The sequence below is a fragment of the Physcomitrium patens genome, chromosome 2 (assembly GCF_059467195.1).
Source record: "Physcomitrium patens ecotype Gransden chromosome 2, ASM5946719v1, whole genome shotgun sequence".
In the NCBI taxonomy this organism is placed as follows: domain Eukaryota; kingdom Viridiplantae; phylum Streptophyta; class Bryopsida; order Funariales; family Funariaceae; genus Physcomitrium; species Physcomitrium patens.
Window position 1 is genome coordinate 6,999,667 of NC_143411.1, and position 71,055 is coordinate 7,070,721.

The following is a 71,055-nucleotide window of genomic DNA, read 5'->3' on the forward strand; positions in this document are numbered from 1 at the left end:
ATTCCCCCATTCTCAGCTAAACTGTTGTATCTCATCAACTACCAATGCGCCCCCTCGTTCCCCTGCCCTAGCCACCTCCCTTCTTTCCAACTTCCTCTCAATCACAACACCATCATCCACGTAGCGCCGCAACAGCCGAGCGCACACCCTGTCCGCCGGCGCTGCCCTCTCCCCCGCTACTTCGTGCCTTCTTCTTTCCTTTTCCAGTACCGCACCTCCGATTGTCTCAACTGCCGCAACGCCAGCTGTCTTCCTTGGTTTTGTGATGAAACTCGAAGCTCGTCGGCATTCAGTTCGTTCGTGCCTGTTGACAATTTTCAAATCAGCCGCAGCAAGATCCCAGTACATGTGCACATTATCCGCTAACCATTTTCCCAGAATCTTAACGACTCCCACATCGTCATTCAATGCGGCAACCAATGGAAATGGCCGCTTCATCACGACCGCGGCCAGAATGAGCAAGGTAACACACTACCGGCGTACAGGTATCCGTATCTCCATACGAGCAGTCGGTGGCAAACGTTCCCTTTCAAATCCTGCCGAAAACTAACCCAAGGGGACACCGAAATTCACTAGTCGAGGTAAAAGCCAACTGAGCGAATGAGCTAAACTCCAGGCAGGAAAATTAGCTCCGGAATCTTTCCTCTTTCGGCTGGGATGGATAGGCTCAACAATCGCTGGGTATTTCCAAATTCAAAACCTGGATTGAGTAATTGAAATACACAGTTTCGGCAGTTGGAAGGTTCCATCCAAGATTTTTCACGGTCTAAAGAGCCTTCATGTTTACTTTTGTCCGCTTTCTCCAGTCATGAATCGTGTGGACATCGGCATGGAGCCTGGCCCAATGCACACATGCGGGGTTTTGCAATTTGAACTACAGAAGCCAGTGTCCTTGCAATCAATGAAGACGGCTGTGAGACAGGGTGTCTCAGATCCCTATGATGAGCAGGAACCTCGGTGCATCCGCGTCATCAGAGTTGTAAGACGGACGAGTTCGCAACATAATGAAGGACTATGGTAATAATGACAAATCGTGGCTCTTCAAAAGGACGGGAACAGTATCTGAGATTCGCCTACTGACAGCGGTCTTGTTCTGTAGGCGTTTCTATGATTCAATACTCTTAATTCTGAGAGGAGCAGTTGCAGAGAGATACTTGGCGACTGGCAAGCGCCTGCAGCAATGCTCTGCACAACGAGAAGATGCTCACGAGCGTCCCGAACTAGCCGTCCTTTACTCGGAACTTCTGGTACCTTTCTGTCAAAGAGTTTCCGTCGATTTCCTGCACCCTAAAACGAGGTTCTATTTATGACCGAGTTCCTGGAAGGCTCGCGGTGTTGCGTTACAGCTTGAACCTCTCTTCCTGTACACTTCAAACGACCCATTGTGCGGGGCGTGCACAAAATGCTGCAGTCTAATAAAGTAAAAGCGTAACTAAAAGCAAACTGTTGAGCGAAATTCAAGGATATGAAACAGTATTGTCACCATCCATGAGAATGAGGAGTCGTGAACACTATTATCGGGAGAAGGCACTCACTCTACACGATCTCCAGGTAGCAGATCATTTTGAAACGAAGAATAATTACGAGTCCACAAACTTATGCTAATTGGTTGCGATGATTGTGCACAGCGAGGGATTCAAGGGAAGGAAAGGTGATCGAGGACAGACTCGGCTAATCACTCAAATTGAGGCGGACAGGAAAAGCAGTAGAAGACGCCATTGACGAAGAGCGGCACCTCGTAGTTTAGGGCCTCAAACATATCTGCTTGGGTTGGGTGAGATTGCAGTAATCTGGTTCAGAATTCTAGAGTGCAGAAACAGGTGAGAGAGAGAGAGAGAGAGAGAAATTAAAAATTAAATAAAAATAAGTCGTGAGGAAGTAGATTATAGCACCGAATGACGCACCTTAATGTGTATTCTTAGCCAAGCTAAAGAGCTCTTAGGTTGACAGGAAGAAAATTTGAAGAACCACACTTGGAGCTGGGCACTCGAATTTCAAAGGAGAAATATCAATTATCCGGTGCAGAACTAATTCGGTGGCTCCCTGAGTATCGCAGCCTCTTCACACTCTACACAGACACAATTGATCAGATGCCACGCCTACTACAGTCCTTTCTGAAAGTGACCTCGCCTCCACAAGGCTTCTAATGCGAACTGCAACTATTCACCAACTGTCGCACGGGAATCATCTCAGTGTCAAAAAACAGGAAATCTACAGACTGTAGTGATAAAGCGCAAGACGAGCACACCGGCCAGACCTCCGACCCCTGAAGCTGACCCAGCTCAGAGCCCGTGCTCAAAGCCATCAAAGCATAATTTATGTGCACCAGTTGACTACGTTGGACTTGAACAACTTACATTACTAGCAGCCACCGCGTCAACATGGAATACTGACGTTCATAGCTTGAGACCAAGTCAATAGTGTCCACAACACAATACAGCTCAGAATCCGACACAAGTTTAATATATCACAATGACCTTGTCGCGGTAGTTCTTAGTGCCACTCAACACTCTGCACGGATTCTTCATCAATATTCTTAACGAATCTATTCCTAACTCAATCTCGTAGAGACAGCAGGAATCACTTGGCCTCAAGAAAAACACAGCAGGTTCATCTAATTACAATTTGAAGGCAGTTGTGAATAAAATACCTGGAAAATTGCTTCTGGTGAACTTGAGTCTAAGCATACCTACCTCAGTTCCAATAATTGTAAAAAACAAAAACAATTACTAATCGAAGATACAGATAGAAGTCTTTCTGATGTCCAATCCACGACCTTAACTCACACTTCTGACTCAAATCTTCAGTCGAAGAGCATGAACTAATCCGATTTTTCTCAACCGCTTGGCTTCGATCTGCAATTACTAATCGGGAATCAGAGATGTACCAAAGAAACACTATGACAAAGTCTACTGATGAAATTCGATCGTTGAACGCAAACTGCAACAGCTCTGGACACTCGATCACCACTTGCAGGCTCCCTCTTCCGACGATCCTAGACCTTGTGAATCGAGTTTCTACAACGTGTAGGTGAAGGGGGACGATCCGCTAGTAGAAGTAGCTACATTTCAACAAATCACTTCATTCAACAACTGCTGTGAACTCGTCACCAACGGAGCAATTGGAGCCCGCCAGCGATGCTTTGTCTAGCCACCCAAGCTAAAGGGGCCAACCATTTGGCCGGTCGCAACCGCCATTGATTCTGGTGCACAGAAAAGTCACTGAAGCCTCGGTATCACGTCCTCAGAGGCATGTCTAACTGAAATTCCCAGGAATCTTTCGGTCTCTTCACGCCAAGCGGCCGGTTACTGACGGGGGTGGAAATTTCTCAAGGGAACAGACTTCTGCGCATGATCCAAATTCCTTCCAATTTTCGATCACATCCCATTGGTCGGTATCTCTGAGTATTTGGGCCTAGTCTCATCCTTGAACATGGATGCGCGCTTGCCGCAGCGCGACCAAATATCCTGACGCGGGAAAACCAAAAATTCACACCTTTTCCTCTCTATCTCTCTCTCCAATTCTCTACCTCACTTGCAATCGGTCCCACCGGAGCTCGCATGGCGATGTGACGTCGCGTTGGTCGTGGTGGATCGTGCACAATCGTCATCGTCGTCGTCGTCATGGCCCTACCGAAAAAGCTGTGGCGCTCTCGCTCGCCCCTCAGCCCGCTCGCCCTATTTGCCTTTTGCTGTCTCGCGCCTCTTTTCGGGACTGGGCCTCCTGGGTGCCTCGGCTTTTCACCGCGGCCATGGAGCCCGATCGTGAAACCTTCAGCGGAAACTGGTGCCCCCGACGCGGTCATCCATCCGACTGTGTAGTCGACTTCCACACTCCCGCCACGCGGATGTAGGAATAGAATCATTGTCCCATGACTTCAAATTCAAAATCTCATCCTATGCAATACTGATGCTTACGTGTGTATAAATATTATATGCGTGTAAATAGTGAAAAAAGAAGGTCCAAAAGAATGAGGATTCTGGTAGAGGTATAAAGAAGTAAATAAATAAGAGACTGTAATCCATTTTGTGTTTTATAAAGTGGCAATCTCGTTTAGTAATTCAAAAAAACGCAGTGAGATGTTGATTTGTGGCATGTGTAAGTTTGTCGAATTTATTGCTTATTGGTATTTAATTAGTTTGCTTATAATAGAAGTTTTCTTGTTAAACTTGACTATTGATAGCATTGCTGTGAAAGTGTGACAATGAAACTGTAGTTTAAAAAGAGAAGTGGAATGATCAACTTGAATCCATTATGAAATTGGCAGGTTTTTTTCTTTACTTTTTGTTTTCTCCATGTGCATAAAACCAAGTTGCCTTTCACAAGCAAATGCATGTTTATCTAGTGAAGAATACTTCATATATATATATATATATATATATATTTCTATTTCTATTATACCTTCTCACAATTTAGCGGCATTTATTCTCTGAACAGAGTACTTAATTGGATTAAAATTTCATTCATATGATAACTCAAATTATTTTTTCCACAATTTAATTCCGTTTTATTGTACAATATGTATGGAGTCTATTTCATCTATATTGCAAATATGCAATTTTATTGTAAAACAAATGAGTAGAAAAATGAACTATGTATTTATATTCATTATTTTTAAAGAAATATATATATATATATATATATATATATATGAAAAACCTTTGGGGCTTGAAGTGTTTTATTGCACCAAATGGATGGTTTCAGTTAAATAACGTGCATTGGAGGAAATAGAATTTTTAATTATGCACGTTTAGTTGCTTTGGCAATAGCTGTAATGTTCCTAATCACCTCATAAAAACATCAACTTATGTTTGTTACACTTAATCAATACAAAATATTTCAAAAGTGTAATTACCTTACAAAACAGTTAATGCCTTGACTTGTGAGGTTGCAACAATAGCTCTTGCATTCAAATTGTGAAGATTTTTTTTGATATTGATTGCCCCAAGTCCACAACTTTATAGCCATGTTATATCATTCTGTTTCAATCAATGAATAAATAACATTTACAATCACTTGATACATGGCACCAAAAATCTTACACAACACACCTTGGACCAAATAATATGCAATCTGAATTGCTATGATATTTTCAGATTAAAAAATGAAATTTTACTCTCAATATTCAAACCCTCACCGGTTGTTTGGACTGGAATAAAACTATAAGATTTTTACTTCACCAAACATGGATTAAACCACCACCTAATGTTGTCATATCTATCAAGTAATTGCACCCACAATACTAAACCCAGAGCTATTTATGTTGCATTAGTAACTGCTTATTAGAATTTAATGATGGTGTAGAAAGTTTTACTTCTTTTCTTTTACTTTTCTAAAAAATATTCATGAAAAAAATAATACATATCAATTTCAGAAAAAATCTCAGTGTAGCATACATTCCATGCAACACCCACATGAGCAACAAGTGTTATGTTGTGATTGATACATATATGAATAAAATGTTGGAATTCACCCTTGATTAAAGCCACCAATGTTGTACCAAAGGGACAGAGAGAGGAAACTTCATCATTTTTTATTTTATATACTTTTTTGAATCCTTATCTTTGTCTTTTTGGCAACAGGTTGTGGGGAGGTCGGCCCAATGCATGGCCACCTTTAGTTGATCATTGATAAATGTTGGCTTATGTTTGCAATCTCCCCTTTCATAAGATTAAATTGCTTGGGCTGGTTGTCCCCATGCTCCCCATCTCTTTGCCTTCATCCAGGCATTTTGAGTGGTTGACAGTGTGTGCACACTTGACATAAGAGATAAATAAATATAAACAACATCCATCTATCTATCTATCTATGTACATATACACACACAAACACACACATGAGTTCCCAAAATGGAACATTAAACAGGATGTTTGGTGGTCTTGGAATGCTGACCCACACATGAGCAAATATCCAACAAATTCACTTCATTTTCAATATGACATTCCCACAACTCTAGAGCTGATGTTCCCATGAGGAGGTGATTGAAGTTTTATTTATTTACTTTTATTCTTTTTATTCTTTTTATCACAATTGCTTCCATTTGAACACCATTTCAAAAATTATCATCAATTTTATTTCAATGATGTGATAAGTCAAACCCTAAATTGTGTGAGTGAACAAATGTTGGCAACCAAGTGTGACATGGCAAGTTCCTTCAAATCCAAACTGTTGGTCAAAATCTGTTCCATGCCCCCTGTAGTTTGTCAAATGAGTGTATCTTTTTTTTGCTTTTTTAATGGTTTTGGTTGGGTTCCCAAGGAGGGTGGGGGAGGGGGGGGGGGCAACTATAAAAGGGTCTTGTGTTGGTTGACTGACTGACATTTGGGCATTGACTGATTCCTAGCTTTGGAAGCATCTCACTTTTTATTTATTTATTTATTTATTTTCTCTTTCGTTCCTTCTCATTGCTTCTATGTGCTTCTCGTCCTCACTGGACTGGACGGCAAAGCAATTTTGTACAGGCTGTACAAATATCCAGTTGGATTGAACAGAACTCGCCAGGTGGCAACCTCTATAGGCTGGCCAAATAGATCACAACGTGCCCTGAGGTCATCTTATACAGGATTTCTTAACATGCCACGTAACCTTACAGAACAACAACAACAACAACAACAATAATAATAATAATATTTCTAAGATGGTTCTAGTAATAATAATGATAAGAATAATAATTCTAAAATGGGTGAAACTCGCTTCCCAAACTCACTGATACCGCGTGGTTGTATGTTTGTGGCGTAGTTGGATTTGAGCTTGTGCTGAAGGACAAGTAGGAGAAGAAGAAGAGGTTGTTTCGAGTTTTGCAAAGCTGTGTTTCGACGGTCACTGATTCCTAGCTCTCTGGATATGAAGGTGTTCACATGGCGACTCTGGGTTCAAGCAGATTCTTTCACCTTGCTACACCTGGAGGAATGAATGGGGTGCCGTTTGCTTCTCATTTCTGGCACTGAATTTGAACAAGATTCAAGTGTAGAGGTTTACAGGGTGTTGCAGGATATGACATGCACAAACGAAGAGGGGAGCAACCTCTTGTTGCACCTCCTCGTCCCTTTGCTTCGTCAGATCCTGGTTTAGGATTTAGGGTTTCAATCGATTTACCTACACAATGATAAAGGTCAGATGGGTTCAAGGTTGGGGTGGTATTCCATCGAGTAAGTATTAGCTTGTGATGAAACCGTCGACATTTGTGCCATTGTTCGCACCGTGCGACACTTAGGCTTTGAAACCTCGGTGATGGTGTGTGTGAGGGCCAGTTCTGAATTCGAGCATCAAAAGGATTATTGTATCGGTGATAGAACGTCTGCCATCTCGAAACGAAATCGTTGCAATCGTGCGAATAGGTGATTGAGATGCAAGCGCGACTCTTTTCCCCAGCATTTCTCTTGCTGGTTGGCTAGACATTCTATTCTCTCGATCAAGAGCGAAATTTATCTAGTGCACCATGATACGGTAAATGATTCGAAGGATAAGATTCAACCAAGAAAGGAATTTATTCGACAATGCATTCCCAGCCATCGGCTAGTGAGGGAAGGTCAAAGAACTGGGACCCATGTGCATAAGGACCCTTGAAGCTCGTGAGAATATTTGCTCGCTGTTCCATAAGCAATTGGCTACAAATTTTCAGCAGCATAAGAACATGGGGGATCAACATTGAAACACGCCCACATTGCTCGTTCTTTCAAATAAAATTCTGTAATTACATACAAGCATACTCCAGAACGACTTTCTAGCCCTCAAATAGATGCATAAATGAGTAATTAGGGCTGGAGTCACCTTCCGGCAGGGTTAGTCTCTATGATGAATTCAGTGTCGCGGCTTTGATGACAATGACGTAGAACCTCGCATTCAACTACATGAAAGCGTACGTGGGTTTTTTCCCTCCGATGCGACCTGCTCAGCGTGTGATGACTAGAGCAACGCTTCGGACACTCTCGAAATCTTAAGTTGGTCGGTCTCAGTGTTGAAAACGATGACCTACGCAGAGAGATGCCGACTAAGAACTTCTTCGAAGGCACTGTGGAGGTCCATATGCTCTGGACCGAAGATGTCCTCCGCTTTTGCCAGAGTTTCCTGCATCACCATATGTAGACACTCAATTAGAGCCTAAAAACTCACTAATGTGCAAGAAGAAAGGCAAGCAGCTCCCAAAAGAAAATTACTGGTTTAATGCTGCGGCTGCATGGAGGACACAAAATGTCGATAAGTATACCTCTCTTGTTTGCCGGTGTGCATTGAGCTCCTTAATATTGGCCAAAAATGAGCTGAATTTTTCATACGACAGCCGACTCCTGGCTTGACGGAAAAATTCCTTGCCATCAAGTCGAGCTGTGCGAGCTGCAATGAAAACAGAGACACGAGCATTCATAAACGCTGAACGGTTATCATGGAAACCTTGCACTCGGCAAGCATGATTCTCGTAATGAAGAGAAGTGACGAAGCTTTACATGTTTCATGCCCAGAATTTGGAGAGCTTGATCCGCTGGTTGGCAGGGAAGAAGGAATCTGGGTCACAGATGCACGAGGTAAAGCTTCTTTCTTAGGCTTAGGCTGGGGTGAGGTCATTGATGTGTGTAGTGGGGTCAGCCGCGGAGTCATCGATCCTCGTGCGGAATCTATTCCTCGCATGATTTGCTTCGGTGAAGTGTGTGCACTCTGTGACTTCGGCCGTGTAGTTCCACCTCCTGCACGAATCCCAAATCTTTTCCGAGACTCATTACATAGTAGAGGCGGCTGCCTATAACTAATACACAAACAGCAAAGTCATTCAAAACTTGTGCGATATTAAAACGCAATTAGCTAGTGGCATATACCAAGAAAGCAGTTATCAGTTCAGGATTGAAAAAGAAGAACTCTTCACCCGAATTAAAATCAAGCTCGTCCTGGTGTTGGAGTGACGCTTTTGCAGAGTGATCGGCATCCTCTAAAAGTTGGGTCCTAGCCACAGTTGTCTCCGCCTCTGTTGAATGCACATCACATGACAGAGGAGTTTATCGCTTTAGCACAAACGCTCAAAAACTGGAACTGACATCACATTCTCGTTTGAAATTAGTGTGCGGGTTGCAGAATAACGAGTTGATTTAGATCACGAAAGTTTCTCTTCGTACGTGATGCCTTCCACATTGCTGAATTTGCCGGGGGGTTCTCATCCTCCTGTTCAAGGGACTTCATAAGCGCCCGTTTAAATGTCTCCAACTGCAACAGTTGGAAAGACCATGCAGGAAATCTCAGTTTAGTAGCTTCAAGTAGCACTAGGCTTGGATATGGAATGGAAGCAGGTCAAAGTCGACGTCTGAGCTTAAAAGGGCCCCTAACCTTTGCAACATCACGCAACAAATTTTTCACTTGAGTTGCAAGTGCGTTCTTTTCATTGACCAGCTTCACCTGCAAAGAGAGAAAAAATACAAAAGATAATGCAAGATGGAGTAAAGAAACATGTGCAAGCTCTCTAACACTGCATGTGCTTCTTTGTTGATCGAAGATTCTATTCCTCTAGGTTCACCACAGAGACACGGTGCAACAGATGATCTCAGATTTTTAGTATAAGAATGGAGAGCTACTAAAAAACTAAAGCGCTTCGAGCTACGCATATTCCTACAAGTCAAGAATTCCAGGGCAAGGATCACAACGCTCGGTCGCTGCGTTCCTTGATCGTGGCGACACTGCAGCTAGTCAACAAACGAGGCGACCACATGGTACAAGTAATAGAAAGACCTGTTCGGCTTCAGAATGCGAAAGCTTGGCACTTTGTTCTTGCAAGGCACCTGTGGCCTTCGAAATACGCTCCTGCAACCCATGAATGACGTGCTCCTTTTCAGTCATCTTCTGGCGCAGCTTCCCGGCTTCTGTTTCCAGTTTTGACACGCGAGTCGACACAGCCATAGCCGTGATACGACTAGCGATATCTATTTGCTCGTACGGATCAGAGGGAAGCACCGACACCACCTCCTGCGATAGCTCAAATTCTCCTCCATTGCCCATTTTTTTTCACCCCTAAAATTCGCAGCGATTCTCAATAGACACCTCTAAACAGGAAGCCAAATTATCCACCAATTCCCCGATCCTCCTCGCTTCGCATCTCACGCCCCCTCCGGCTCCACCTTGGCAACTCCCATCCCCTCGTTCTCCATGGCAACTCGTGCAACGAAATTCCCCTCCCGACGCCCGTCTCTTCCTCCATCTTCACGGCAAGGAGGCGCAGCATCCGATGACGAGAAAGAGGATGAGAACAGCGATGCGAGCGCCGTTCGATCGTCGATCGACTGTAAAGTGACGCTTTTGTTTGTTTTATTTTATTTTATTTTTCCTTTCCTTTCCTTTCCTTTCCCCAAGGCTGGATGCGTCAATGAGCTGGACAGTGGAAGGAAAACCATCGCCACACGCTGCTGCTGCTGCTAAACCGACAAGCGGGGCAGGGCTCACGGAAGCGAGGTTGCCGTTTCGGATGGCTCAGCCTGCCGCATTCCCTCGATGCAAGCCGGATCCAGAGATCATCCCCCGCCAATATCCTAACCCCCTCCCCCCCTCCCCCCCCCCAAACCCGCGGGACCCAGATTCGGCCGACACCGCATCTAGGGACAATCGCCACGACCCAATCAACCATCCCCTCCCACTTCAATCTCACCGCCGACTTATCCATTCCGTGTGGCGGTCTCCGGTGCCCGCGATATTGTTCTCACGTGGTAATGGACCCTCTTATACGTCACCTTGTCCTGTAAAGCCGTGGGGGAATGTGACTTGGTGTGAACCTCAACATCTACACTAGCATATAGTGGATTATCCTATAAATATAAAACAGCTCAGGGGATACAACAAAGGAGAAAAACTAGTGGAGACATAAACTATCTCTGCTTGGCTACATGTCTTATTATTTTAATCAAAAGTGAAGCAAAAGTGATCAAAATCTGCATGTTGATGCAGATTGTGGAGAGTGGCATTGCAAGATCACTAGGCATGGAGCTCGGAAGCTCCCAATTGTAATTTTCAATAAATAAATATCAGTAAATATGTTTCATGGCCAAAGGCATAGGTTTTCACTAATCCTATAAATGTCAACAAGATGTTTTGTTGCAAAAATTTGGCCATAAATTGATGTATGTATAAATATTGTGTAATTATACACACACAAATCCAATAATAAAATAATATATTTTTTGACATTTCAAAATTAAGTCATGATGGATTTATGTATAATGCATTTTAAAATTTAGCTTGAACTTTGAACTGGGTGGCTGAAATGGATAGACTCTTGAGTTTCTGTGGGGCTTTATATTAATTGTGGGAGAATGCTATGGATCTCTTTTATGGATGAAGGTCTTGTCACCATATCATATGTATTTATCTCACTAACAATAAAACATACATCTTCTCATATTGCATATTTCATCCACTTAGTCTTCATATTTCGGTGCCTGGTTGATTTCTAGTTATTTAAATAATCGACCACCATAGCAACGAGCGTTACTAATTTGAGTACTTGCAACATATCACATCTTTCTAACTCAATTATCTGACTTAAGAAACGGTCAAGCTGATTGATTGATTGATTGATTTATATATATATATATATATATATTAAATGAAATAAAACTGTACATTCTAATTCTGTTGATTATTTTTTTATTTTTTCTTCTCAAGAATGGTTGTGTTTACCACTGGGCAGGTGCACTACACTCCTAGCTGTGGGAACTCAATGATTTGAGGATAAATCTGAACCTGATAATCTAATGCTGGAGGCTCACAATTATACATGGAGGACATGATAGTGTGGAAATAGGAGCATGTTAACGGACAATTGGCTCACATCAGATTGTTTCACACACAGAAGTAACCAATATAAGCAGAAGTGTTCTGTTGCTTACCAGCTGTGCCACATACTCATAACGAGTTTTTAAGTGGGTGCTCAAGACCACATACGCTCCATAAATTATGTGCTGCTTAGGTTGCACAAATCATGTGCAGTGGATGCGCACAAGTGCTATTTACTAATGTATAGCTACCATCTACCTAGATTTTTGGTACAAACAATTCAAACTCTTTGCTGATTTTAGCTGATACCACTAATTCAATGTTCCTCTACACTCAGGCGAACCACAAAAGCAAGGAATCTTATCACCAACCTCGTCGCAGTTGAATTTGTAGTCATACGTTACCTCCTCTGCAGCATAAATGTTCCTCTTTGCAAAGAAGACGACCTAAAACATTGTCAAAAACACTTTAGTCTGAGGCAAATCCATTGTAGACCAACTCCTTTACAGTCAATTCTGCACGACTTAATCGAAATAAGAGTGAGGAATATGTAGAGTTCACCTAAACAGAAAATCATTTTGATAACATAAAGATAATTAACCGTGTTTTACCTTTTTGAGGTTCTCTACGCAGATCACCTTCGCAACGCAATTAGGCTGTACAAGATCCAAGACAACATCATTAATAGGTGGTAACAACCTAAACGTACCCAAGAATTCCATGCAATCAGATATCCATATCCCAGCAAACCGGAAGTATTAGCGATTTCAAGAATCCCACACATACAAAGCTGGAAAGCTTGGAATAAGCAATCATGCTTACTAATTAGAGGTCACAGAGAAAAAAGCAATGCAGTGATTATCACTCAGTTATAAAAATGACCATGGAATAATTTATGTGTTAGTGAAGCTGTGTAATTAAGAGACATACTGGCTTTCTCAAGGAAAACAATAAGTCTGACTTGATATTGTTTAGTGTCAAAACAGGGAGAACAGGGAGCTTACCGAACAGGAATGGTTTACAAAACGAGCAATACCACCTTTACGGGTGGCATCAATGATCTGCTCCGTGTCTATCCTGAACAGGTAGCAAGCGCCCTGATATTGTAACCGTTTCCCAGAATGATACTCAGCTTCCCGCTTGTCGGCAACACGTGAACCCACTATCTCGCCTACGTATTCAACAACCTGATATGACACCAAAAGCACGAGTAATTAAGAAGCATACATGCATAGAATCCATATCCTTCCGAGACATCACATCCTTAGGTCCTTCAATCGTAACAAATGAGGATCAAGCCACAAAATCTGGCGACGGCTGTGACTGCACCTACAATTTGATAACATAGAACTGTGCACCAACTGGAGTTGGCTTAAAGATTTTGCAGATTGGCTCAGAGACGTGGACCCTTTGCAGGGACTTCGCATCATGCGACCATATCTAAAAGAAAGCCGCACGTGGACATATTGAAATGAGGTGTTGAAAGTTACAAAATCTCACCACTTCACCCTCTGCAATGAAATCCGTAGTGTAGAGCCCGAGTGCATGGATTCCTGATTTATATACAGCAAGTCTCTTCCAACCTTTCTTTTGCTTAAATCGAAGGTATTCCTGTCAGTCGTAGCATAATCAGAGAACTTCCCGCACTAACATACACACACGAGAAAGTAAAAAAGAAAGAGAAACGAAGAAGAACAAGAACAACAACAAATGTCTACTATCTTCACATTTCAAAATGGAGATAGAAAGGAATTGAGGTAGGAAAAAGCTGAATTTAAATAGTTGCAGCATTCAAAACTCATTAAACTTCCTCGAGAATTTTGAAACTTGTAGTATATCCCAGCGTTCCGTGAAAATAGACGTAGAACTTACTCGTTGATCACATTTCAAGGCTGAGGTAGCTGGTTTCAGAGACCGACGACTAGATATTTTACGAACATCGATCCGGAGTGCTGCAGTAACCTGCTCAGGAGTGACAGCCAAACCTCCTTCCAAGGTCATCCGCTGCTGTGCTTTGGCTCGTTCTTCCAAACTCAACTTCCCTTTGTATCCCTACATAAAAAATAAAAGGAAAAGAAAAAGAAAAAGAAAAAGAACAAAAAGGACCTTAATAAAGTTTCAGATTCTTTTTGTTCCAGGCAAACCAACTTTTTCAATGAGGCTCATGTAGCTCAATTTGGAAACACAGAGAAACATGTGACTTCATCTATCCAACTCACCTCAGTACGGACACAACTTTCCCGAGTGTAAGTACAAATCCCTTCCTTAGCTACATCGTCCGACTCACTACCACAATAATCGCCATGAGTTTGACATTTCCCGAAAAAACCAACTCGATTGCTACCATCCTGTACAATTTCACTTTGCAACAGACCCTGCATAAAAAAAGCATAAATAATAAATAAATAAAAGATGGAACCACATCAGTGAAATTGCAATTATAAATATTTTACTCTATACACATGAAACGGAGCCAATAAATAGCTATACAAAACGCCCATCGAATCCTAAAAGCCATCGTGATTGGAATTTCGCCTAGTCTTCGAAGTGACCAGAGTTTCCAAACTTAGGTCTGTATTTAAAGTGCCAATTGGAGACAGTTACCTTCTCATGGGCACACCAGACGTGAATTGGTGTAGAGCAATTCGGTACACGACACTGTATGCAGGCACCACCTCTTCTGTGACATATGGAGCATAGCTGCCAATTCAAGCATAACTTCAACTTCAGATTCACGGGTACAAGTATCCAACGCTCCGATTTAACCACCAAATAAGAAAACCCAACCTGACTCCACTATAAACTTCCAGCATCCAAACTACTTTTACTCCAAACCCAATCTCAGTCAGGATGAGGGAAAATTAAAATGCAGATTTTTTGTATCTGTATGCAATGTGAAGAAAAGACTAGGACTTGCAGATATTGACCAAGAAACTAATCCTCAACATATCTCATCAATCCACAGTTCTCTAAACCAGACATTGTCCAATCTACCTATTTATTTTCCAACCCCACCTTCAGTCCAGTCAACCTTGCCCCACCTAGTTGTCACATGCAATTGATGAGTTCCTCATCAATCGTACAGATAACACAGCTATAAACGATTACACGATCAACCAAATCTATTTCCGGCTAGAATACTTGTCTACTAACCATTTTTCGAAGGGATGCATTTACATTCGAAACATCAAACACTCCCATGGTGCCCATGTTCAGACACCGCGTTCCGGGCATCCACAATGCGCACACCATATGCGCCCACTGTTTGGCTGCAACATCCTTCAAGATGCTTCGAACTGTATTGTTCCTCAACCAACTTTCATGTCCTGAATTTGCAGTCACGACCCTATCAGGATGCTTCACCATATTGCCGCCACTGCTTCTGTGTTCAGGACTGTCCTTGTGACAAACTTTGCGAACCGAATTTTCATCTCTGGGCTCCTCACAATCACACGAGTCACATTCTCTGACATTCGTAGGATTAATCTTGAGATCCTTTCCTGGGAGATTAGAGGTCGACTTATTCCTGGATAACTGATTGTTCTTTGTTGCTGACAAAAGGGTTTCTTCATCATCCTCTATAAAGGAGTCAAGTATGCTCTCATCCTTCATGTCTCGCCAGACTCGTAGTAATCCGTGGCAGAAACTTCGAGATTTGTGGACGCGGGTCATAGCTCCACCCCCGTATCCACAAAGTACACATATCTGAATAAACCAAGCCACAACTTCTCAATTTCCACATCCAGACAGATTCAGAAAAGTTTTCTTCTTTTTGGTCAAGATTTACAAAATTGTTTACATGAAATTGTTCTAGCATAAATAACATTACTATCCACGCTCGAACCTAAAAGAATAGCAAACCAAATACCTCGACTATATTCCAAACAAATGGTTAACCACTAGAAATTCATGAAATTAAAAACAAAGCCAAAGATTTCCCAAAATTCCAAAAGAAAAGAAACATATCAAGCCAAGCAAAAGCAACAAAATTTTTCAGTCAAAATAAAGTGTGCTCGTGAATTTGCGCGTACCGGATTGGTAACCTTGAATTTACAAGTACGACACGACCAAGGCCCTTTTGGAATCTTGGGCACGCCGTAACATGCCTGATGAACCTGTGCAAGCAACGATCAAAAATTGCACTTAAATCAATTTACAGGTCACAAGATCAAACAGACATCGTTAAGGTTGGACTCAAGGGTTCAAAAAGAACAAGAATATAATACCAAAATGAATGTTAAAAAGAAAAAACTAAAAACTGGAAACTGCCAACAGCAACAAAGTCAGGGCAACCAAATGCACCAAAATCTAAGCTCGTACTACACTAGAAGTTCAACAGAAAGGTCCATATTCGTTAATGTCCATTCTTACCTTGACTGGACACCGACTACAACACAACAACTTATTGTAGCTGGCTGAGGTAAATATCCCACAAACGTCACATTTGCTCCTTTCATGAGGGTTAGGCTTTTTTGCTTCAAAACTAGCCACTGATTTTTCTTTATTGAAATAGGTAACAACCACCTCTTTCGAATTCGTGGGTTTTCCTTTCAAGTGCACCTTCATGTTACTTCCTAGACGGGATTCCACCGGCTCTTTCAACTTTTTATTATCTAGGACGAGCTCTCCCTTGGAACTGCACCAAGCATCAGGCACGCGGAACTCTCAGAAAAAAAACCCCTCTTCAAAAACGAGATCTAAATTTTACATTCCATTTTCTACACCAAACAGAGTCCACCAACAAACTCGAAATAGATAAAATCTACTACCATACAGCAGGCGTTAAGCTTATACAAAAACGATCCTTATGCACCATACAGACGCGATGAAAAAGAGTACTGGCGATCAGCACTGTTCAGAGCCTTCAATAAAGCAACTAAAATCGACTATATGATGAAATATAGCAGAAACGAACTTTTCCACAACATACATAACCCTACCTTATTAATGAAAAACATGACACCAAAAAACATTTTGCACATTTCACATCAAAAGTTACCTCTTTGACAGAGCACCGTTTTCCATGGATCTCTCAATCTCGTATACTGAGCTCTCTTTCACCCTCTTCAATCCGGGAGCCAATTTCGAGCGTTTAGCACCGATTCCAGGCAGAGACAACAGCTGAGGTTTTCTTTTAAGCACTCCTAGTCCAGTTATGCCCCCTTTTTGTATATGCCTCACATCATGCTTCACTGCGCCTGTATCTCCCACTCGCACTTCATCATCAAAAGCTCTTGCGTCTTTGACTTGCAACTCATCCTGCGTCACTTTACCTATATTCACCTTACTTGACCGTACCTGCTTCCTAACGAGGCAACCCTGCTCACCAAGCCCCTGCTGATGCTTTACTTTTGAGATACTGTTGCCGCTTGCTGGCCTCACTTGTGATAAGTCGCACACAGAAGTCCTCTGCCTATCAGTAATTCTTCTCTCCCTCTCTGCAGCTAAATTCTCACTCTTGGATTGTTCTATCTGTGCGTCTTTGCTTCGGTGCCACTCTACTTTCCTTCTATTTGGAACCCCTGGCCTTGCTGACCTCTCACCGCGAGGGATAGGGCCATTGATACCCATAGATGCAGGTCGTGGTGCCGGGTTGTCCATTTCTACAGCTGCTGACGCTAGTTTGTCAGCTTTCAAAACTGCTGCTGGATCTTCATCCTCAGCAAACTCAAACACCTCTGCACCTGGCCCAAGCGTATTGTTCTTACAAGTCAACTCCAACAGACTTCGGACTTTCCGATTTAGTGCATCTTCTTTGTGCATCAACCTCATCCTACGTTCTTCCTTAAATACTACATCAGTGTCAGGATGATACCGATCTTTCACTTCTTTCGAATGACCGGCTCTAACACTGTCAGAACATGCACGTGCATCATCCCTCTTCTGCAATGCACCTTCCACTCTGGATTTTGAAATCTTACATGCTATTCCCATGTTAGAATGAACTCGATCCATCACTTCTTTTTTAGGATCGGCTGTGATACCATGAGTAGCAACGTGTGCATCAGCCTTGTGCATTATGCTTTTTATTCTAGGTTTCGAAGCCTTCCATGATACTCTCATGTCAGGACGTTGTCGATCATTGACTTCTTTGCCATGTCTGGCTGTGACACTGCTACTAGCTACGTGTGCATCTAAACTCCTCTGAATCGTGCCTTCATTTCTGGACTCTGGAAAGCCATCCCTCAGCTTCTGTTCGGTTGGCCTATTTTGGACTTCTCTGGGAACTGGGTTCGCATCTTTGGCGTGTTTCAGAATCACGCTTAACGACATTATCTTCGCGTGTCGTGGACTCGGTCTGGCCAACGGCGTTCGCGGACTGCGAAGGCTCTTCGTCAAGAAAGTCGGCACTGCAATCGGACATACATTGTCTGCTTTCCCTGAACCTGAACCACAAGTAGCCGAAACTATGCTCAGAGCCCCTGTTTTGGGAGTCGTCGACATACCCATCCCTGCCTCACTGCTGTATCCTATGTCCGGACAACCGTCCCCACCTGCGTTACTTCTCCAATCCTTTCCGCCACAATTCAACTGTAACTTCGTCCGGATCCCTTTTTTCACATTTTGACGATTCACGCCAGATGTAGGGACTCGTTTCACCAGAGTGCTCGCCTTATTCTTCGAATCCTCACCCAAGCTGGCCGCCTCAACATTCTCTTCAGTCACATTCGTCGTCTTTACTTCTTGGTGCCGTTTCGGTATGGCGAGCTTCCGACGCTTGGAAGGCGGCAACATCTCTCCGCTCAACGCTTTCAAGTCCTTTGTCGAGAAGTCCGTATCGGCTCTCGCATGTGCCTCGTGCACCTGGGATCCCAATCTTACCTTCTCTGATGTAACCGGAGCTTCCGCTCCGTGTCCGAACGAACTCGTTGGGCTGACATCCTTGGCAGCTCCTCTGTCCCCATCCAACTCCAGCAATTTCCATTTCATGTTGCGCCGCTGCTTCCTCTCCAGTATGCCTGCCTTCACAAAATTGTGCAAGTATGTCACATGTTTTTCGATTCGCAACAAGCCACTCTAAAACTCAATTTTAGAACACACTGCACACAACCAAAGTTGGACAAAAATTACTTCAAATTACTCGCCTGTGCTTGTCACCGGCTCTGCTTCCACCTCATTGTGCTCTGTCTCCTTGCTACTATAGTATCCTCCGATGCCTCTTTTCATTACTAACCTCTTTCCCATATTACTGGATGATGGGCATTCGAGGGATGACGGAGACGCATGTTTTCTTGAATCCTTCGACACAGATAACGCATTCGGATTCGTGCCCACTCCCATGTCCACATCCTCCGAGGAAGAGCATTTACCTATTCCAGACCCTTCATCTACAACACCTGCAGCAGCCGTTACACCCGACTTTTGCATCAAAGGGCATCCTTTCCCACTCGCAGCACATCCTTCGTCAGAAAGTCCGCTTGAAACATTCTCTGAGCTGTTGGAACAAACATCCCTACAAGCCGCACTCAATGGACTGCCACGCCCCGATGTAGTGCCCTTCGCAGCAGTATCCGACAACCCGTCTTTTTCTTCAGGGATCACTTCTTCGCATTTTGCACTCACATCTTGGTTTTCCACATCCGTCCCCCCCTGTCTCGGTTCCCATGGCAGGGCCTGACCAATAGAATCACGAGTGGCCTCTCTCTCCTCCGCTGGGTCCGTGTTCAACCGTGGCTCCGTGTCTAGCTGTTGCACCTGAGCACAGCATTCCAATGCAACATGCTCGCCTTCCACCAAACCAACTCTCTTTGCATCTTCCACCGTGCTTGCAAGTCCATTCACCTCCTTCAGACAGACTTGTCCGGTGAACCTAAACAACCACCACACCCATCATTAAACCATGATCAAAAAGTCAACTCTTTATCTCGAACCCTTCGCACAAACCCAACTTCTACATGCAACGAAAAGTGCGTCTTAATCCGCTAACTGTGTACGTCAAAGATGCTTCTGCCTAACACTACCAGCCATAACCACATCACTCGATATAAAACAACGATCATCACCAACTCTCAGAGAAACGCCGTAACGTTTCCTCACCTTGGTACAGCTTGCCCTCTTGTACATGGGCTTGCTTTCCTGCATTTGAAACAAGCACACTGTATTTCCCCTCTAGTCACAGACGGAACTTCAGGTTTCCTCTGTAAAATTGCACCCGGTGCGTCACCAACCCCCACCTCCTTTGCTGCCGGATCTGCGAAATGCACTTTCTAATGTGTCAGAAACGGCACTGCCCAATTACAAATCTGAACGTATTCCATCACCTACCTTAATTTCCAAAATACTAAGCCAAATCACATCTCTGACGGCATTCAGAACATGATTCCTAACAACCACAACATAACATGCAGGCCTTGATTAAAGACCTGCTAGAGGCTCCGATTGCACATGCACATGCTCGGCTTCATTGCCTTTGATTCCACCATCACCTGAACTCAACCGGTTCGAAATTTCTGAATTCTGCACCTTCGACACCACACCCCGAACAATCGCGTACACTGCCTCAGTATCGCCCTGTGACAAAGCTTGCCTGTCGTCCATTACTGTCTGCTCATTTTGACTCTGCCACTGTTTCATTTCTGTCCTGTTCAACACTATTTTCTGACCCTCTGATACATGTTCAACACCCGGTGCTCTTCCTATCTCCTCACACCTTGCACTGTAATCTCCCTGAGCAAGTCTGTGAGCTGGAGGTTGAACCATCAACGTCGTCCCTTGTTCTCGTACTTGGAAACCAAGCTTTGGATCCTGCTCCAGCCTGCTGCCATTTGCATTATCAACAGCCCCTCGAGAACTTATCCCTGGATCGTGCTGACCTTGGCTCCTCATCAGGATGTCCGAAAAGCTTGCACGTGCACCGACAGAGGCCCGTCCAAACATGTCCACATCGTTGGACAGATTTTCTGCACCAATACCCCTACTCAGAGCGCCCTTCAACTGCACCCCGGGACCATCCAGCTCCGTTGCTCGGTAGGTGAACGATGACTGGTTGGCTGCTTCCAAAAACTTTTGTCCAGTCTTGTGAGTTAGCTGCGCCAACTCCCCTGTACTTAGCGAATCCAAGCTCGTTCCATTCTCCAATGCCATGCTACGGGATTGATCAATTTGTGATATGAGCTTCGTCGCCACCTTCTCCGACCCCGATTGCACACTCCGAAACTGACTGTCTCCACTCCTGCTCAACATGCTCGACTGGTGAATGGATTCTAGAGACATGAATTTCCCTTGAACCTGATCTGGTACAGCATTTGGTTCGTAGGCCCCTTGTAAGGAATGAAATATTTGCCTAGTACTCTGGGTTAAGTTGTGATAAGCTGGGCCTCTATCCTCTCCGCGCTTTTCCAAACCAAAACTTTCCAGGCGATCTGTCCTTACTGGAGCTGATTGTCGTGCAGCAGTGACACCATGCTGCATCCTCGCCTGGCCAGGAATGCCAGAAAACTTCGGTAGATTCGGCGTACTGAACGGCTGTAAATTATGTTGCAACTTTCCATCCCACACTGTCAAGAAACAAACAAATAAAGACATTCTCACATCAATCAGAAAATATCTACAACCTTCACATCAATCCAAAAACCATACCCTGTCCTCTAACGCAAGACTATTCCGTGCTTTTCACATTGGCTACAACCATAGCAACATCGGTAAGTCTATAAGCCACTGCTGTTATTTGCGTTTTCAACCTTACAAGCTGTGGTGCGGTATACATCTTTCAAAACGTGCATACTGAACATGTGATTAAGCAACAACCTTTGCTCGTGACTTGCTCGAACAAATGAGGCTTCGGATGGTCCACGCTAGAGGTTGCCATGGATGAGAACGAAGTCCCTGCAGCCTGTGTTTGCTGAGATGGCTGCCCCAGACGTAGCTCAAAATTGGACAAACTATCGTTCTCTCTTGTGCGATATTCTTGCCCCTCGGTCCATCTGTTTGCCCAATAGTTTATTCCTTTCCCATTCCTAACACTGGCACTCACCTGCTGTCCCGCAGAGGAATAACGCTGGCCTCCATCGTTTGTAAGATTATGTTCATTGCTCATGTCCACTTGTCCTGAATTAGACATGCTTTGAACCATATTAACCCCCATGTATCCCTGATCCCTCGAAAGGCTCTCGTGCGGTGAAGCTGTATGCAACTGCCCAGACCCGACATCAGATGTCGCGCTCGCTCCTCTGTACGACTGCCCGTACGTCTTCAACACCGTCTCCCTGGAATCCATCATGCCAACATTTCCTGTGTTCAAAGGCCCGAACTTTGTATTCGAGAAGGACTCCGCAGCATGCAGAGTCGAAGTGCTCCCGATGCCTACGGAGGCATCCCACAGCTGTGTTGTTCTGCTCTTCATCATCGGACTGCTCCCGCCGCACGAGACGTCCACTTCTTTTTGCCAACTTTGCGTGAACACAGCTTTATACCGTCCGTGCCCTGTCTCAGCAGGGCTAGTATCTTTATACTTCCCGTGCCCTGCCTCCACAGGGCCAACATCCAGCCACTCCCAACCCATGTTGTCTTCCGGAACCTTCACCTGCCGCCCAACCGCACTTAGTGTGAGCATAACCGCAATTACCTTCACTATTCAAGGTAAACGCACTTTGAAACATACTGAGAAGCACATCAAAGTATCCAAACCAGGCAATGCTGATGATGGCTACCATTCTTACCCCGCATAGTAAGAGAAATGCCTTTCGCCATTGTACCAAAGTTTCACCTCCCTCCATAAACACCACTTGCCCAGGATTCGAAACATGAAGTCCTGAATGCTGCACGAAACCACACCAAAAATTCCCCTTAATCGTTAAGGACGGGACAAGGGTAACAACTTCATCACTTCCATAGCACTGCCTATTCCACACATCATTTACAGGAATAGGTCCTGCAGGGGCCATGCATTACAAGGCAGTGGTTTCTCACCGGACCAACAAATTATGCACTCCTAACACAATACCTGGGTGAATTTCGAAACCGACATGTATTGGCCGTGGCAGCTGCAAGTCACCCCCAAACGCCATGTGTCAGTGAAGCTCAGCTGCCCACCTGCCACAACACTTTTCAAATCTAAATTCTCCCAGTAGAACTTCCGCGCCGACCCAAGTTGATATGAATCAGGTCGTCAACCCGAGGCCCGAAGGAACCGCAACAGATATGGAACTACCATCAACTTCACATCCAGTAACGTGACTTCATGCCAAGAAAATAAATTACAGCTATTGAAGAGACCCACAATCTGCCTCCACCCAGCCAATGCCAAACTTGACATATCAAACAAGCGACCCTTCTTGCAACTAGCAACCATGTACCCAATAAAATATGTGAGGGGATACATTCTACAGCTGCACCATACAAGCCCACAATAAGATGAAGCAGAGCGGAAAATGTGTGGCGAAATTTCTCTACAGACACTCACCTACAGGTAGTCCAAAGTAGTTCACACAATAAACTCGAAGCCCCCCTGGTAAAGTCGGGCCTGGGGTCGAGTGAGACTGGTGGGGTAAACCGGACCCCAAATTGGATGACATCGAATCAACTTTGTGCAGATCTCCATTAGTCGAAGACAGTGTCGACGCTTGCACACTTTGGTATCGCTGCCTTTGTCTCACTGGTTCAGCCAACCAAGGTGGAGAAGGAAAAAGTCGGTTCCCCTCCAAGCTCAGCTCCTGTGTAGCCCTGCTGAAATTTGGGTAGTGCGACAAAAACTCAGCACCCGGTGCCCTCGACCCGTTCAAAAGGAAACTTTCTTGTAACCTTCCACCACTCATGACGTTGTAGTCCCTACCGTGTCCAAGAGACACATCTGCTCCTGAAGCATACTTTGCACTCCCATCTACACGGTTTGTTAGTGACGAATTAGAAGGACTTAGAGTGGACCATCCGTCACATCCACCGTACTCTGCCAGATTCAAATGAGTGAACGGATTAAAAGAAGCAGGGTAATTCGAACGGGCACTGATGGATGGAGGGTTATTCGGTCTAGGTGGATGCTGCTGGGACCCTGAAACCATGGCCAGGAGTTCCGACTTGATCTTGTTTGCACTGAACCGCTGAGAGCCGAAATTCATCACATTAGGAAGCACCGGCTCTTGCCTGAAAGTGCGCTCGATGATGCAGACCTCCTTACCCATGTAAGACTGGGGTAATTGCCCTGGATCCAAATTGAACTATGACAAATAGCCCACATCAAAGAGATAATCAGCACTTCCGTAGCAAACTCAGAAAAGCTGAAATCAATGAATTCATCATCACCGATAAAATAACCACCATTCTATGAGGTTTTAGAGAAACGAATGCTGAAACCTGCTGAAATTCCATACGCGTTATCTACAAATTGTGATTGAAACATCTTCCCGTTATTCATTGCACAACCTGCTTCATTTACTTGACAAGCTGCAAAGAAATGCTACAAGACGCATCCCCTTAAACATGTAGACCTAATGGGATTAGGCAATATGTCCAGGTAGATAAACAATATTTACCCATAAATTGGTATACAAAGTCTCTTGTTCAAACAACTCCATGTATAAAACCCTAAAAGCTATAATCACCTTCGCTATACATTGTCCTCCGATTTCACACCTTTAGGATTACCAACGCTAGATACTAGATGCAGCTGAAAGTTGATTGTTCAGCAAACACTACAAGGCCTGTGCAGGATTCTGACTATCACAAAACAAGTTCTGTATGAATAGATATATTTATATATATATATATATATATATATATATATATATATAAACATACAGTAGTTCCCCAAAAAGCAATCCTTTCCTAGACGTTTCTTTAGAAATTTGGTTTACCTGGTTTGGTGTTGATGGGCTCGGCTGCGCTGGGGACTTGCTCGAGGATGACCTCATATTCCAAATCTCCTCCATGGCCACCACCCAACTTCAAGTACCCCGACCTAAACCATCAGCTTAGCTCTGAAATGACAGAAAAGACTCAGACTCGTGTTTAACTGAATAAAAACTCACAATGCGGATCCCACTTGCATAGATTAAGGCATGTACAGATGTCAACATCACCGAGCAGAATAAAAACGAGCTATGATACCACTACATAATAGGCATGCAGGGTCCAGTAACTGCTGCAGTCTTTCTGGCTGCTCTGGATGACCCTACCTTCAAGCCAAACAATGCACTGCAGTGTAGATGTCATCGACAAACGGCGAAATACATGCTCTTTGCTCACTAGCACGCTCAAGGGTAACAAAGACATAGTACCTCGCAACCAGAACCTCTACTGTTGAGCTCAGCGTTAATTACACCTTCTCGATGCTCGTTAGCATTACAAAAAGTGAGCATTAAAATAGTATAATAAAAACGTGAAGGTCCCAAGCTGTAGTTTACTACTGCTGCACTGTATCGATTGCTACGGTCTGGAAAATACACGCCTGTGCTAAAAGTCTACTCGAAACATATGCCTACTGCCAAGCTCCAGCTTTTCACCTATCTATGTATCACGGAACACAGACACGAAAATAATCGAATGGGATAAGCAAACTCTTTCATCTGCCTACATCACTCAGCATCGCATACACGACGTAGCTCTGCCGCAATCCCTTGGACAACAATCACAAGCTTCGCTCGAAACTTCCCATCACACCCTCTGACCTCTGCTCTTGCAAACTCACCACTCAAAATGTGAGACACCCACCTGAAATCACTAGATCCTTTCCGGACACCACACCATGTCATATGCAAGAACCACGATACTGCGCTCGCTGGTTTCGAAAAATTCAATAGTAATCCCCGACCTTCTCCCACCCTACCCAGCCCAGTCCCGCCACAACCCCGCCCTGCTCCGCTCCGCTCCTCTGCAACCCCCTCAATCCTCACAAAATTCACCTCACTCAACCTCCCACAAAAGCATACGACATTCACAACTCCCGCAATCACTCTTGATCACCATCAATCCGCACCTCCCGATGCTAATCCTGGCCTAGATGACCTCAACCCGAGCTCAACCATCGCCGTCATCCTCACCCAACAGCCAATACCCTCCATAGGAGTTCCCCATAACGGCATTCCCTCACATCCCCAAGCCACCCTCCGAAAATAGCAACGCCGTGTCGCCCCTGAGGTAGAGAAGTCGACGACCCAGGTGAGATACTACTAGAGGGAGAAGAGAATGATGCAGCAAGGGAGAGCCGTGAAGATTGGTGCAACTCCGAAAAGGGTCCGTGGCACAATTCCTCTCGCTCAATTCTCACTTGTGCTTTCAGTAGTGTCTCCCCCCACCCCACTATTCCATTTCCCTCTCGCTCTCCTCCTCCACTTCCTCGCAGCCTCGCTCCGTGTGTGTATGTATGTTTCCCCTGCGCTGGTGTTGCTGCGGGCTGAGGACTAGGGCACCCCGCGGGCTTGGGTGCCCATCCCCTCCTTCGGCATCGGCTTGCAGCGGTGGAACCCAATGCTTCGACATTCACCTGGAACCCGGACTCTCTTTCTCGTCGACGTCGTCGCCGTCGTCGTCGCCGTCTCTCCGCTTTTCTTGCTTTCTTGCATGTTTGCTTGCTTGCTTGCTATTCATAACTTTCCCCCACTTATCGATCCTCCTTCTTCATTCACCTCACACCCACTTTATTATAACCCCTCTCCCCGCCTTTGTCAATGTTGACTTCCGCAATTCGGTCCCTAGCCCCCAACTAGCTAGATAGCCCAGCCCCGCTCTCCCTGGTCATCATGCGGATACACTGGGCTGCGTCGTCGGGACCCTCGTAACCCATTTGCGTCGATCACACCAGTGGGATTCCAACACTCGAATCACGTCTACATTCGCTAATTAGTGGGGTGTTGTTTTCGGGATTTGACCTCTTATCTGTTGAGGATTAATCGCAGGTTTGTTGCATGACTTTTGTGGGTGGAAAACTGCATCGGGTCTTGTGACCTCCATGGTTGCAGGACAAATGCGGGAATGGGTGTGTGACTGGATGCGGAGCAATTAGGGTACTCATCAAAGGTGGTGTAACAAAATAGGGTGATTGTCAAATGAGGCACATGTCGTGGGTCAGTCGGCATCGAGTAGGGTGAGGTGGGTAATGAATGCCACTGATGTAACGGCTCAAGCATGCTGTACAGGTGACCCCGAAAACAAACCACGGGCGGCAAATGAGGGGCTTCATAAAATGGGATGTTTAGTCCGAATGTGAGTGGCACAATCAAGTGTATTCAGCTACTGGATAATCGGTCCCTCATATGTGCTGGAAAGATAAAACTTCGAAGGTATCTAAGAAAGAAGTACATCCCTGAAATTGTAACGAAGCATCGCCGATAATGGATGCCGGAAGATGGGAAGCGCATCTTCTAAAAAAGATAATCCTCCGCTTCTCCTTGAGGTGATGAAAACTAGCCCAATGCCACAAGATACACGGGATTCGTAGAGGTGCGTTCGAACATCTAAAAAAGTTCCCCAATTGGTCTGTGTTTGCAGCTTCACAGGCTACCATCACACTGTATTGCTCCATTCCATCTAATTCAGATTCCAGAAGGGCTTAATTCAAAAAACCTCGCATAACACTCTGGAAATCTTCTCTCCCACAGCTATTTCATCGAGCCTGAAGCGGTTGAGATTGAGGCTCAGATAGAGTTTGTTTTCCGGATTTGTTGATAACATGGCGCCTGCTTTCTCTGGCATTCAAACTCCGGTAATACTAAGAATTGCAGCCGTTGAAGATGTTCAGCTGTCTCCGTGTCACCTCTACGACACCAGCTCCACAGCTTCAGTAGAACTTTTGTGCATGGAATACAACCAGCACCCATCTGGAGCAAGAGCAATTAGGTTAGAGGTGCGTTCATCACATTCTGTCCTGTCTAGATGACTGTTAATTATCGTGAGGCATACTCTTAATGATCTCTGCCTTGAATATAGAACTATCACCGTACCTCTTTGTAAATAAGGATGGAAGGTTGCTTACCATAGAAGCGACGAAGGCAGAAGCTGATGGTAATAAAACATTGTGGCTGATCCAGGAATGGCCACAGTACTTAATTAGCAGAAGCCATCCGGCTTTAGGTGTACTTCGATTGTTGAGGAATCGTAAAGAATTCGTAGCAGATTCCTCGTCATGGACTTCTGTTGCTGCTGTGATCAGCTCTACCAACATCTGCATTTGTGGAACCACTTGGTGCGCCTGAATGAACACAAAACGAAGGAAAAAATAAAATAAAACCGGTTGTCAAATTCACAAACTGAATAGCTTAGTAACTGATACTCAGTTCATAATCGAAGATATTGCTGAGAAAAACTCTCTACGCAAGAACGGTGTTTCACATTCCATTCTGCAAGGAAACAGACAAAAAAACTTTGACCATAAGAAATCATACGTTCGCATTTTCACTATCATCTGAAACGCAGTATGATCAATATCAAACTACACAGTTTATGAATTAAAGTTTTGTTAACATGGCCGAAGCAAAGAAATGATGTTTAGTCTGAGAACCAAGTGCAACCAACCAATCACAACATGAAAGTTCCAAAAACATTCCGCTCTGCACTTTATGAGTAAAATGAGTAAAGTAATTGTTGAGAAGGGGTGCCGGCACTGTATGCTTCTCAGATCCGCTAATCTGGAAGCAACAAACGAAATACGCGACAATTCGGAATGTTCCAGTCACACCATGACGAAACTCACTTCTCAAACAAAAGGTGTACAATAGTCGAGTTAGCATTGAAACTCCACTCTCCAATTCAATTATCGCTCGGTGCAGAATAACAGGTGAACATCCAGGCGGAGTTTTGCGCGGAGCAGTAGGTTACAGGATAAGATGCTCGGCTCGTTACCCTTCTCTACTGCATCTGTCAACTTGACGAATTCATTGCACAACGGGCTTGAACCCAGATGGCTCAAGCCCTTAGTATTACGCTGCTCGAGGGACCAGGCCCTTGAGGCTTGGAAGCCTGGCATTGGGTCTGACATCGCAACATTCACTTCCAGGTGCGACGATGTTTGTACGTATTGGGCATTAATGCTCAGCTTTCTTGCATCCTAAAGTAAATGCACCTTAGAACCTTTCCTCTCTAAGTCACCTGCCTCTAGCACCCCCATGTCCACACGGCGCAAGCGAGCGAGCGAGCGAGCTCAATCTCCGACTCACCACATCCCGATACAGCTAATACAACTGCTTGCGCAAAACCTTCGAGCACTCTCCGGGCGCTATCTCTGACTACATCTTAAAAACCTCCGTAGGCCTTCAATTCAAACCCTGCCTCTACTCACACCTTCAATTCCGTTAGACTCAGAACTTTCCGGCCAAAATTCCACTCCCCTAACTTCAAACATCAACCTCTCCAAGCTCGGAAACTTCTCCAGAGTGCACCATGTCAAATAAAAGTAGCCCGTGGAACCAAGTGAATTTTCAAGGAGAAGTCTCAGACACCATGGCTGGGAGAGGTTAGAACTTCGACGTGGTCGTCATCAACTGATGCTCTGTACGCCGACGCAAATGGTGACCGGCGAGTACATGCGCAAGCTTGCACCAATCGATGGCGATAGCAAGCAACCAAACTTCTGCAAGACATAGCAGGTGCAATGGAAGTCCAACTTGGCTTCAATGGAAGAGCGCAGGCCCAGAAGTTCCACCTCCAATTCACAAGATAAGTCGAGGCAACTTGGTCACTTGCAGAGAGCTTAGCTTTACATCGTGACCAAGCTGAGCATAAAGCTCATTCATCCTGACTTGACAATCAGCAAGTCCAATCAAATACTAGGCCACGCATCATGGCACTGCACCGGATTTCCAAGTCTGGATGTGCACGTAACATAAATTCATGTTAGATGGGCCAGTGAGTCCTTGGGTAGTCAGTTTCTTGTCAGACCTGCCACATCGAGCATTCTGTGTGTAGCAACGAAGTCTGTAGATTTCACACAGTGTAATGTTCAAACTTTACTTTTGCCCACTGAACCAAGATTTCAGTGTAAACTTACACGAAAAATGTCTACTGCAACTCTAATTCTGTGCATAACAGAAGACTGGCAAGCGAGAACCTGCTGCTTGACAATTTCCCTTAATTCGTATGTCCACATTCCCCTTTGTAGCAGAATTACCTTCAAATCTGTACACATTCCGTTGCATAACCAAGGTGAATACGCCCATACGTGGCCGAGTACATGCGTTCTCCAACAGCGGATTCGTTATAAACAAGGACAACAGCAACAATCCTTTAACCGGTTCACAAAAAACACAGATGCAGGTGGCAAGCAAGTAACAACTTTATTCAATACTATGTGTGTCCATTGCGAAAATGGAAGAGTAACTACTTTGAAACACCAGAAACCTGAAAGGTAACATCAAAAAAAATAGGTCTACGTAGTCTGTAGCGATTCATGAGAAACGGCAGGGACTACTCCGCAAAACCTTTCTGGAGCCAACGGTGAACGCCGTACCCAACCGATTGAATGCAAAAATCCCACGAAATTTCACACCAAGCTGACCGATACTGGACCAAAAAGACCCTTTCTGAGTTTTTGGAGCATCGGAGCGTGGGATACGAAGTAACAATCCCATTCTCCTCCGCAAACTAACGGTCTGTGCTAGAAGCACCGACCCAACTCGCGAATGCAACATTTCCCAGTCACATGCAAACTCCTCGACCCTCGAAATGGGCCTGCAAAAAACAGAACCTGGTGCGATTGCATTCCTCGTTGTATCCGCCTGGAGGGAGGGACTCCTTCAAATAGAACGCTTCATGATACAAATAACTGCGTGGATATCAACTCGTGGGTCATACCCTGGTATAGACTCAAGCTTCCCACTCTGAAGAGCTCAGAAGTGGGTCTCTCAAACTCCCGTTAACATCATCAAACTCCTTGCTTCCAATAGGGTATCACACCGACAACGCACACTTCGGGGACAATCGCAATGTGGAAAACTGCCCGCCGATGTAAATGGAGGCGAGGTACATGACTCGGTGCTCATCGCCGACTTCCACGACGGCGATCGAGACACACCCTTGAGTCGAAGATCTGAGGGACTTGGGGAGTCCAGTCCCGATCTAGTGAACGGATGTTGTTGTCGGTAGTCTCGGTTGACAAGTCCATGCCGGGGAGAAGTCAACGCTATACCGACAACGCATGCATCGATGTGGAACCTCAAAGCTCCCCACAACTGGCAGATCCAACTACACACTTCGCTGTGTGGGTGTTGAAGGAAAATCTCAATTAGGGGAGAGTTCGGTAACTGGAATATTACATCTTTAGTAAACTGTTGGACCCACTCTTTCTGTTTTTTTCTTTCACAATTACCTTGAATTTTGCATTGAGATTCAGCTTTGGCTGAAAATTCATGATAAATTACCCGTGGAATTGACTGTTACCTCTGCCGTTCTGAGATTTCGTTTTAGATTGTTTGTACCTGAGAGAGAGAGGGAGAGAGAGAGACTGTGACTGGAAAATGAACGTGTGTGTATGTTTCATACCAACACCTCTCTTTCTTTTGATTTTGAAGGGGATGAATTTGCAATGTTTCCATAGAAGATTTGCAAAACAAATAAAATGCATCGTCAAAGCATGCAAGGGTGTAGCATTATGATTAGTATTCTTTTTTCTATTTTCTTTTTCTCCCCCCCCCCTTTTTTTAAAATTCTAAAATGTTTAGAATGAACATGAAAAATGATCTGTGTGATGTTTCCCAAATATTTAAGTGAAACCGTTCATTTTTGTGAAGTCAGAGAGGTTAGTTTTGTCGTAGCATAAAAGTCATTTTTAATTTCAACAATTAACATAGAAGCAAAGTTCATTAATTGTTGTATTCGTGTGAAATGATAAGTGTTTCAAAAACAAAAAGTATATAAACAAAAACGAAAAAAATTCTGCTAAGGTATGACCTGAAATTTTAAATTTTAAGTATAATATCAAACTTAATACAATAGTCATGATTATGTTGATTTGAACACTCAAACATGATGCAGCTAACTGATCCAGTATGCAATGAAGTCAAAACAAATGAATCAATCAAAGATTTGGGCTTGCTCAAAACCAACATCACCTGCATATTTCAATTTTGAGGTTTTTTTTTAGTCACCGACATTTTACTCTCAAAAGCTATATTAAAAAATTGTTTTGATTATAAATACTTTTCATATCATGTTTCAAAAGGACTACCAAATATTGATTGTTTTAATTTTATTACAAATAAGATGTGAAGGTGTAGAATAGCTCAAATCAAAATTTCTTATTAATGTGCACACAAAATTGGTTTCACATACATCATCAAAAATTTACGGATCAGCATCTACAAGATCCATAATGTCCCTACCTGGTTTTACAATGTAATTTAAAATCCCTTTTTTGTTGAGTTGGTCATGTGTGTTTGTGAACAAAATTTATCATTAAAATAAATAAACAAGTAAGTAAACAATGCAGATACATGTATACACTGAGCATGAGAATGAATAAATTTTCAAAGTGGCAGTAATGTACTTCAAAGTTAAAAACCCTTTGTCCTTGAACAACACAAGTCATGGTTTCATTTTAGTATATAGTGTGTAAAGTGTAGTCTTTTGCTACACAATATCAAATAATATACACAATTGATCAGTTTTTTTTTTTTTTTTTTTTTTTTTTTTTTTTTTGAATCATCGAGTTGATAATAAAATAAAATAATACGTCCTTTTGGTATTTTTGATGCATTTGATGTTCTAAAAGTTAAAGATAACACTCACGAAGTATAACATGATTTTTTATTGTCAATAAATCTCAGCCAATGTTTCAACAGTAAATGATTTGGTTTCGAAGCGCTCTTAAATTTCTACAACCGCAATGTCAAGATTTGTGGAAAAAACTGATAGTCCAAAACTTTTAAAAAATGAATCAAAAGACTTACACATCTCAAGGAAAGAAAGGCCCAACTCTGGTGAGTTACAATGAAACTAAATGTCATTTATAAAATAGTGAACGACACTGTCAAAAAAACAAAACTCGACTAGTGGCAAGAAAAGTGACCCACAAACTCCAACAATTTTTTTAATATTAGTTCACAAAAAAAGGAATCAACAGTAGTTTTTTATACGACAACTTGAGTTAACACGAACTGTAAACAAATCTGGAAACTCACCAGTTCACGCTGAAAGAGGGGTGATGAATGCGAAGCGCGCTTAGCCGTCGAATGCTACAAGTGGGTCAAGATCTGGCCGTTGAAAATTAGGGCTAGGAGGAGGGAGGAAGAAGGGTTTTGTGAAAGGCGATGGGTGGCCTCACTGAAGCTCTTTTTTCCACTTGCGAGTGTCTGCCGATCGAGCTACTGACCCTCCAGGGCGCCCATAGTCGCACCTCCGCCATGGCCAAAACTGTTAAAGACGTGCCCTCGCACGAATTTGTGCGCAACTACGCTGCCCACTTGAAGCGCTCTGGCAAGGTACCACTCTCGACGAATGCTTTTGGTGGGGTGGACCCCGTTTTTGTTTGTTTTTTTTCTGTAACTTAGGGTCTTCACGTTACAGAGGGGTGCACTTTTGTCGACACATTTGAGAAGTGCGGAAGGTGGCGAGGATTGGGATCTCGGGATGCACATGTGATTTCAGTTCAGTAGGGGTGTGTGACACTGAATTGGGTTTCGGGTGGAGTCGATTAGGGTTTTAGGGTTTTGGTGCTCTTTTGGTCCCGACTGTGTCCGTTGGTATTGGAGTTGCAATACCTAATAGATGGCTGTTTTTTCTCGTCTGCAGATTGAAGTTCCCGCATGGGCTGATCTTGTGAAGACCGCTACCTTCAAGGAACTTGCCCCTTACGATGCTGACTGGTACTACATCAGAGCTGGTATGTGTTGGTTGCGTTGGCAGAGTTCCTTGCTTTCTTGCGTATGTCCGTTATGCGTGTGGTCGCGATTCGTATTTACTTAGTTGGAGAAATTTAATCCTTTTGAAGGGACTAGTTCAGAAAGCTACACAAGTGTTTTTATTCCATTTTTAGTTTGAGCATGGTTAATGCATCGGGTTTGTTCTCTTACCTGTACATTGTTATTGCCGTACGGGCTTGAAACTCATTGCTCCATTAATTGCCTGATTTCTGAAGCCTCTATGGCGAGAAAGATCTACCTGAGGGGAGGAATTGGAGTGGGCGCTTTCAAGAAGATTTACGGTGGCCGTAAGAGCAATGGAGTTAGACCGTCTCACTTTGCCAAGAGCAGCGGTTCAATTGCAAGGCACTGCCTGAAGCAGCTAGAGGCTCTTAACATAGTCGAGAAGGATGTTAGGGGGTCAGTTCCTTCTGTCTCTTTTTCTTTCTCTGCATGTGCATTCTTAGGGTTAGGGTTTTGATTTGGTTTGGTAGGATCATGTACTACACGAATCAAATTACTTCGAATTGTTCTCAGAGCTTGAGAATCACTTTAATAAGTGTCTTGTGCGTTTGCTTAATGGTATCTAGTCAATGTCATGTGAAACTTCGCAACCTTTGCTTCTAGCTTGGTGTTTTTTTTCTGATCACTTTGTTGTAATTTGCAGAGGAAGGCGCATCACCTCTGATGGGCAGCGTGACCTTGATCAGGTAGCCGGACGCATTGCCATCGCTGCGGCTTAGTTACATGAATGTAGCAGTAGTACTGGTTGACTTGGGAAAAAAAGAAAATGCTTGAGCACCGTGTGCTGAGTGGGATTGTGGAGGGCGCTGCCATACATGACGTTCGATTTATGAACCGCATTGCAATCCATTATCTTGTTCTGTGTTGTGCAGCACTATGCATTTCCACTTCTCTGTAATCAAGATACTGTCGCTGATCCGGTACACTTTTTTCAATGTATTGTTGGAAGTATTATATCTAGCTTTCAATGGTTCGGTTTTAGCATGCTTGTTGTGGACGTCTGTTCTATACGGAATCTCGAATTATTAGGGTTCTCGCATGGCTGTGTCTAGCAGTACACGAGTAAACATGCAATGCGTATAATTGTTCAAAAGTCAGTGTGATGTTAAGAAAGCACGAAGTAATCACATCGAAAATAATGTTATGCATAAATCAGACTTAATCTTCCTTCCGTCCAAGGGACTTTATCCGATCCATTGTCAATAAAACCGAATCTTCAGTAAATTAAGGAGACAGCACAAGTACTCGTAGCTTTTCTGAAATGTAAGGCTCCGTCTGAAAATCGTTTGATTACCAGTTTTTCTAGAGGAAATGGTACGTACATTGCAGTTGTTATCTATCATCCGGTTTGAAATGTACTATTCCTTCAAGTTTTAAGTCTAGAAGAAGAGTGCATGATTCACCATCTAGCTCCTGCGTTACTCCCTCACATCCCAATTACACTGCCTCCGCAACGTATTTGCTTAAATTGATACGTTGTGGCCATCATTTAAATGCTTCTAAGCTGTTAGACAACATAATACATCCTAATCCCGCGGCTGAACCAACGACTAGGATACGAGCTCTATTGAAGTACGAGGCAAATCCTTTGGCGATCATAAGCGAGAGGGTAATGATGCGCAACCTGCTTCTCTCTTCAAGCTTCCCGAAAAAGGCTATAGGTTGGAGACCTTGCCGTAAAACAAACGCCAGCATGAACGGTAGCAATGTAACGGGTAAGAGCTGCCAAGTAGGATTCACAGATTGCCATGTAGCAAAGCACAACCCTGCCCCAACACATTGAACGCAGCCTAGCAGAACCAGACTCTTCTGAAAGCTCAACATCCGTTTCTGGAGAAAAGCAAGTGACTCTCGTAGCTCGTCAGCGACTGGAGATAAATCTCGTTCAACTGTTGGACCCACAATCTCCTCATGTTGAAAATCCTCCAGGCTTGTCTTTTGCACGGCTTCCTCTTTACCCTCTGCCACCGCTGTTTCTTGCTTTCGAGGTGAGGATGATACCTCAGTTGAGAAGTTGCACTTGGTCCATTGAGTACTCTTTTCATGCACATCCACGCCAGTCAGCGTCTGCAGTCCAACCCCCTTTGTGTTCCAATTCAGGAGCTTATTGTGATGACCACTGTGAATAGAGGCAGAGCCACCATCAAATATAGAAGCGGAGCTGACCCTACGTAAGGCAGGGAATTCTTTCAGAAAAGGTTGATGCCCAGCACTCGGAGTGACTCCACAAGGTTCTGCACATTTCGGTTCAATATCTGCAGGTCAACACAGCATCATATTATCTGATTCTACATGTAAACTTAGGAATATACATATATACATACATACAAACACACGTATAAATAAACAAATAAATAAATAAATAAATAAATTTGAACTTAGGAGTATCAAATTTACTTAGGCGCATGCATAGATAATCTTGTCGTGATCGAACGAAAAAATTGGGGGTTGATCAGCAGCGATAAAGGGGGCTAAGGGATGAAAACTGAAAAATCGTAACATTCCAGTAAAATGCTCACTACCAGGTTCAAAAGTACTGCGCTGGCGGCATCATATTTGTTCACGAATTCACCTTCTTCCCGGGAAAAACCTTGCAATAGTGTAGAACCATAATTCTGGTGCTTGTCTAAAATTTCAGTTCACGATTCCAATGTTACCTTCAAAGCCTCGTCTGCCACTGAATCAATCGTCTAAAATGAATCCGCACACAACTCACAGATAAAATCAAATTGGCGACCCATGAAGGCAAGACAAGTGACTCTGCAAGATCCTCTCGAATCCCAAGGAACCTAAGACTGGCCCTCACACGCATCAACTCATTGAACCCAATTTTTCCTCACTTGATTTTGGAACTGGAGTTAAGCATTTTCACTTATCACTCAAAAACCCAAAAAAACCCAAAAAACAAAGACAATCAAAGCTGTGAAAACAAACCAGGTGGCTCCACAAACGAGCTGCTGCTGCTACTTCGTGTTGGCTCTCTCCCGAGGCAGATCGCAGTCGCATCTTGATACCAATTTTGGGTGACGCTAGAAGTGGAAACTGAGGAGGAGATGGAGGACAAGCTGAAGCGGGAAGTGGCGAGCAGGCGGTGAAGGGATCGGATCGCCATAGCCATGAAACTCAAGCTTCGCACGCTCTGTTTGTGTTCCTTGCGGGGAAGTGACAGAGCTGCAGACACGCAATTCCAAGCCTATGGATGGATGGATGAACTTCACCACTGGGCCACATTCATTGCTAATATGGATGATCGAAAATACGGATGGATAGATGGATGAGGGATGACAGCAGAATGTGTGGTCGACGGATGAGGGATGACAGCAGAATGAGAAACCTTATTGCTCCGAATTAGTGTTGATAATTAGTGTTGATAATTAGTGTTGATAATTAGTGTTACTAATTACAAGTTGTGGCTTTGTTTTTGTTTTTTTTTTCTTTGTAATAATGTTCTAAAAATAATGATCATGTGCACATACACTTTCATCTTGTCAAAAATTAAAATTTATTTGCTTGTGCATGTGTATTTATTTAAGAAATTTTGTAGTAGCTAATTCAAAAACATGTAGTGCATGTGTTTTTTTCCAATTATGTATAAGTACACATACACACAAATATATATATATATATATATATATAAAGATATATGCACAATAATGATGAAGTGACCCAAATTTTAACTAAAGCGACCCACTCTATCTTAAACATTATTGCATCTTTTGATCTCCCATCTCGATTCCTAGTCCTTCCCAATTCCCAACTATTGCTAGAGACGGGGGGCAAGGGGATGGGAACATAGGGAATGGAGGTGACGTTTGGAAATAGGGGAATAATTAGAAATATGAGAATAGTTGAGAATAGGGCATGTGGGTTGATTTAGTAAAAATTTGGGTTGCTTTATCATTCCTCTGTATCATTCCTCTATATGTGTGTGTATATATATATATATATATATATATACAGTTTTTGCCATCATTTAGTTGATAAAATTAGTTTCAATGAAAGCTCAACCAATAGAACACTTGATTAAAGATGAATCAAATCAATAATGGTATACCAAGAATGATTTTCAAAAATAATTCAAAAACTACTTACAAAAATATTGTTGTTTTACCATTACATCTAAACTAGAAAAAACACATGTAAATAATGAAGGCTATACAATATCTTTAAATCTTCTTCCACGAGGTTATCTTTATATTTCTTAAAAGAAAATTACATGAATGTTTCTTAGTCTTCAAGAATCTAAGACTTTATCATGAATCCAAGACTTAAATTAACATTTTGAACTTTATCTTAAACATCAAAATGAAAACTAATAAAGAAAACTAACCCAATTCTAAGCTAATCCAATTAGAAACCATTTTTTATAAACTTTACAACTTGAAACTCCTATGTAATCTACTTATCTATTTCAACACATGTAAACCTACATTAAAATGCTACAAGAAGAAAAAAGAATATATATATATATAAACAAACAAACAAGTGAAGGAGATCGCTAGCAGTGACAGTGCATTCCTATTTCGAGTAGTCTACGCTGCTGGACATGAGCAGGATATGGCAGGAAAACATCAAACTCCTTGTGAAGAATGAAGCATCACTGACATAATTCAAAGCCAGAGAAATGCAAAAGAGATGCACTGCATGTGGAGGATTCTCCCTCCAATCCTATCACCCACTGTGACCTAAGGTCGGCAGCCATCCACCATGATTCCATGCCTTCTTAGAAAACCTAGACACGCATCCCGGCACAAGTGCAGCATCACTGGTGCTGTGAAAAAATGCGTGGTTAGTTTCTGAGCATCCCATAGTCAACATTAATATCCAGCCTATTCACTCCACCCACGCCCTTTTAACTTTGTTACTGGAGTTGCGGAGATGGAGATGAAGCCGCCGAGAGGAGGAGATCAGGTAGACGACGAGGATTGAGCATCGATCCTTAGCACTGGCTTGCCATTGTTCACTTTGTAACCCACATGGGTTGCGGTCTCTTGTATTCCATTGATGAAGACAAACGGGGGAGGTGGGGGATCTTCAAACCAGCCTCTTTCGTTTCATTAATAAATCGCAAAAGTAAAAAGAGAGTGTAACCCATAGTGCTGTGTTTATGTCAACGCTCGATGTCAACCCCGGAACTGTCACGAACCTTCCATGTGTTGTGTGCGTGTGTGGAGAGTCAACCCTAAACCTGGTATTGATGTCAAACATGGTTTCAAAAAACCTTTAATTAAGTGGTTTATTTTTTATTTTGCATGCTCGAAGGTCAACTCTTCAACTTCAGTAGTGCAGGAACTGAAGTCTGTCATTCATTGAGTACTAGTTCGAAGTCTACAGCATTGCAGAAAGACTCTAGAACATGCACCCAAACATGCAAAATATATGAAGCATTGCGGCGTTAGGATATTGCCGTTGTGTGCAGAAGAACGTTATCGTCTCAAGTTAAGATTTTGATTTTAACTTTGATTTTTACTGTGATTTATGATGACGGCAATTGTTTAATATGCATAAAAAATCAAACTTCATTGCTTGGGGTTGACACTATTGTTCAAGACCTGAGAGTCATTACCATTTGTTGGTAGTTTTGCATTCTGTGTTTTGTTGGTGTGCATTGACTAACGTATCTTTATTGCAGGCATTTATTGATATCAACAGGTGTAATTATCTACTTCTGTGTGTTAGTTTTGAATATTTTACATGTTAGTATAGACATATATGTATATATATATATATATATATAAATGTGGATTGTTAATGTATTGATTACAATTATATATATATATATATATATATATACATATATAGTGCTTTGGCATCTGCTTTGCACTTCTTTGCATGTTAGCAAAAGTGCAACACCTGACTAACATAGCATTTAAATTTTACTTTGGATAATCAATGTATCTCATTTATAACATTGGAAAAGAATTTATCAACATAGATGAATTTATTAGCTCTCAACAAAGTCGTTGTTTTCCTAGTCTTTCATGTTTCTTTGTCACAAAGTCCATGTTCTCAAGGTAAATTAATTAATTTATCTATATATAAATTTATCTAATGGTTTAGGTAGTTAAATCAAAATTAAAATTTGTATCAATTTGTTATATATTTGTTATATACATAAATTTAATTACTTTTTATTTAAATTAATTTTTTAGAAAATATATACAAAACCTATATATTTATAAATATTAATGATCTTTTATAAATATTTTATTTTATTTATTTTATTTCAATATATTAGTAATAAATTTTGCATATATATATATTGTATGATTAATATAATTTTAATTTTTTATTAAATGCCAAAATAATATCAAAATTAAAATCAAAATATTCATCTTTAATTTTATATATTTTTTGAACATATTATAAATGATCTTTAGAGAAGTAATATATTTATAACTTAAAATAGAATCTTTTAAAAGAATGTTAAATTAATCCCACTAATTATTAATTTGATCTATCTATTAAAACCATCATTGTAGCTCTTGTTGTATATCATAATCACCATATCTCTTAGTCTTGTTTCTGGCATGCATCCTTTGCCTCAACCCCTCCAACCCTTATATCTATTCTCGGCCTCCATTCTTCTTATCAACCTCTCCAAACAATAAGCAAGGACTATAAAGAATTACAATATATTTAAATCAAAACTATAAAAATAACAAAAAATAACTAAAAATATCCACACAACTCTCATATAAAAAAATATTATAATACAACTTATTCATGTGATAGTGACCAATTGAGTAATATAAGGTAATGATATCCATGCCTAAGAGGCTTTGTTGGAGTTTGGAGATTGCATCCATAAGTTTAATAAAGCAATCGTTCATGAGTCCTTGACTGGGAGTTCTAGAGCCTTACTACCACTCATTCAAAAGATCCTAATTATCATCCAAATATTAGGATTTTGATGAGAAGATGCCTAAACTAACTCAACTCTTCTTCCACTATGGCCATTGTCTTAGCAATCACCAATTATTATTTTTTATTTGTTTTTATTTATTTTTTTGTTTATTGTTTTGTTTTGTTTTGTTTTTTGTTTTTTTTTTTTTTTGTATGTGTGTGATATGCACAATTCTTTATACTGCCTTTACAACTTAAATGCTATACAAATTCCAACAATACTATTATCAAAAATATAAATTGTCTCTCTTCTTTTCTAAAATTAGATACAAGAAACCATTGCTATTCTTGATGTTATTGCTATACCTCTTGTATACACAATCTGTCAAGGACAAAGACTTGATGAGGGAAAATATACACAAAAGGCTATCTCGATATAATAAGTCAAAATATAAACAAGTAAGTATATTAAAAGGAAATTGGAATGGCTATCGCCACAAGACAAGAAACTAAAGACTCTTGAACCTGGACTAGAAGCAAGAAAGGAGTTGACAAGAGTGAAGAAGCCTTCACTCTTGTCTCTATATATACTATCTAACTAAGAGCTACGTGGCGACGTTCTATAGGACCTCCAATAGGTGTTGACTTTGTAGGGCACATGCCTTGACTTACAAGGCAAGTTTTTCTATGTGTGGGCCACATAGTTAGCTTGATCTTCAAGCTAACAACATGTGTGGCACATGGCCAACTTGTTGACCACGTTTCTAATCCAAAAAGTCAATTAAAGACACCTATGAAGTCAAAGTAGCGTCTAGGAAGTTTCTAGGAAGCTTCTATATTAAATATTATAGAATTAATTTACTTTTATCTACTTTTACTTACTTCTACCTATTTCTATATGTAATTATTAGCTTACATGATTATGACCATGACATTACCCCCCCTTCTAGAGACGAGTTCCACGAGGAGCGGTCATCATATGTTTAGGAAATCTATGATGCGACGAATTGTATTCGCCACATACTCTGATCTCTGTTCTCTTCGAAGATAATTGATAGGGCCTCTCAACCATCGGTAGTGTCCCATACCAGGGTGGGAAGACCACCCAGTTATTTGATCATTGTTGAGGCCTTCGTAACTTCCTTCGAATAGAATATTTGGAACACCATCAGGAGTTGTTCCTACCTCTAGCAAAATCACCAAACATCGGGAGTCCCTTCCCAAATCGTGATACCAAACGCGTTGTATCTCACCATCTATTCGAGGAAGAACATGTCGTTCTTGAAGATCTTCATCTCGATTGCGTCGTCTTGAAGGTTGTGACAATCGTAATGTCTCATCGAGCACGTCAGCAAACGAAGGTTCTTGAGTTGAATCCGCTAGTTGTTGGCTCTCCATCTAATTAGCATCACAAATGTAAAGAAGTTACAAACAAGGATAGGAAATTGAATGTTATCTTGCCTCAATCTTGTCTCTTTTATAAGAGAGATTTTCATCTTGGTTTTGATAGATGTCGTTGATGAAAAACTTTAACTTTAGCTGATGCATTTGCTAGATTCTTGGATGGCTCCTATGTGCGTTCACTAATATCATATCTGCGCCAATGAACAAGATATTCCAGCTTATTTCGGCGCCGCCTTGAATCTAATATCTCTTCTACCTCAAATTCTTGATTATTATCTATTTCTATAGGAGGCGGTGGCATTTGTCTTCTTCCTTGTATATCCACTGTCTTATATGGTTCAAGAAGAGATACGTGGAATATAGGATGGATCCTCATTGACTCCGGTAGATGTAACCGATATGCAACTGGGTTGATCTGTTCAAAAACAGAAAAGGGGCTAAGCCTACGATAGTCCAACTTGTCACAAGGTCGAGTAGTCTTGATATTGCGAAGAAGTAGCCATACCTTATCACCCACGTTGAGTTGTGGTTGCTCCTTACGATATAGATCTGTATTTATCTTTTGTCGTTCTTGAGCTTCCTTCAATTGCGTCTTCATTATTGTATGTAACTCTGACAACCGATTTGCCATATTATCTAACTGTAGGATAATCAACTTTTGAAAAATCAAAAGTATCAAGTCGTGGATGATAGCCATAATTGGCAAAGAAAGGTGTTTGTTGCATGGAAGAATGTACCGTATTATTATAAGCAAACTCTGCCAATGGTAGAAGGGTTGTCCAATCATCTTGTTGGTAGTTGATAGTACATCTTAAATATTGCTCCAAGACTTGGTTTACGTGCTCTGTTTGTCCATCAGTTTGAGGATGGAAAGCCGAAGATAGCTTTATGTCCACTTTTAAAATCTTCACAAGAGTCCTCCAAAATCTTGACACAAATTGAGTTCCCCTATCCGATATGATATCTTTAGGTAATCCATGATAGCGATAGATATTATCAATGAAAAGCTTAGCTGTTTCTTCACCTGTGATAGATTTTGTACATGGCACAAAATGTGTCATCTTGGTGAAACGATCTACTATCACAAATATAGAATCATAAGATCTTGAGCTTGGAAGATCTGTGATGAAATCCATAGAAACAGAAGACCATGGTTGTTCTGGTATAGGTAATGGCTGAAGAAGTCCGTAAGGTCGATGACGAGGAATTTTTGATCTTGAACAAATATCACATGATTGTACAAAGTCTTTGACTGACTTCCACATTTGTGGCCACCAAAAATCTCTTGATATGAGTTCCAAAGTCTTATTATATCCAAAGTGCCCTGCTGCTGGAAAGTCATGACATGCTTGAAGAACATGTAAAGGTGCTTCTCCTTCTGGAACATATAGGCGTCCTTCAAAATATAATAGATTATTCTTGAACTCGAACTTAGAAGGATCATGAGACTTGGAAGAATTATTCTCGATATCATAAACAAGAGGGTCTGAGGACATACTGGATTGGATTTGCTTAAGAAAAGTTGAATCAACAGTCAATGTTGATTTCATTGCTCGGAGATGAAATTGCTCCGGTTTCAAGAGGACCGTTCTTTGTTACTCAAAAGCTGCATCTCCTTCTTTTGGTGCAAAATAAGAACATCTAGATAGGGCATCGGACAAACCTTGTTGTTTTCCTGGCCGATAAGTGATAATGAATTCGAATCTTGACAAAGACATACTCCAACGAGCTTGACGACGATTCAATACGCGTGCTGACATGAAATACTCGAGGTTCTTGTGATCTGTATATACAGTGACTGGACTAGAAGCGCCTTCTAGATAATGACGCCATTCTTGAAAGGAATCCACGATCGCAAGAAGTTCTTTATCGTGGATCTCATAATTGATCTCGACTGCTGAGAATTTTCTTGAATAAAAAGCTATCAGATGAAGTTTGTCATCTGATCCCATTTGTGATAAAACTGCACCCAAGGCAAAATCTGATGCATCTGTTTCCATAAAAAATGCCTTAGAGAAGTCAACACGATATAAGACTGGTGCAGAGACAAACGTTGTCTTTAAGGCTTCAAATGCTGCTTCCGCTTCTTGATTCCATTGGAATTTATCTTTATTAGTCAAGCGTGTAAGTGGAGCTGCAACTCGTGAGAAATCTTTGATGAAGATCCGATAGTAATTGGCAAATCCCAAGAAACATTGGACATCTTTTATTGTCCTTGGAATCTTCCAATCCATGATTGTTTGGACTTTCTTAGAATCCATCATGAGACCATCATTTGAAATGATGTATCCTAAAAAGTCAACTTGAGTAGTGTGAAATACACACTTTTCCATCTTGGCGTACAATCCTGCATCTCTAAGTTTTTGTAATACTTGACGAACATGTATTTCATGTTCTTCGACATTCTTAGAATAGATCAGGATATCGTCTAGATAGCAGATGACAAAATTATCTAAGAATTCACGAAATACATCATTCATGAGATGTTGAAAAGCAGCTGGTGCATTCGTGAGTCCAAAGGGCATGACATTATATTCGAAATGTCCATACTTGGTTCGAAACGCAGTCTTCCATTCATCTCCTTCTTTGATCCGTACTAGATTATATGCTCCTCTTAGATCTATTTTTGTATAGATCTTAGCTTGATTCAACTGGTCAAGGAGTCCTGATATCAAAGGTAATGGATACCTGTTCTTGATTGTGATCTTGTTGAGTCCTCGATAATCAACACACATTCGTAAAGATCCATCTTTTTTCTTTACGAATAGAATTGGAGCTCCTGCTGGAGATTTTGAATGGCGTATGAAATTCTTCGCTAAATTCTCGTCAATATATGTCTTGAGTTCAGTCATCTCATCTTGCGATAAACTGTAAATTGGTCCAAATGGTGGCTGTGTTCCTTCCTTGAGGTCGATTGAACAATCATATGGGTGATGCTCAAGAAGAATATTTGCATTCTTTTTCTCAAAAACGTCTTGATACTCCTGATATTGACTTGGAATGCCACTTAAAGTCTTTACGTTTTCAGAAATAGGTGCAGCATAAATAGCAAAAGTTGATCCTTCTTTTGCTGCATGTATAAATGCTTTTGCACCTATCAGTGCGGGTTTTACTATACTAGACTTATAATTTTTTACTTGGTTGGTAGAACTATTAATAATGCTCTGGGAAAAGTCAAGTTTATGCGAATTCCAATCTATTCGAGGGTTATATTTTTCTAGCCAGGATAAACCTAAAATAACTGGATTGGACGGGGATTTAATTATGTTAAAAGCTATGTAGCTATCATGACCGTCTATTGTTACTTTTATAGGATGAGTTGCATGAGTGACATCTCCAGAAGACAAGGGACGACCATCTATGACTTCTACATGTACTGGTTTAGGTTTCTGTACAAAAGGTATTTTACGACTTTTAACAAATTGTTCATCTAAAAAACATGCTGAGGCTCCCGAATCTAATAAAGTAGAGGCTTTGTAATTCTTAGGTCCTAAATATAAGTCTATTATAAAACAAGGAGAGGGTTCTGATGAGAGGATAGGACCTTCATTAGGAATTGTACAAGGTTCCAGCTGCATGGTCCCTATTGTAGCTGGACGAATCCGTTTTCCGACATGTTGTTTTCTTTGGCCGTCGTTCCCCTCATTTTATAGTTGCGTCGTTTCTTTGGACAATGTTGAGCAGTGTGCTTAGGTTCTCTGTAATATAAACATAATCCTTCTTGACGACGACGAATCTTTTCTTGCTCAGTTAGGGGTTTAAAACGTACCGCGTCAATTTGCATGTCTTCTACTTCCAAATGTACGTTTGGCAAAGATGTTGATGTTGCCATTGAGTAATAACATTGAGGTTCCCGTGAATGATTTTCGGATCGAAATTTGAAAAGTCGATTATCACATTTTACCGCAAAATCAATTGCTTGACTCAAAGTTTGAGGATCAGGTAAGTTGAGCATCAATTTCTTTACTTCGTATTGCAATCCATAAAGAAATTGACTGATGAGTGCAGCATCATCCCACTTGATGTCAATTGCAAGTTGTCGAAATTGTGAAGCATACACTGTTACTGAGCGATTTTCTTGTCGCAGAGTTCGGATCTTATTTGTTGCAACACGAGTTGCATCGTGTTCACCATACATAGATCGAAACTCCACCAAAAAAGCTTCCAAATTGTCCAATATTGGATTTCGTTGTTCAAGAAAAGACGAAAATCACAATAATGTAGAACCAGAAAGTAGAGTACCAATAAACCTGACTTGTGATCCTGGAGTTGGAAAGCTTTGCAGTTGAAGTTCAATTGCCAATTATACTTGATTGATGAACCCTCGAAACTTTGATCTCGTACCATCAAATTTCTCAGGTAAGGTAATTCTTGGTTCTCTAGTGCTTATAGGGTGTTGTACAATTGGAGAAGGAACATGATTTGTTGTAGATGTTGAAGCAGCTCCGATCATCTCTATATTCCCACTTTCTCCTATTCTTGTTCTTTCATGTGTTGGTGAATTGAGTTGATGCATCGCAAGCATTAACTCCCTCATTTACTCTTGCATTTGTGCCATTGCACTCTTCATTTCAACAAGCTCTGCCATAATGACACTAAGAAGAAAAATTTGTTTGATACTGCTCAAGACAAAAGAAAAGAAAGACTTGATAACAAAGAAGATACTAAGAACAATATCAGTTTAGAAGTGGGTAATCCGCAAACTTCTAATACGCTTATGTCTTGTCAAGAGAAAGAGGTAATCCACTCTTACTCAAGAAAAACAAAGCTCTGATATTGTAAGTGTACTCTTGTCAATCTGTCAAGGACAAAGACTTGATGAGGGAAAATATACACAAAAGGCTATCTCGATATAATAAGTCAAAATATAAACAAGTAAGTATATTAAAAGGAAACTGGAATGGCTATTGCCACAAGACTAGAAACTAAAGACTCTTGAACCTGGACTAGAAGCAAGAAAGGAGTTGACAAGAGTGAAGAAGCCTTCACTCTTGTCTCTATATATACTATCTAACTAAGAGCTACGTGGCGACGTTCTATAGGACCTCCAATAGGTGTTGACTTTGTAGGGCACATGCCTTGATTTACAAGGCAAGTTTTTCTATGTGTGGGCCACATAGTTAGCTTGATCTTCAAGCTAACAACATGTGTGGCACATGGCCAACTTGTTGACCACGTTTCTAATCCAAAAAGTCAATTAAAGACACCTATGAAGTCAAAGTAGCGTCTAGGAAGTTTCTAGGAAGCTTCTATATTAAATATTATAGAATTAATTTACTTTTATCTACTTTTACTTACTTCTACCTATTTCTATATGTAATTATTAGCTTACATGATTATGGCCGTGACACAATCTACACCTACTACATCTCCATCATTATCACATGAACAATTGTTAGATAAGAACACCATGAAGGTATAGCTCAACTTCAATGTTTAATGTAGAATCTCTATGTGGCATAATTTTGTGAAGTAAAAATTGTGGACCTTCTCCAAATTGTCCAAAGATAGCTTTAGCTTCATAATATGTTTTATATGATCCTTATTTATGCCAAAATCTAAACTTCTATATTAGATTTCCACAAATCCTATACCAATATGCTTCAAAGTGCTTCTTGTGCTACTTATTGCCACATTGCAAAAGATTGTTGTAATCCTTTACATACAAATGCTAAAATAAAGAAAACTCATGACATGCAAGCAGTCCTATATGCAAGTCCTATAAGTGTATTCACGTGCACTATCTACTCCATGGTGTCTCTCATGTGCTTTGTTGTACTCAAACTTCCTTCAACTACATTGTTAAATAAGCATTTTACATTATAGTGTCTTTTTATAAGATAAATATGTACATATTTTTAGACTATATTAATTATTTTTATAATTTTAATATAAGTATATTACAATTTTTAGCATTCCACATTCATTGTTTAGAAGATTGGAATACAAGACAAGGAAATCATGGTTGAAAATGAAGATTGGAAATTAAAAGTAAAGTTGGGAAGATTGTGATAAGGAATGGGAGATACAATGCTAGTTATGATGAATAAATCAAATTATCGATTGATAAGGTCAATTTAATATTTTCTACTCTTTATTGATATGTTTTATAATTTTTATATATATTTTTCAAAAGAATATTTTTTTATTAATATATGTGTATTGATATAAAAAATTAATACTATCATATGTTTTTAATTTTTAATTCTTAAATTCTTAAATTAGATATTTAATTTATTACTATAAAATATAGATATTACTAATATTATTATTTTTTGCTATTGTCATTACATCTTGCAGTCCATAATACTATTTTAAAGTATTATAAGAATGACTAAACTCTCATGGATGAATAAAATGTAAATATGTCTATTGATTATGTTTTATACTCTAAACTTTATAAGTGCCAATCTATCTAAAGCCCTCAATTCTTTGAAGGTCAATAATTTATTTTTACATAGTTTGAATTGAAGTTTCATAATTTTTATCTTAGATAAATTGGATATATAGATTTAGGGCTATGTATTCATATTTATGCTTTAACAATGCATGAGAATTTATTCATTTCTACAATATTTTAGATAGTTTTGTCTATGAAACAGATAGTAGGTTGTGGTGGCATTAGAAATATCCTAAAATTTTGCTTAGAAAACTACTAGTTATGTTATTTATATTTTTCACCTGCTTACTTTCTTTTATTTGTTTTAATATTTACATCTTATTTTACATTTGTTTTTTTTTTCATATTCTAATTTCTTTGGTTATATACATATTGTATTTTATAATGTGTTTATATATATATATATATATATATGTATATGGATACTAAATAAATAGCATAAACACCTGCAATACCAAAATAAATGTGTATTGAATGACGTGTTTTTCTTTCATTCAATAGACATAACTTTTAGCATATGTTTCTTTCTTTTCGAGTAATTATACTGTGTTCATTTCCACATCGTAGCTACAATGTCCACTCTAATTTTGGTCAGCATCCTGCTCATCTTTCACGTGCTCTCTTTTTACAAATTCTGTACACGGATATTCTAAGTCTGCATTTCATTCCTACAAATCATCAACATCAACGAGATGTTTACAAACAAATACCAATCCAAGAAATGATACACCTTGTGAAAAGCACACAACACAAAATCCCAGCACAACAGTAAGAAAGAAAGAAAGAGAGTACTCTGACCGCAGAATCAATAAGACAAGAACGCAAAAGACAAAAGGGAAACAAAAAGGAGGAAGGAGCCCTAAAAGTAAAAGATGCAGGCTCTGTCATAAACAGCAGCACCACCTTTAAGGCGAAGCTGGCTGTGGGGCCACGTTCAGGTCGGCGTCGGCGTGAATAGGAGCGAGCGAGGGCCGTTGTGGACGACGAGGAGGCGACGAAGGTGATGGCGAAGGTTGGTTTTGTTATTGCTAGTATTGGAAGCATCGGAGCTCAAGTGGCAGTAGGAGTAGGAGGAGTGCGAGTGTTTGATGGTCCCCATCGTGGCCTTCACTGCTTGCCTGCCTGCCTGCCTGCCCCACCCTACAATCTCTCTCGCACTCGTCTCACATGCTTTAAGCTTCGCTTACTGCAAGAAAATCTGGTCACAGAAAGGTCCGGAGCTAACACGGCGTTGCCGCTACCGTCGATTCAACGTGGACGGTTGCGAATTCCAAGCAATAGATTGACGCTTTTGACTATGGACTTTGTTTTATAAGACTTTCGGAGTTACGGTGGCAGCTCCATTCGTGCGTACGCGTTGCTTTGCAGTGGCTTCTGGTAATTTAATGCTGCGGATCTTTTGGTGTTCCCCGCATATTATCCGTGCAACTTCACCGAAAATTGGATCCGCTGCCCCCCTCCTGAACCCTTGACCCAGCTGCCAGGGATCCCCGAATTGTCGGTGGGAGCTCGGATTGTTAGTTAAGTGTGGGCTTCGTGTTTCGTTAGCATTGGAGCATTCTCTGCATACGTGGGTTGACTTGGACTTTGTGGTCTGCAACGTGTCGAATTTGTCGATGGCCCACGATGTTTGAGTCGCCTGCTGGTTTTTCTCGACTGATATTTTATTGCGCTCGCGAACTGTCCAGAGTCCTCAATGTGGATGGTGGAAGGTTGAGTTTTCTGGCCTCGAGGAGGGAAGCTGTGATTTCTCGTCGGGCACATTTCGGCAGGTGTGAACGACTTATTCGTCTAGTCAGACCGCGTAGATAATTTTAAACGAGAGAAAAAAAAATGTGAGAATTTCGCTGGATTTCATGCTTTTGAGATTTAAACAGTCTCAAATCGTGTATGTTCAGTAGAAAGAAAGAAATGTAGTGACATTGCAATAAATAAATTAATTAATTAAGAGACATCTATGTTTATTTCCTTTTATGAGTACAAGTTCTCAGTGTGGCTGAATTTTAAAACTTAAGAGAGATTCCGACCGACAGTGTACCCCAGCTTTACGGAGGAGTAGAGCTACAAAATTCAGTGGTCTGCTTTTTCTGCAAACAAGGAAATTAGGTTCTCACTGCCAGTTTGTAAACACAGTTGCTATTAACTGATCAGGAGCATGTGTAGCCATGTCTGCAACCGAATAAAAGCTCCGATCAAATTTACCAACTGCGCGCGCGTATTTACAAACTGCAACGTGAGGATGAAGGTGGTAATTTCGAGGTAATAGAAAGTGCTACTTCCAAGGCTAAACCGAGTGTGATAATGGGCTCGTACATACTATCGAGAACCCGCACTAAAAGTGTACAGATATCACCATTGAGAATGACATACCCTGCAAATGAACTGCACTTTCGGGTACTGTTTTCGAAGCACCAAATCCACAAACGTTCCATGAGAATGCAAAAAAGGTCGAGCATGTCCAACTGAGGCCAGTGATAACGCTCAAATTGCACGTTGCAATGGAAACGAACTCATGATACATACTGCAGCTTAAGGAGGTCTGCAGAAGATTTACTGCTAACTTGGATGTATAATATACAACAATCGAGGTTGCGTTCTAAGACGTGATGGGCACTTATGGCAAAACCCGCCTCAGCTCCGACGAAGCTTAAGTAAAATGTGGAGCATCTTTCTTGTATGGTACGAGGCACAGAGATGGCTACTGCGCAACGAACTTCAGAATCGAGTCTTAAATCTAATCTGCATCTAACTCCGGCGCTACTTCATCGTCACCTTCTGTCGGCTCTAAACTGTTGGTCGCCTCTATGTCTTAGTCTCTTGGAAGGAGGAGCCGCACTAAAATCTACAGGAACTTGACTATTACATCTGGGACATCGAGGGTCGCCTCTGTTGAGCATCACATACATGAGGCAGCGCGTGCATGCTCCCATTACTAGTGAATAGGCGCTAGAGCCGATCGCATTCGGCTCAAATGTTACGCTTTCCGCTTCGTCCACCCTGAGAGTCGATTTGGAAGATGCGGATGAGCTGCTAGTAGAAGGAGAGGCCCCAGACGGTTCTGAGCGAGGGGAAATGAGTGATGAGAAGGTAGAGGAGAGGCTCTGTTTGAGGCGAGGTCTTGAAGGCTTCTCCTCTACCCTTTTCAATGCATTCTGGATCATCTCCATGGTGCACACGGCTTGTTCCTGACGGCGAATAGGAGATTCAGCCGATGCACCAGTGGACAGATTCAGGTCCAGCTCCAAATTCAAATCCATTGAGACTTGCCTGGCTGCTTTGGGACTGCTACCGGAACTGCCGCTCAATGATGCCAGACCACAGTCATCACCGTTCAGATTCCACAGCTGCTTTCGGCCAGATGAGGAAAGTAGATGGCTGCAGTTGTTTTGTCTACCATCGGAATCACGCAGACTTCCAGAAGACGAAGAAGACGATACTCTCAGTCCAGCGTCTTGCTTGAGCTTCTCCGACTCCTTACTGCTCAAGAACTCATGAGCAAGTGGTGCGCAGACCGATTCAGTGATCCACGTGTCACAGGGTTCTCCAAAACTGCTCTCATCGGAGTTTTTGTTTACCAAGAAGAGCTTTCCAGTCTGCACTAAGACAAATTCACCACTTTAGGAGCTCGTTTCAAACGACACACAGGAAGTAAACAAAACACAAGAACTAAAACAGTCTGCAGGGAAACCGACACCGAGCGTACTCGTCGAGCCCTCACAAACTATTAACAAGGCGGTCGTCGAAGCAAAATACCTTGAGGTCGAGGCATTTCTCCCAGCCGGAGGGAACGGGTGCATCTCCAGAGTCAAGTTCAAGCTTGAGCTCCGGTGCAGAAGTCGATTCCAGCTGATTGAATCCGGAGAAGGACGGTCCCGTTGCTTTGCCGTTGCCAAGCAGGTCTAAGGTAAATGCTGCAATCCCAGGAGAATGACTCATCTGTCCCATCGTTAGCTGCATCAGCTGCTGCGCATCCGCGCCCCACGCACGCTTTTTCACTCTCACCGCGTCGGCCTCTACGCGCCTCCACGCCGCTACTTCCGTTGCCACGGCCATCTCTACGCACTTCCCCTCAACTGCGATAGGACTGAACCCTATCTATGGTTCACTCCAGCTTCGTCCCGAGCTCTCTCTCTCTCAAGAGTTCTCAGATTTGCCTCACAGCGCACACAACTAGTCAACTTCAAGGTCAAGACGTCGGTGACTGATACACACAACTAGGTACAGTACAACGTCAGTCCTCTTCACATCTCTTCTTCGCTGGATCTCAGTTATCAACTATTAGACCACCTTTCTGGTCAAGTATTAATACCCAACTAGATGATCCACCTCGTAGTCAGTGGAGCCAGGCCAGCCGCCCCGCACTCTCATGACCCAAACCTTTAGCGGCTCCGATTTTTTAAATGAAAAACGGCTGTATGTGCTAAATTTTCCACCCTGGGGGCAGCATTAATGATACCTTTTTTCTCTCTCTCTCTCTCTCTCTCTCTCTCTCTTTCATAGGCCTGCCTGTCTAGAGCCGACGACGCCCAGATGAATGGGTTTGGTAACGATTGTGCTTTGTCATGCTTGGCGATCCATGCCAAATTGAATAGCAGCTGCTCAGGCTTTCTGGTCCTGCAGCTTGATGTGGGCGTGGAGTTCGGAGAGCTCTTGGAGGGCTGACGATGCAACCCGGGATGGGATCATAAACGAGGGACGACCTTTGCTTGTGTGCCGCACTGCTGAGCCCGTAGCCACCGCTGAAGCCCATTTATGATGCTCTTTCTGAGTTGTGTGCGTGTGTGGGTGTGTCTGCAAGTCTGTTGTTTTTTGCTCTCTGCCAGGCTTCAGCTTTTCTCCTCCTTTTGCTCCACCTGTCTGTGAATTTCACTAATCCCCCCACCTTTGCGATACATATGGTGTGTGTATTCATTGTAGGTTCAGAGTAAACAAATAATCCCTCGACTTAAGAGGAGTAAATTAAGAGAATGCAGAAATAAGAGTTGGCTGTTTACAAGTGAAATCGAACCACATCCTCCGCTATTTATTTTATTTAATTAATTTTGTGTATATGTATGTGTATATATATATATATATATATATATATATGAGTGTGTGCACATATGCATTGAATGAGTAAGTGTTGGGGGGTAATTTTGGAGTTGAGGCTAAGGAAATTGTAGACTGATGAATGAAATAAACTGACTTTGAATATGCTCTAAAAATGGATTTCAAAAGAAGGAAGTTGAATTCGGAACAACAGAAATAGGAGATGTACTTTTGGCTACTTTTCGATCATGCTGCACTTTGAACTCTGATGGAAGAAGCTTGATTAATGATGCATTGAAGTCTGGACTTCAAGGGTTCTGTTCTAGAATCTTAGTAAGAAAGCCTTGCAGCCCAGCTGTTTTCTTTTTATAACGAAATGAAACTAATAATACATAGCACTTTACTGACATTCAGTTAGCCTCAACTTCAAATGCAAGGCAGGTGCAAGTTGTTCTGGTGGTCAGTGCTGTGAACTAAAGCATTAGATATTGGAATTCCTACAATTTTTCATTCAGTGTTACAAAAAATGAATAGAGTATTGATTTCGTCTTATGAGTTCAATATCACACTTGAGTTAAGAAAATATGAACATACTTACGAAAGTGCATACCTTGAAAGAGGCTTGCACATTCAAAATATAAACAAACTTCAGAAATATACAACAAATTTAGATACTAAACAAAATCACTACCTCTATAGATGTATTAAACCAAGATTTGTTGTAAAAAGCTTGAGTATTTGAGGTTACAAATCTATTTCTTGGATTTTCTATAAAAAATTAATAATAATCATAAGTTTTTATTATTGACATCTTTTACACAACCAATCTAGTTGACAAAGTTTCATTTCTAATGTATAACCCATTGACACTAATATCAACCTTGGTATTAATAATTAGGATAATAAGAAGAGTTAGGAAGAAGTAGAAATAAGTAAATTTGATAATATCTAATAAAAAAGTTGTATAGACATGGAATTGTGTTTTTTTTTTGAACTTTAGAATCTTTAGTTTCTTTGTATTTGATAATAACTATTCTAGTTTCTATCTTATCTTTATTTTTAATTTATCTATTTATTTATTTTTTGAATATCACAAGAATGTGTTGTTATTTTAAATTTTTATTATGATTCATGTCCTTGATAGTTTAACTAGAATATTAAGTTGATATTCTTGTTTTGATTTAGATATTTTTAGCCTAATTTCTATGACTAAAAGTGTCACGAATATATACATTTATCTCAATAGTTATTTATATGATTAGGTAGAAGTAGGTAAATATAGATTAATTTCATAAAGTCTTTTAGATGTGGTTTTTTCTTTAGATGTATTTGTAGGTTAGAAACTTAGCCAACAAATTAACCACATGTTGGTAGCTTGTAGAACAAGATAACTTTGTGTAGTAGCTTGTGAAACAAGCTAACTATGTGGCATATACATGGATAACTTATCTTGCAAAGTGACCACATGTTAGAAGTCTTTTAGAATATTACCACATAGCTCCTAGTTAGAGAGTATATATGGAGGCAAGATTGAAGCTTTCTTCACTCTTGTCAACACCTTTCTAGTCTTTAGTCTTATTTCAAGACTTTCTAGTCTTTTTTGTTTTTGGCAATAGCCATTCTAGTTTAATATTACATCACCTTTTGAGTGACTTTCTAGTTCTCTTCAGTGATACAAGAGTGTATTGAGGATGTTCTTTTTTTGAAATTCATATCTTTTATAGTTTGACAAGAGTGCTAACATACTATTTCTATCTTATTTTAGAAGTGAGTAGATTATTCCATTTCTATTATTATATTTTGAAGGTTATAGACTATCCACCTTTAAATAAAAAATCTTATTTTTTAACACTAATCTTTTCTTTAAAGAGAGTGGATTATCATTCTTTGTAGAAATTTTTATTAGAGATTGCAGATTATCTTTTTCTAATTTAATTCTTTAAATTTGTTTGAATTGTCTATAGAAGGAAAAATTATGGATGTTACTTTTAGCAGAAGTTAGAATAGATTTGCAACTATTGCAAATCTTTATGAGCTTATAAACATTCTAAGAGTAGAAATTTCTTGTATTTCCAACGTGAATTATGGAGGTACTATGTCTATGCCTATGGAAGAAGTTCAAAGTTTATACCAAAAAGTTAAGCAGTTGAAGAAAGCAAGTATGTCAACCTTACAATCAAATCTAGAGAATTTACTTCTACAAGTATGATGGGAACAATGATTAATATGCTTAAGAAGTTTGATGGAACAAAATCAAAATTTTGAAGATTTTTGCAACAAGTCAAGCTCTATGTAAGATTGCATCCTTTCTAATATTTTGATGAATTCACTCAATTCAAATTCATAGGTGCACTTCTATCAAGAAGTGCTCTCTCTTAATTTATACCTTTAATAGAAAAAGATTCATAATTCTTTTATGATTTGAATTTATTCTTAGAAGTGTTTATGGCCACATTTAGAGAAAGTGATCAAGAACAAGTAGCAAAGACCAAACTCTTAACTTTATCCCAAAGATCACAGTCAGCCATCATATATGCTGTTGAACTCCAAAACCTCGCTTGTAACGTCAAATATTTGTTGATGGTGAAAAGATTCCAAGTTGTATTCCTAGCCAATATCAAGATTTCTAGGATGTTTTTGAAAAAAAGAATGCAAATATTCTTTCAAAGCATCGTCTACATAATTATACTATTGATCTTCAAGAAGGAATTCAACCACCATTTGGATCAATTTATAGCCTATTTCAAAATGAGTTGGCTGCACTCAAAGAATACATTGAAGAGAACTTGGCTAAGAACTTTATATGCCATTTTAAATTTCCAGCTAGGACTCTTAACTTATTTGTCAAGAAAAAAGACAAATCTCTATGGATGTCTGTGGATTATTGAGCACTTAACAAGATCATTATTAAGAATAGGTATCCTCTACTTTTGATTTTTGGACTTCTTGATCAACTAAATGAAGTAAAGATCTATATAAAAATAGATCTACAAAGAACATATAACCTAGTCCACATCAAAGAAGGATATGAATGGAAGATTGATTTTTGAACTAAGTATGGACATTTTGAATATAATGCCATGTCTTTTGGATTCACAAATGCGCCAGCTGCTTTACAATATCTAATGAACAATGTCTTTCATGAGTTTCTTCATGATTTTATTATGTGTTATTTGGACGATATTTTAATCTATTCTAAGAATACAAAAGAACATGAAGTTCATGTTCATCATATATTACAAAAACTAAAAGATGCATGATTGTACGTGAAGATGAAAAAGTGTTTATTCCACACTATTCAAGTTGACTTTTTGGGATACATCATTTCCAATGAAGGCCTTATGATGGATCTAAAGAAAGTCCAAACTATCATAGATTGGAAGATCCCAAGAATAGTAATAATTATATAATGTTTTTTGAGCTTTGTCAAATTGCCAACTCTTTCTCAAGAACTTTTCTCAAATTGTAGCTCCACTTACATGTTTGACTTGTAGAGACAAACTTCAATGGAATAAAGAAGTCGAAGCATTGTTTGTTGCTTTAAAGAAGGAATTTATTTTTGCACCAATTTGGTATCGTGTTGACTTTTTTAAAGCATTATTTATAGAAATAGATGCATCAAAATTTGCCTTAGATGGAATATTTTTACAAATAGAAATAAATGACAAATTCCATCCAGTAGCTTTCCATTCTAAGAAATTTCGAGCAATTAAGATTAACTATGAAATCCATGACAAAGAACTTTTTGCAATTATGGATTCATTTCAAGAATAGCATTATTGTCTAGAAGGCGCTTCAAGTCCAGTCATGGTATATACAGATCATAAGAATCTTAAGTATTTTATAATAACATGTGTTTTGAATTATTGCAAAGTTCTTTGGAGCATGTCATTATCAAGATTTGATTTCAAGATCCCATATCAACTTAAAAAATAACAAGGTTTATCAAATCCTCTTTCTAAATGCTCTTATTTTATACCAAAAAAAGAAGATGTATCTTTTGATTAACTAAGAATAATATTCTTGAAACTAAAGTATTTTCATCTTTGAATAATGAAATGAATATTAACTATTGATTTGATCTTTGTGAAACAAATTCAATCAAATATGTCATCTTATCTTCTTATTCATGATATCAAGAATCTTTCTTCCAAGTCTCATGTTATTTCAAAGTACGAGTTCAAAAATAAATATTTTTATTTCAAGAGATACCTATATGTTCTAAAAAAAGAAGCATGTTAACGTGTTCTTCAAGCACGTCATCACTTTCTAGCAACATGATATTTTGGATACAACAAGACTTTAAATCTTATATCCAAAGATTTTTGGTGGTGGCAAATATGGGAGGCGAGAAAAAACTTTGTCCAGTCATGTGACATTTGTTCAAGATCAAAAACTCTTTATCATCAATCTTATAGACTTCTCTAACCAATGCTTATACCCAAACAACCATGGTCTTCCATTTCTATGGATTTTATTATACATCTTTCAAGTTCAAGTTTATATAACTTCATATTTGTAGTTGTAGATTGCTTCACCAAAATGGCATATTTTGTACTATATACAAAATCTATTTCAGGTAAAGAAACAGCTAAGCTTTTTATTGACAATATCTACCACTATTATGGATTGCCAAAGGATATTAAATCAAATAGGAGGAATTAATTTGTATCAAGCTTTTGGAGAGTCTTATTTAGGATTCTAAAGGTAGATATAAAGCTCTCTTTGACTTTTTATCCTTAAACTGATGGATAAACGGAATAGATGAATGAAGTTTTGGAGCAGTATTTAAGGTGTACTATCAATTATCATCAAGATGATTAGACAACTCTTTTGCCATTGATAAAGTTTGCATACGATAATTTGGTACATTCTTCTATTTAACAAATACCTTTCTTTGTCAATTATGACTATCATCCACGACTTAATACTTTTGACTTTTCAAAAGTTGATAATCTTACAGCAGAAGATTTAACAAATTATTTGTCACAGCTACATGTAAAAATTAAACAAAGCTCAAGAACAACAAAAAACCAATATAGATGTCTATTGCAAGGAGCAACCACAATTCAACATAGGTGACAAGATATAATTACCTTATTACAATATCAAGACTACTCGTCCTTATAATAAGTTGGACTATCGTAGGTTGGAACCTTTTTTTATTTGTGAACAAATCAAACTTGTTGCTTATTGATTACATCTTCTGGAGTCTATGAAGATCCACCCTATATTTCATATATCTCTTCTTGAGCCATATAAGATAGTGAATATCTCGGAAAGAAGACAAATGCCACCTCTTCCTATAGAAGTGGATAATGATTAAGAGTTCAAGGCAGAAGTTTTAGACTCAAGGCAGTGCCAAAATAGATTAGAATATCTTATTTATTGGTGTGGATATGGTATTAGTGAACGTACATGAGAGCTATCAAAGAATCTTGTAAATGCAATAAAGAAAGTTGAAGCCTATCATCAACAACATTCATCAAAATCAAGATGAAGAATTGCAAAGATCTTGAAAGATGATGATCGCTCTTTGTAGAACTCACTCTAGAAAAGAGGGTAATATCACAAATATATATATTTACTCCAATATTTACTTATATGATTAGATAGAAGTTGGTAAATATAGATTAATTTCATAAAGTCTTCTAGAGAAGCTTCATAGACGTGGTTTTGTTTTTAGATGTGTTTGTAGGTTAGAAACTTAGCCAATAAATTAACCACATGTTGGTAGCTTATAGAATAAGTTAACTCTGTATAGTAGCTTATGAAACAAGCTAACTATGTAGCACATACATAGATAATTTATCTTGCAAAGTCACCACATGTTAGAGAATATATATGGAGGCAAGAGTGAAGCCTTCTTCACTCTTGTCAATGCCTTTCTAGTCCTTATTCTTGTTTCAAGACTTTCTAGTCTTCTTGTTTTTGGCAATAGCCATTTTGGTTTAATATTACATCACCTTTTGAGTGACTTTCTAGTTCTTTTTAGTGACACGAGATTGTATTGACGATTTTCTTTCTTTGAGATTTATGACCTTGAAAAAAAATTATATATCTGAAAAAAATAAATAGATTTATCTTATAAGTGATTCTAAAAGTCTTGCTATTATAAATATGAAAGAAATAAAAATTTATATGCCAAAAAAATTATGAAATTTGACAATAAATTAAACTCTTTTAAAATTATATCTAGCTTGATATTCTAATAGATTTATTCAAGTTATATTTATATATGTACTGATATCTAAAAGTATTATTTCTTGGTTTATATCTTTAATAAAAAAATATTCATGATTCTTATTTGATCTAAATTGATTCTTGGAAGTATTTATGACTACATTTGAAAAAAGTAATTGAAAAAAAGTAATTGAAAAAAAATTCATATCTTTATGATATGGATTATGATCAATTATCATCTAAGCTATTGAATTCTAAAGGCTTGCTTGAGATATAGATTAAAATGATAAAGCCCTTATAAATCAATTTTGATATAAATTAAAAGATAATATTATAGATTTATTATTAATAATATCAAAAGTAAATTCATTAGAAGAATTTATTGCTCAAGCTATTACATGTAAAAATTGTCTTTTTAAAAGGCACTAAAAACAACGATTTGATTAAAGAAGAAACAATGAAGTCATGAAACCAACTATTAAGTTTTTAGAAACTTATTTGTTAAGACTAAAATCTATACAAAATGATGTGATATTTTTTAAAGCTTTCATTGAGATAGAAAAGGATAAATATTATTAAAAAGGATTATACTTATATAATAGAGAATCTAAGTACTTTTTTCAATATTATTAAAAAAAATGATACAGCTACAAAATGAAGAGTAGACTATCAATGAAGATAATATGTTAAACAATGGATTTGTCTAGCTTTAGTAGAGATTATGCAATTAGAATCTTATACAACACCTAATAAACATCCTATTATTTCTTTAAAATTATCATTATATTTTATTATAGATATTTTTTTATGATCTAAAACTCATAAAGCCTTTATCTTGTTAGATTTAGAAGGCTTATTTTGATTTATAAATGAAGTCTTTTTTAAAAAATATGATATATTTTTTTATTAAAAAAATAAGCCTATATATATAAATTATAAATGATTATCTTTTTTCTTTTGAAAATATTATTCATAAAATTATCCATATAAATTTAGAAATAAATGATTATAATAATTTAATAATATTTTATATTATTAAATCATCATCTAATTTAATCACTTTAGACTTATTGTAGCTAAAATAATTCTTAAATAGGTTGGATTTCTTATAATATTAATTTTTTATAACATAATTAAGACTTTTATTACATAAATAGAAAGTCATAAGTTTAATATAATCAAATTCTTAATTGTAGATGCAAGAACTTTTATGCATACTCCAAAAGAATTGTAATCTTTTCTTACTTATGAAATACCTATTTCTAATGGTATAAAGACTACAAGAAAAAATTTAAGCCAATATAAGAATAATCAAGATGTGTTTGAGAAACAAAATATAAATACTCTTTCAAAGCATTGTCATTTTGATTGATCGATTGATCTTTAAGAAGGAACTCAATTGCCATTTGGACTAATCTAGAACTTATTACAAAGTAATTTTGCTTCATATAAAGAATGTGTTAATGAAAATTTGTCTAAGAATTTTAAATGCTATTCAAAATCTCTAATAAGAGCATCAATCTTTTTTGTATAAAAAATAAATAAAAAATAAAAAAAATTACTATTAATATATGTATATTATTAAAGACTTAATAGTATTATTATTAAAAGTAATTATCACCTATTTTTAATGTTAAAAATTCTTAATTAATTAATTAATTAAAAAATTATATTAAAATAGATCTATAAAAAATCCTATATCTTGGTATGCATAAAAGAAGAAGATGAATAGAAGATTGAGTTTCAAATTAAGTATGAATATTTTGAATATAATGCCAAGCCTTTTGGACTTAAAAATGTACCAAAAAAATTTCATCATCTAATATTTGATGATTTTTTAGAAAATTTAAATTACTTTGTTATTTCTTATATAAAAAATATTTTAATATGATCTAAGAATATAAAAAATATAAAGTTTTTATATTTGTTATACATTATCAAATTTTAATGATGCAATATAATATGCTAAGATGAAGAAATATATATTTCACATATTTCAAGTTGATTTTTTATGATATATCATTTCAAAGGATGGTCATATGATGGATCCTAAAAAAGATCAAACTATGATAGATTAAAAGATTTTTCAAAAAATAAGAAGCTTTTATTGTTATTTATAACATATTAATTATCATTAAATATTTTTTTAGAATATCTTTTAAATTTTAGTTCTACTTATATATTTGCTTTAGATGTGATATTATCAAAAGTGAAAGCAAATGATGAATTTTATTTTGTAGCTTTTCATTCAATAAATTATTTTAGTAGTTAGGAATAATTTGAAGATCCACAATAAATTAATTCTTATAATTATATATTTATTATAAAAATAGAATTTTTATTTAGAAGGTGCTTATAATTTAGTGATTATTTATACAAATTAAAAGAACTTTAAGTATTGCATGTCAATATGTAGATTGAATCCTTAACAAGTCCATTGAAGTATTTTTTATTTAAATTTTATATTTAATATTATATATTGGTCATTAAATTTTAAAAAATCAAAATCAAAATCAAAATTATCAAATGCTTATTTTAAATATTCTTACAATGCACCAAAAGAAAAAAATGTAACTTTGCATTAACAACAAATAATTATTTTAAAGCCAACAAATTTTCATCTTCAAGCAATGAAATCAACATTGACTATTAATTCAAATGTTTTTAATCAAGTTCAATTAAGTATGTCCTCAAATCCTATTATATATGATATTAACAATAATTCTTGTAAATCTCATCATACTACTAAGTTTGACTTCAAAGGTAATCTTTTCTATTTTGAAAGGTGCTTATATATTTTAAAAGACAAAGTACAATTGATTATTCTTCAAGCTCATCTTAATATTTTTAATAGTAGAACATGTAAGACACAAAAAGGCCTTGGAATTAATCTTAAGAGATTTTGGTGGCATTAAATATAGAAAGTAGTTAAAAACTCAGTACAATCATGTGATATCTAAAAGATAAATAGAAACTCCTTGACATTGCCCTTATGGAATTCTCCAACAATTGTTTGTATAAGAACAATCATGGTCTATTGTTTCAATAGATTTTATTATGAATCTTTTAATTTTAAGCTCTTATAATTTTATATTTGTGAAAGTAGATTGTTTTACTATGATGAAATATTTTATGCCATATACAAAAACTATTATAAATGAAGAAATAATTAAACTATATCTTAATAATATTTATTAATATTATTGATTGCAATAAAATATTATATTAGATAAAGGGATTCAATTTATATCTTGATTTTAGAGAATTCTTTCCAAGATATTAAAAGTAGACATAAAGCTATGTTTGACTTTTCATCTTCAAATTGAAAGACAAAAAAAACAAATAAATCAAATATTAGAATAGTATTTGAGATGTAATATCAACTATCATTAAGATTTTTGGATAATTCTTTTGTCAATAGTAGAGTTTTTTTTATAATAATACATTACATTTTATTTTTTAATAATCATCTTTTTATATTAATTATGGTTTCTATCTATAATTAGATATTTTTGATTTCTTAAAATTTAATAATCATGTTGCAAAAGATTTAGACTATTATTTATCAAAGCTACATGTAATAATAAAGGCACAATTACATAAAGCTCAAAAATAACAAAAGATCAATGCTAATATCCATTGCAAGTACAAGTATAATTCCACATTAACAAGAGTTATGATTATTGTGTTATAATATTACAATTATTTGCTTCTGTAATAAGTTGGATTAGCATAGACTTAGATCATTTTCTATTTGTAAACAAATCAATTAAGTTGCTTATTGATTATATGTATAAGATTATATAAAGATCTATTTTATACTCTATATATCTCTTTTTAAGTCATATAAGATAATAAATATATTAAAAATAAAATACCAATTTTTTATATAAAAATAGATAACAATCAAGAATTTAAAGCAAAAGAGGTATTTGACTTAAGGCTACATTGAAATATGTTGGAATATTTTGTACATTGGCACAAATATGATATAAATAAATATATGTGAGAGCTATCTATGAATCTTACAAATAAAATTGAAAAAGTTGATGATTTTTATCAATAACATCTATGAAAACCAAAATAAAGAAGCAAAAAATTCTTTAATATAAAACAAAACATATTCAATTAAGATTGCATTCTATCTTTTATTATTGTCAATAGTTTTGTATATTTACAACATTAATAAGATTAAGATTTAAAAATTAAAAAATTAAACTAAAAAACTATTATTTTTTACATTACTAGATGAGATAATGAGATTTTCACAACCTTTAAAATATTGTAATAGAAATGAAGGCTTTGAAGAATGACATGTTCTTTCTTGAATAATTATAAGATACAACTTGGTTGATATCACAACCTTAGAAGATATTGTTAATATTTGGTGATATTATTGGAGGCATGAACCATTCTTGATGGTGTTTTAAATATTTTTGTTGAAGTAGGTTATAAATACCTTATCAATAATCAAATAATATGATGGTTCTTTTGCTCTAATATGGAATACCATTAATATTTGATAGAACCTATCAACTATTTTTAAATAGAACAAATGTCAAAGTATGTAGCTAATATAATTTGCCGTGTGTTGAACTTCTTCAACATGTAATCATTGTTCTTTGAAGAACTTGTCCATAGATAGAAGAATAATGTGATAGACATCAACATTGGTATTAACAATTAGGATGATAGTAGGAGTTATACAGAAGTAAAAGTAAATAAAATTTATAATATCTTGTAGAAAAGCTTTACAGAACCTTCATAGAAGCAAGTTTGACTTTACAAAAGCTTGTAGGTGATTCGTGGGTTAAAATCTTTGGCCAACAAATTAGCCATGTGTTGCACATCTTAACTACTTGTGGTACATGTTGGCCATTTAGCACATATGTTGAAAACTTTCTTTGTATATTAGACATATATCTCCTAAGTTGGACATGTGTCCGATGACCAATAGAACCTTGCTACAAAGTTTTTCAATTAAATAGTATCTATAGAAGCAAGCATAAAGCTTTCTTCACTCTAATCAACAACTTTCTTGTGATTTTGCCTAAACTCCAAAATCTCAAGTCACTTTATATTTGGCAATAGTCATTATAGTTTCTATTTTATTTCTAACTTTGATTTGTATATTTCAAAAATATATTTTTTTTATTGTTTTATTATGATTTATGTCCTTAATACTCACTAATCGTCCAACCCATACAAATAGTAAACAAAAACATAGGCCTCATAATATTTTGTTTAAGTTCTTCATCATTTTAACAAAGATTCATTTTCATCTATAAATTCTAACTTCTAAAATATATGCAATCAAGTAAATTTGTATAAAATGAATCATCATTTGGTACCCACGTCTCTCTCTAAAAAAAATTAAAAATAAAAAAAACAAAACAAAACACTCACACACACATATACATTTTCATTTCCTTTATTTACTTTAACTTCATTATTTAGTATTTTCTTGGTCAAAATGAAGGAAAAAAATAATAATAAATAAATAAACTGTATGTATGTATGTATATTTTCATTAATTTTTCACAAATTTATGTTGGCAGTTTCTATGAATGCCACAAATTGATGAGAGCAAAGAAGGCGTTTTGATCCATTCCTCCAAAGGGGTCCATCCACGAGCTTGCCATGTCAGCCATTTTGTGCATCCACGTGGATCAGAGCTGGAAAATGCAGACGATTCCTTGGTAGCATTGGGAAGAAAAGATGCTTCAGGTGTTACTAGTAACTGAGCCTGGAATGTACACGTCAGCCTCATATTCTAATACATTCTCTCTCTCTCTCTCGCTCTCATAGCTTCACATTCAATGCTACCCCTCCTTTTACTCTTTTTTTGTGCCTCATTAACATTAATGACCATCCTATTCTAATTTGCAACAAATAGTGTTCCTGTCACAAAAGGATCTCACCATCCTTCCCCTTCATGAATTATGCTTTCAGGATTTTGGGTAGTGATGGTGGATGAATGCCGTTATAGTTAGCTTGATGGATAAATCACAAAGTTTTACACCTCAATGTATATATATATATATATATATAGATAGATATGCATAGAAATTGATTTGCATGCGGACACTATGATGGTTGATAATGCGAAGGAGTTGGATGGCCAGAGCCAATCCCAGCTTAGTACATGCAAATATTCCTCTGCTCAATAAAAGGCAGGCGCATGCCAACCAACAGGAAGTGGGCATTTTTAAGAGTGAATTTTACTTTTGTGGATTTGCAGTCTTTTGGGCCCATGTCTAGAAAAGTTTAATTAAGTGTTGTATCTTACTAAATAAAGCAGTAAGGAAAACAGGATTGTAATAATAACATTAAAGAAAGGAGACAAAATATGCCAAATGTTACTCCAAAAAAGGATAAGATTAATAGTGCCCCAATGAAAAATATTGTAATGAAAAGAAAATATTTTTAATTTCATAAAAAAACAAGAATGAAAGGCAAGTAGAGAATCTGCTATTTTTATCAAATTTATATGTGATTGGCTCCTGGGCTTGGTTCCTCTGCAAAACCCTGTCTGAGTTAGACTCCTTTTTCATTAGCTTTAAAGGCATAAAACCAAATCTTTTTCCTCTTTTTCTTATATTAGGGTTTAAGTGTGAATAGTGCGACTGTTTGGTTGTCGATGTGGAAATATTAATAGAAAGTTGTGCAAGTTTTGCACTTGTGGGATCTTTGGATTTCATTGATAAACTTAATAGATTGTTAGATAATTAACATTAAATTAACTGAAGAAATAAACAGCATTTTTAAGGACTTTATTGGATACTTCTTATGAAAGAAATCTTCTTCAAGTGGTGTTTCTAGAGCTCTTTTGTCCATCTACACATCAAACACTAGTATGTTACTTATATGTGCTATTGATCTTGTCTTTTTATTAAATATCACTAGAGGAATGACTATTCCAGGTTTTTTCGGATTTTTACATATAAATAGAATCATTTAGTTTTCTCACATAACAATCACCATTTTCAGTTCTACATTTGGTAAAATTTTATGACATTGCTAGTGTCAAAATGAATGAGAAACTAACTCCTTAGATTTCAGGTGGTCTCAACAAAAATTTGAGCATAAACTGCACTGTTTATCTGAATGTAGATGAATTCTAACTTATTCAATTGACATTACACTTATGAAGTTCTTAAGGTTCCTACAAAAAGACACACAAAGTGAACATAAATATAAGTAAGAATGTGTGCATGCACAAGTAATAAATTTAGAAAAACTACAAATAATTACCTGGCTAAATTTAGATTGTAGGTCATGTAAATAGTACCTACATGGTGTTGACATGCATACTAGCACAACATAATAAAGAGCATCAGTACAACCACAAATTATGCTGGCAATAAACTTGCAACACTTATTGCATGTAATGGCATTTTTGAAACAAAAGTTATAAAAATAACATAATTATTTTAATATTTTTACATACTAGTAATGTGTGTATATATATACGTACATATGTATGCATGCATGTATATATATTTTGTTTAGATACTAGTAATGTATGTGAATATATATATATATATATATATATATATGTTTTTTTAAAGAATTATCTCTAAAGTTTTTATTATTGGTAAAGTGCTTTTCTATTTTTTGATATATCAATTTGATTGCATTTTTATTTTAAAATTATACCATCAAATAATGTCATGCTCAACATATATCTTGAATATATGCAAGTAAGTTAAAAACTATATTGGTACGTTAACAATGTGTTTTAAAATCTGAGAAATCAACTAATGCAACTAGGAAACTTTAAAGATAATATAAAGGATATTGCTAATGCCACCACTTTTTTTTTCCGCTATTGTCACCACAATTTGCTATTCACCACATATTATCCTACCCTTTGTCAATGTTATTAATAAAAAAAAATCTATTTTTGACTAATAAAGGGATAAAATTAGAAATATTACCAAAAAAATAAAAAATAAAAACAAAATAAACATATTGAGATGGATGATAAGGTGTTTTGACAATAGAAAAATCCTTGGTGGCATTAGCAACACCTTAAATAAAAGAATAGGAATGCATTTATATTACATACTTTTTTTTGTATATGATTCTTTTAATTTTTTATTAAAAAATTTTATCTTTAAAAATAATATGATTTTCATAGTTTATTGATTTATTATTTTAGAATTAATCTCTTATATATTGTATATGTTTTTAAATTTTATAATTCATAATTTCTTATTTATATATTTTTTTCTATTTTAAAATATTATATAAAGCTTATTGAGAAATTATTTAACTAAGTAATTAATTAGTTGATTTTTATGTTAAATGTGCTATTTGAAGTATAATAGTTTTGATGATTATGTTCTACTTTGAGACCATAATTTGATGCAAGTTAGTAATTAAATATTAAAAAAATCAATTATATTTGATATATATACATAGAAGAAATTAATATCTTGAATATAAATAAATAAATACATAAATAGCAATTTGAATTGCCCTCTTTCTTTATAAAGATAAAATTGATAATGGTGCATTTTCAAAACCACAAAATTATATTCACACACACACACACACACACACATATATATATATATATATATATATATGTATGTATGTATGTATTGATTAGTTAATTATATAATTAAATTATTTAATTAAAAAATGGTTGGTTAAACAATATTTGTGCTTCTACTAGTGAAATCTTTTCCTGTGATATTTTTGTGTACGTACTTGAGATTTTTCGAATATCTCTATTTATTCTATTTTATCTAATTAAAAATAAATTATTATATATATATATATATATATATATACGACATAATGTTTTTTTAAATCATACCTTTGCACCTAATATTTTGATTGAAACCACACAGTTTATGATGTAACAGCAAACACTGTAATAAATACTTGTTTGTGTTTTCTTTTCTCTAGAATAGTATTTTATTTTATTTATTTATTGAGTGTAATTATAACTGGATTTTTTCTGATTTGACAAAAAGAAAGGAAAATACTTTATAAATCCCATCTTGTGTGTAAAACTAAAAAAGTTAAAAATTGCTCAAACATAATCTATACATTTCTGAACCATCTAAAAAGTCTTGAAATTATTTGACTAAATAAAAATAATTAATATTATTATTATTACCAATGTTAACAATTTGAACTGTACAAGTTTTAGAAAACAAAATTGTCTCTTTGCATGCTGCTACAACATCAAGAACAACACAGATGTTGTCATTTTTCATAAACTGTGTGAAATCCAATGCATTACATTCAAAGCACATGCAATTTATGTCTGTTTTTATTCTAAAATAATATTGGTGAACTTGGATGCTGCTCACATTAATGGCATGAATACAGTTTTTTGTTTTTTTGTTTTGTTTCTTTCTTTCTTTCTTTCTTTCTTTGTGATTTTGGTTGCTTAAACTCCTCCCACTTGCATGCTCATTTAAATCAATTTATATGTTTCTAAAGTAGAAATATTGTCAGAAGAGATCAATGCTGCTGCTTCCACCTACACTTTCAGTGAAAGAGAAACTTAATTTTACATGGTAATAATTTAATGGTTTATAAACACAACTTTATTTGTAACAAAGTCACAGCCAACACTGATTATGCTTCCAATAAATGAAACAAAACCAATTTTTTAAAAAAAAATTTGGTGCTATTTTCTAGCAATTCTACCAACTCCAATGTCTCACCATGAATTCAAGAAGTTTTGTATTATCATGTAATGCAGAAATGCTGTGCCCTATCGTGTCAATAAAAACCCTATTTTCAAAAAGAAAACGAAAAAGAAAAACTGCCTTCCTTTAACTAAACAAACAAAACCATTGATGAAAGATGATTTCTATTGCAACCCTTCAATTGTGTTAGCAAAAATTCCTTCATAATTATGATTTTTATTACTCTAATATCAATATTCCTTTTAAAATCCATTAATGATGGTTGATCATCTCTAAATTTTCATCAAAATTGTTCATGTTTATTTATTTATTTATTTTCTTTTTTGATGTAAATCCTAACATGGACAATCATGTCAACATTGTTTTCTTGTTAATTTGTTCTATGGCTGTCCAAGTTTTGCAAAATATTCTTGCTCAACAATAAATTTTGAATGTTGCCCACAATCTAAATTGAAATAACAATTGAGAAGAAGAAGGATATGAGGATTAATATCCTCCTTTTTTGTGAAACAAAGTGCATGTTCAAATTATAATCCATGCTTCTAAATCTCCTTGGTTCATAATATCTGTAATTGACCTGAATAAGATATCATACATACATACACATATATATTCAAGGTAATCAATATCAGAATTATAGGTTCTGTAATGGTTTTTTTGATGATCCTTAATGAATCAGGCTTCTGATTAAAAGCAATCAAAAAGTTGATACATGAACTCTTTACATTTTGTTTTAAATTTCATTTCATCCTAGAATGGTACAAATTTTTGTCCAAATTGTATCATTCTGACAACAAATCTGAGCTGAAATAGCGAACTTGAACCACTTTTAATTTTGGTCATCAAGTTAACATCCTTGTTATACTTTTCATTCACAACGTTTCTCAAAACAAGTTTGTAACAAACTGTATACTTCATCAAAATTACCAACAACATAAAAATTGGAAAATATCAAGTAAATATGCATGCACATAGTTATATATACATGTACATATTTATACATATAAATATATATACAGGGAGGCACACCACTTAGACGCAAGGTACAGGATCCATAGCAGCATGGATCATGAACCTCCGGATCTGATCCGGGGCCACCACTCAACTCTCCCAACAGCACCACTGCACTGCACTCCACATCGTCAAGACGACACAAAAGCCCACATCACAGCAGCTGCAACCGATGAAGATGAAGAAGTAGAAGCAGCAGCATGTGGGTACTCTTTCATTCTGTCTGTCTGTCTGTCTGTCTCTCTCACACACACGTGTATATCTATATGCAAGTGTGTGAGTGAGTGTGTGGAGATGTCTGTATGTATTTATACATATATATAGACAGTAGAATTTACACAAGGCTGCTGCGGGAGTGAGTGAGTGAGTGCTCCATTGCAGCAGCAGCACCTCGACGGGGTAATCACGACGCCGAATCCAGCACAGATAATAAATGCTTCTTCTTCTTCGCAGTGAGTGAGTGAGTGCCAAGCGCCGTTGCAGGGCGACAAAGGAACAGAAACTCGAAGGAGGGGAAGAAGAAGAAGAAAAAGGAGGGGGGACAATTTGTTGCTATTTGTTGTGAGGGTGTAGTAGTAGTAATAGTAGTGCTTTATGACTAGTTTGGCATCAAATCAATAAATGATGCAAAGTAGCAGCAAGAATAATAATAATAATAATAATAATGTTAATGTGGTAAACGAGAAAGAAACTTATTCCAAGCAGCAGAAACTTATGTTCCTCTTCTTGTAACCCACTAGACTCCCACTTCCAACATCATCATCTGAATTCAACGTGAATGTTTATTTATTTATTTAGTCTAATTTCATTTGTGTACATGTTTTGAATGAGAACTTCTACATAGTAAAACTTAACATGACATGCACAGAAAAAAGTAATACAAATAAAAATGTTATATATATATATATATATATATATATGTATTCTTTATCAAGGCACTTATGTGTCTACAAATACTTTTTAATCATTTTTTAAAATTTTT

The 71,055-nt window shown here is 38.1% G+C and overlaps 6 protein-coding genes and 1 long non-coding RNA gene across 18 annotated transcripts in view; 1 reads left to right on the forward strand and 6 right to left on the reverse strand.

Moving 5' to 3' along the window:
- Positions 1-3,205, reverse strand: part of LOC112294301 (uncharacterized) — a 7,745-nt gene extending 4,540 nt beyond the window's left edge. The window contains exons 1-3 of one of the 2 annotated variants that reach the window (XM_024544594.3): positions 2,651-3,205; positions 1,905-2,068; positions 1-304 (exon numbers count right to left, since the gene is read on the reverse strand). The exon at positions 1-304 is cut by the window's left edge and continues 74 nt beyond it. In XM_024544594.3, coding sequence (XP_024400362.1) covers positions 1-10 — 10 coding nt within the window. In that variant the 5' untranslated portion in view covers positions 11-304; positions 1,905-2,068; positions 2,651-3,205. The remainder of the gene's footprint in view (positions 305-1,904; positions 2,069-2,650) is intronic. The other variant, XM_024544602.3, reaches the window with a different exon arrangement.
- A 4,364-nt stretch (positions 3,206-7,569) lies between these two features.
- LOC112279148 (uncharacterized protein At4g15545) lies at positions 7,570-10,137 on the reverse strand. Its single transcript, XM_024513302.3, has 7 exons — positions 9,709-10,137; positions 9,310-9,378; positions 9,102-9,189; positions 8,855-8,953; positions 8,442-8,678; positions 8,207-8,331; positions 7,570-8,067 (listed from the first exon to the last, which is right to left on the reverse strand). The coding sequence occupies exons 1-7, from the start codon at positions 9,973-9,975 to the stop codon at positions 7,972-7,974; spliced, it is 981 nt and encodes a 326-aa protein (XP_024369070.1). The 5' UTR covers positions 9,976-10,137; the 3' UTR covers positions 7,570-7,971.
- A 1,684-nt stretch (positions 10,138-11,821) lies between these two features.
- Positions 11,822-30,677, reverse strand: LOC112278960 (uncharacterized). Of its 7 annotated transcripts, none has more exons than XM_090244893.1 (23): positions 30,087-30,677; positions 28,364-29,784; positions 27,647-27,862; positions 25,387-27,491; positions 24,531-24,653; positions 23,144-23,894; positions 22,685-22,773; positions 22,401-22,499; positions 21,490-22,264; positions 20,106-21,239; positions 19,780-19,933; positions 18,828-19,552; positions 16,742-18,701; positions 16,114-16,378; positions 15,774-15,857; positions 14,896-15,447; positions 14,347-14,442; positions 13,962-14,117; positions 13,615-13,794; positions 13,243-13,353; positions 12,747-12,929; positions 12,354-12,398; positions 11,822-12,188 (listed from the first exon to the last, which is right to left on the reverse strand). In XM_090244893.1, exons 5-23 carry the CDS (start codon positions 24,603-24,605, stop codon positions 12,054-12,056), a joined length of 7,569 nt encoding a protein of 2,522 aa, XP_090101019.1. In that variant the 5' UTR covers positions 24,606-24,653; positions 25,387-27,491; positions 27,647-27,862; positions 28,364-29,784; positions 30,087-30,677; the 3' UTR covers positions 11,822-12,053. The 7 variants fall into 7 exon arrangements, with proteins under 7 accessions (XP_090101019.1, XP_090101015.1, XP_090101008.1 ...); XM_090244889.1 differs by having other exon boundaries at positions 28,364-29,474; positions 29,777-30,677; XM_090244882.1 differs by having other exon boundaries at positions 28,364-29,474; positions 29,717-30,677.
- A 2,257-nt stretch (positions 30,678-32,934) lies between these two features.
- LOC112278888 (40S ribosomal protein S19-1-like) lies at positions 32,935-34,466 on the forward strand. Its single transcript, NM_001378304.1, has 4 exons — positions 32,935-33,083; positions 33,394-33,484; positions 33,740-33,923; positions 34,171-34,466. Exons 1-4 carry the CDS (start codon positions 33,006-33,008, stop codon positions 34,244-34,246), a joined length of 429 nt encoding a protein of 142 aa, NP_001365233.1. The 5' UTR covers positions 32,935-33,005; the 3' UTR covers positions 34,247-34,466.
- A 313-nt stretch (positions 34,467-34,779) lies between these two features.
- Positions 34,780-36,724, reverse strand: LOC112278887 (uncharacterized). Of its 4 annotated transcripts, none has more exons than XR_016498748.1 (3): positions 36,462-36,719; positions 36,050-36,204; positions 35,621-35,761 (listed from the first exon to the last, which is right to left on the reverse strand). XR_016498748.1 is itself a non-coding variant. In XM_024512756.3 (2 exons), exons 1-2 carry the CDS (start codon positions 36,643-36,645, stop codon positions 35,013-35,015), a joined length of 954 nt encoding a protein of 317 aa, XP_024368524.1. In that variant the 5' UTR covers positions 36,646-36,702; the 3' UTR covers positions 34,780-35,012. The 4 variants fall into 4 exon arrangements, 2 of the variants coding, with proteins under 2 accessions (XP_024368524.1, XP_024368525.1); XR_016498749.1 differs by having other exon boundaries at positions 35,644-35,782; positions 36,462-36,724; XM_024512756.3 differs by lacking the exon at positions 36,050-36,204 and having other exon boundaries at positions 34,780-35,782; positions 36,462-36,702.
- Positions 36,725-50,676: 13,952 nt separating this feature from the next.
- On the reverse strand, positions 50,677-52,431 carry LOC112273467 (uncharacterized). The gene is made up of 2 exons (XM_024502305.3): positions 51,931-52,431; positions 50,677-51,770 (listed from the first exon to the last, which is right to left on the reverse strand). The coding sequence occupies exons 1-2, from the start codon at positions 52,228-52,230 to the stop codon at positions 50,946-50,948; spliced, it is 1,125 nt and encodes a 374-aa protein (XP_024358073.1). The 5' UTR covers positions 52,231-52,431; the 3' UTR covers positions 50,677-50,945.
- A 16,908-nt stretch (positions 52,432-69,339) lies between these two features.
- On the reverse strand, positions 69,340-70,546 carry LOC149989711 (uncharacterized). Of its 2 annotated transcripts, XR_016498750.1 has the most exons (3): positions 70,412-70,541; positions 70,092-70,189; positions 69,340-69,866 (listed from the first exon to the last, which is right to left on the reverse strand). It is a non-coding gene; the product is annotated as an uncharacterized LOC149989711 (long non-coding RNA). The 2 variants fall into 2 exon arrangements; XR_016498751.1 differs by having other exon boundaries at positions 69,340-70,184; positions 70,412-70,546.
- Positions 70,547-71,055: the final 509 nt, after the last annotated feature.

Coding starts and splice junctions, on each gene's coding strand:
- LOC112278888 (NM_001378304.1), top strand. CDS start 33,006: ATGGCCAAAACTGTTAAAGACGTGCCCTCGCACGAATTTGTGCGCAAC. Junction 33,084..33,393: donor ACTTGAAGCGCTCTGGCAAG/GTACCACTCTCG, acceptor TCTCGTCTGCAG/ATTGAAGTTCCCGCATGGGC. Junction 33,485..33,739: donor CTGGTACTACATCAGAGCTG/GTATGTGTTGGT, acceptor TGATTTCTGAAG/CCTCTATGGCGAGAAAGATC.
- LOC112279148 (XM_024513302.3), bottom strand. CDS start 9,975: ATGGGCAATGGAGGAGAATTTGAGCTATCGCAGGAGGTGGTGTCGGTG. Junction 9,190..9,309: donor TGTTGCGTGATGTTGCAAAG/GTTAGGGGCCCT, acceptor CAACTGTTGCAG/TTGGAGACATTTAAACGGGC. Junction 8,954..9,101: donor AGCAATGTGGAAGGCATCAC/GTACGAAGAGAA, acceptor TGCATTCAACAG/AGGCGGAGACAACTGTGGCT.
- LOC112273467 (XM_024502305.3), bottom strand. CDS start 52,230: ATGGCCGTGGCAACGGAAGTAGCGGCGTGGAGGCGCGTAGAGGCCGAC. Junction 51,771..51,930: donor AGAAATGCCTCGACCTCAAG/GTATTTTGCTTC, acceptor GTCTTAGTGCAG/ACTGGAAAGCTCTTCTTGGT.
- LOC112278960 (XM_090244893.1), bottom strand. CDS start 24,605: ATGGAGGAGATTTGGAATATGAGGTCATCCTCGAGCAAGTCCCCAGCG. Junction 15,858..16,113: donor GTAGTCGGTGTCCAGTCAAG/GTAAGAATGGAC, acceptor TTGCTTGCACAG/GTTCATCAGGCATGTTACGG. Junction 15,448..15,773: donor AATTCAAGGTTACCAATCCG/GTACGCGCAAAT, acceptor TGGTTTATTCAG/ATATGTGTACTTTGTGGATA.
- LOC112278887 (XM_024512756.3), bottom strand. CDS start 36,645: ATGGCTATGGCGATCCGATCCCTTCACCGCCTGCTCGCCACTTCCCGC. Junction 35,783..36,461: donor CTCGTTTGTGGAGCCACCTG/GTTTGTTTTCAC, acceptor GTTGACCTGCAG/ATATTGAACCGAAATGTGCA.